The sequence below is a fragment of the Lactuca sativa genome, chromosome 3 (genome assembly GCF_002870075.4).
Source record: "Lactuca sativa cultivar Salinas chromosome 3, Lsat_Salinas_v11, whole genome shotgun sequence".
Taxonomy (NCBI): Eukaryota; Viridiplantae; Streptophyta; class Magnoliopsida; order Asterales; family Asteraceae; genus Lactuca; species Lactuca sativa.
Window position 1 is genome coordinate 303,592,443 of NC_056625.2, and position 72,089 is coordinate 303,664,531.

The following is a 72,089-nucleotide window of genomic DNA, read 5'->3' on the forward strand; positions in this document are numbered from 1 at the left end:
ATTAAGATAGAGGATGAGTACTTACGTTTGGAGGTCGGAAATTAGCGGAATCGGGGCCGATTTCGAGTCTAGAGAGAGAAAGTAGAGAGAGAGAGTGGGTGTGTAGTGAATGAGTGTTCAAATGATGTGCACACCCATTGCATATGTCTTGGGAATCGCATCCGATACACGGCTACCCGATGTTTAAAGTTATCTGGGTTAAAACTTTTTACCCGGGTGAAATGGTTGAAAAGGTAAAACAACTCTATTAGGTTAAACGGGGTTAACACATACGAGTTACCTTTCTTATAATAATATCAAACCATGCTTAAATTTAGATATTCGGATATTGACGATTTCAAATGTTACGTAAAATAATGTATAGTGACGCTTTCCGTTAGTGAAAATGGAATTTTTTAACGGAATTAGATTTGGGGTTGTCACATCATCCCCCCGTTAGGGGAATTTCGTCCCGAAATTTAGAATACAAACAGATACGATATTACAACACTACTAAGCGAAGAGATGAGGGTATTTGAGTTTCATTTGATTCTCGCGCTCCCAAGTGAATTCCGGTCCTCGTTGGCGTTCCACCGAACCTTCACAATTGGAATGCGGCTTTGTTTCGTCCGTTTTACTTCACGATCCAAAACCTCCGCAGGCTCTTCCACGAAGTTGAGGCTCTCGTTGAGCTCGATCTCGTCGAGGGGAATCACGAGAGTCTCGTCAGACAGACATTTCTTCAAGTTTGAGACGTGGAAGGTCGGATGTATGTTACTTAGCTCGCGGGGTAAGTTTAGTTTGTAAGCTACAGGGCCGATTCTGGCAAGAATCTCAAAAGGCCCTATGTACCTTGGGTTTAACTTTCCACGCTTCCCGAAGCGTATCGTGCCTTTCTAGGGCGAGACCTTCAGGAGGACCCGGTCTCCGACCTGGAATTCCAAGGGTTTCCTTCGTTTGTCGGCGTAGCTCTTTTGTCGATCCCTAGCGGCTTTTAGTCGTTCACGTATCTGTACAATCTTCTCGGTCGTCTCTCGGATGATCTCTGGACCAGTGAGGGCGCTATCAGGAACTCGTCCTTTAGCTAACTGGGTGTCTCCCACCTCGGCCCAGCACAACGGGGATCTGCACTTTCGGCCGTAGAGGGCTTCGAATGGAGCTGCGTTGATGCTCGTGTGATAACTATTGTTGTAGGAAAACTCCACCTGAGGTAAGTGTGTATCCCACGATTTCCCGAAATCGATCACACAAGCTCGCAGCATGTCTTCTAATGTTTGGATCGTCCTCTCACTTTGTCCGCCAGTCTGCGGATGGTAGGCTGTACTCATATCCAGCCTCGTCCCTAGTGCCTCTTGTAATGACTGCCAAAATCTAGAGGTGAATCTACTATCTCGGTCTGATATAATAGATATAGGGACGCCATGCAATCGCACTATTTCTTTTATATAAGTCCTAGTGAGCTTTTCCATCTTATCCGTCTCTTTGATGGGTAGGAAGTGGGCGGACTTGGTCAACCTGTCAACGATGACCCATATGGTATCTAATCCACCTGTTGTCTTGGGCAGCTTGGTGATAAAGTCCATTGTGATTCGCTCCCACTTCCATTCTGGTATTTCTGGTTGTTGGAGAAGTCCTGATGGCTTTTGACATTCTACTTTGACCTTCGCGCAAGTAAGGCGCTTACTTACAAAGGTAGCGATCTCTGCCTTCATGTTCGGCCACCAGTACAGCTTTTTGAGATACAGATACATCTTATCTGAACCCGGGTGGACGGAGTAACGAGTGTTGTGTGCTTCTCTCATAACCAAATCTCTGAAACCTCCATGGCGTGGAGTCCAGATCCGGTCCATGAAGTAATAGGCTTCGTCACCCTTAACCTCCAGATTTTTATCCATTCCACGCAGGAATTCTCCCGTCACGTTTCCAGGCTTTAGAGCTTCCAGCTGAGCCTCTTTGATCTGCGTGGATAGATGTGAGTGTATAGTTATTGACAACGACTTAGTTCTTCGTCCGGAATATTCTTTTCTGCTCAAGGCGTCTGCTACTACGTTGGCTTTCCCGGGATGATATCTAATTTCACAGTCGTAATCGTTAAGTAATTCGACCCATCGACGCTGTCTCATGTTGAGTTCTTTCTGGTTCAGTATATGTTGGAGGCTTTTATGATCAGTGTACACCACACTCTTCGTCCCATACAAGTAGTGTCTCCAGATTTTTAATGCGAAGACGACCGCTCCTAACTCGAGGTCGTGAGTGGTGTAGTTCACTTCGTGGTTCTTTAGCTGTCTCGAGGCATAGGCGATAACCTTGCCTCGTTGCATCAAGACACAACCGAGCCCCTGATTGGATGCATCACAGTATACGACGATATCCTCTGTCCCTTCGGGAAGGGATAATACTGGTGCGGTGCATAGGGCTCGCTTCAAGGTCTGAAATGCCTTCTCCTGTTTCTCCTCCCAGTCGAATGATACACCCTTCTGTGTTAGCGTGGTGAGAGTCTTCGCAATCCGAGAGAAGTTTTGGATGAACCGTCGGTAGTAGCCAGCGAGGCCTAGAAATTGACGAATTTCCGTAGGCGTCTTTGGTGCTGACCAGTTCTCAATAGCCTTAATTTTGGAGGGGTCCACGTGGATTCCTTCCTCACCGACCACGTGTCCTAAGAATTCAACTCTCCGGATCCAAAACTCGCACTTAGAGAACTTTGCATACAACTTCTCGGATCGCAGGGTTTCCAGGACTAATCGTAAATGGCTTCTGTGCTCTTCCTTGCTCCGAGAGTAGACAAGAATGTCATCAATAAAGACGATGACGAACTGATCTAGATATGGACGACATACCCTATTCATCAAGTCCATGAATACTGCGGGGGCGTTAGTCAGTCCAAAGGGCATCACTACGAACTCGAAATGCCCGTAGCGGGTTCGGAAAGCTGTCTTTGGAACATCTTCCTCAAGCACCCGTAATTGGTGATACCCCGATCTAAGATCAATCTTGGAGAAGTAACTGGCTCCTTGGAGCTGGTCGAATAGGTCGTCGATACGAGGGAGGGGATAGCGATTTTTTATTGTGAGTTTATTGAGCTCCCTATAATCGATGCACATCCGAAACGACCCATCCTTTTTCTTCACGAACAAGACCGGAGCTCCCCAAGGTGAGAAGCTCGGTCTTATAAAACCCTTGCTAAGCAGTTCGTTGAGTTGACCGGATAGTTCTTGCATTTCGGCGGGCGCTAGTCGGTAGGGCGACATAGCTACAGGGGTAGCTCCTGGGATTAGGTCGATTCTGAATTCAACCTGTCGTTTAGGAGGTAGGCCTGGGAGATCCTCCGGAAAGACATCAGGAAAATCGCATACTACAGGAATGTCTTTTGGATCCTTCGATTTCTGGTCAGTGTCGACGACGTGAGCAAGAAAGGTGTGATATTCCTTGCGCAAGTATTTCTGAGCCTGAATACTAGAGATGATACGAAGGTTTGTACTTGGCTTATCTCCGTATATCAATAAGGCCTCTCGATTTGGAAAGTTCAGGCGAATGGCTTTCTCGGAGCATAGAATGTCGGCGTAGTGAAGACTTAGCCAATCCATACCAACAATGGCATCGAAATTTTTGATTGAGACTGGTATAAGATCGATTAGAAAGGGGTGATCATCTAACGTGAGAGTACAACCTATATAGATTTCATTAGAGCTTTCTGTCTTCCCATTAGCCATTTCTACAACGAATGTCTCTTTTAGTGGTTGAGGGGTTTGTTTGAGTAAGTGCTTAAAGTTTTGATTTATGAAGCTCCTTTCTGCACCACTATCGAATAAGACACAGGCATAAGAGTTGTTGAGAAGAAACGTACCCGTGACCACTGTGGGATCGGCTACCGCTTCATTGTGACCGATCGCAAGTAACCTTCCAGCTCCCCCAGCATTTGCAGTCTTCGGACAGTTCTTCTTAAAATAGCCCGCTTCACCGCAGCCATAACACGTCGGGGTCACTCCCGTACCAGGAACCTGTGTGATAGGTTTGGGAGGGGCCTTGCAAAATCGGACAGTATGGCCCTTCCGACCGCAGTTGGAACACTGCAATTCACGGCATGGACCGTTGTGGTGAAAAGGGCACTTGGGACATTTAGGCAAGTTCCCACTATAAGCTTTCGGTGGGGCTGGAGCAGCTGGTACGGCCGGGGTGGTGGCAGCATGAACCGCCACAATTTGCTGATCCCTGTAGGCAGTTTGAGTTTTCTTCTTATCCCACCGTTTCCTTTTTCTGTCAGAGGATCCGGATGGTGCAGTGGTTGTTATGGTTGTTGTTGCTGGAGTGGAGGAGATTTCGTGATTGATCAGACTCTGGGCCAATTCCTTGGCGCTGTCGAAAGTGGTAGGGCGTGAAGCCAGAACATTTCCTCGATACGGGGGCACTAAACCCCAGATGTAACGTTCAATCTTCTTGCTTTCAGAGGGGATCATGTTGGGACACATAGCCGCCAAGTCGCAAAACCTGGCCCTATAAGCTGTTATGTCGGTCCCCTTCATCTTGAGGTTCCAGAGTTCTTCCTCAAGCTTCTGAACTTCGCCCCTAGGGCAATACTCTCCTCTCATAAGATCTTTTAGAGTGTCCCAGCCCATGGCATTGGCTGTGACCAAGGAGAGTGCGTTGACATGGCCGTTCCACCATGACAAAGCCCTGTTAGTGAGGGTAGCGGTAGCGAACTTGATTTTGCTCTCTTCGGGACAAGAGCACATTTCGAATACAGCTTCGGTTCTTTCGAACCATTGGGACAATGCCAGAATTCCTCCGGTCCCATCAAAGAAAGTAGGTTTACAATTCATGAAGTCTTTATAAGTGCATCCCTGCACTCGTTGGTGGACTTCACCAAATCTAGAATTTCCACCGCTCGCATCACCCGAGTTCATCTGGGCCATGGCTGCTGTTACAGCCGCAGTCACAGCCGCTTGAAACAACACCGGATCGAACTGCGAAGGAGGAGGTGGTGGAGGAGGGGTTTGAGTTTCAGGTCTTCCTCTGCTGGGACGCTTTCGTGGAGGCATCCTTCACTGGAAGATCATAGAAATGATAGCAATAGTAAGAGTCTATTGCGAATATGAATAGTGTGTCTCATGGATTAAATCAGCATAATCCAAGATCAGGGTAAGAGCTATAGCAATAGAGGAATCATCTGCCAATATACTGGTATTAATGATGCAACAATAGTTCATGAAAATTGACCTAGCAGTAGGTCTTACATCATACCATAGAGAAATGTTGGCAGTTTAGAGGTTCAGCTAGAGTACTTTTAAACTAGGAACGTTTACAGATAAGAGACCTACGGAACATAGAGATAAAGGCTAGTCCTTTAAACAAAAGAGTGAGGTAACTAGATGTCTTCTACTGGCGACGGCTGCTTGACGGGCGAATCCTCAGATCCTCTAGTTGACGCATGACTTCTTGAAGGTGTCGATCCTGAGCCCTTTGGTGTGCTCGGAGTTCCCTAACTTCAGCTCGGGATGCAGCCAGTTGATGCTGCAAAGCCTCGTTGGTCCTCCTTGTCCTGTCCATGGCTTCTTCGAGTTGGCGGATGCGAACAGTGTTGAGGTTTGAGTTGGCATCCATTTCTACAACTCGGCCAATAGCTGCTTGACCTTGTTCCACATTCCTGGCAATCCTTCGGATCATGATGGGCAGAACCCGATCTGCTGATCCTCCTTCGCTTATGTTGTAGAAACTTCGGTCTCCATTGTAGGGCAAGGGCTGACCCTGCTCCTCGCTCCATCGACGCAAGGATATTGCCCACATAGGAGTGGGGCCCTGAAATGCCGGTCGGGGGTTAGGGTTCGGGGCTTCGGGAGGTTGGTTGTTGACTTCTGGCTCGGAGCTCGAGCTATCCGAGAAACCTTCGGCATGATGATCATCCAAAGGAATAGGGTGATCGTCGTCTGACTCCTCTTCGAGCCATCCTCCGTTGCCCTGGTTCGGAAAGTACGGATCACCGGGTAGGTGGAAGCCAGCCATGCTATCTACACGAGAAGGGGGAAAGAAGATTAATAGACGCACTATTCTAAGATACTTATAGGAGGAATCATTACCAATTGACCCAATACTTGCATAGTGCATACCGATTACATGTAACTGAAGCAAGATAGTCCTTCGAATAAACCACCCTAACTACAGACCCCCAATCAAACAAGAACAGGGAATGAAGCAAAGGCTGCAGATTCTGAGTCTATAGCGCCCCAATCACATGTAATCGTGGTGTATCCACTTAGCAACTATTGTCCCACTAGTAACGACCCTTGCTGTTAACACATACGTATAATCTAGAGATACAGAATACTCCTATAGTATTCTTATGTTAACGTTATTGTGGTATTGTTGGTAAGTTTTAGACTTGTTGCAACATCACAACCGAACTTAGGCACATGCTAGTCACCCTCAGGAAAACGTAGTTGATCAGGCTACATCATCCTGAATGTGACTATCTGTCTCTAAACCCAATTGTGCTGCCCAACAATCTTAATACTTTTGTTTTGTTCTAGGATGATACTGATTCCTGTGTTTCATAGTGATGTGTGTATATATATACTTAGTTAGATCTTTTAGATACTTAACAGTATATATTTTGGTCAGAGTGTTTTAGTCCCGAAGTGTTTATAGTTCGTATATCTTTTATAGGTTGATATACTTGATTCACTATAAACAATGCTCTGATACCAATCTGTCACACCCCAAAACCGAAAACGGCGGAATACGTTTCGGGGTGGATGACGTAGTGAACAGTATCATCACAATTGCATAATAGTAGAAACAAGAATCATACAACCATAGTATTACATAGTGAATTTAATTACAAGCGTGTGTAGTAATGTTTAACAATCACCCAAAAGTAATTCAAAAATAAGAGATGGGTCTTGTGTGCTCCACCTTCTCCAAAAATGCTGCGTCTGTACCTGTCTATCTTTGACCTGAAGATACAAGTTATTTTGAAAACAATTATCAGCATAAAGCTGGTGAGTTCATAAGAGTTTAGTGTGAGTTTTTGTATACAAAGCATTAGTGTTAAAAAAATGTATCCTTTATGTTCATAAGTAGTAGAAACTTAGAAAACCCCATATTTTCCAGGAAATACATTGTAAGTGACAATCTGTGAAAAGTATGCATTCTTTATCTCTTTGAAAACAGTATATTGTAAAAATACATAGGCAAATCTCCAAATGACAATTGTGATAGGATAAGTTAAGCCCATTATTCATGATAGAGGTGCGAGTTTCCTTTAGTGATAGATACTTACTTACTTCGGGATGCGGTTTAGCATTTAATGTACTATTTTAGTGTAGTTGTAGGGTATTCCTTGTGTATTACCAATAGTGTGGATAATAGAGGATCCCATGATCTTCCCGATCATGCATAGTGTAGTGAAGTAGTGGCATCCCTGGGCCTGTACGGCACGGACTGAGTTAACAGTCGGGATGTAATAGCGTCTGCCCCGTATAGATCTATACATGTAGAGTCGTCTCCTGCTGGAACACTCCGGGCGTAGTGAATAGCGAATAGAGTATCTCGTAGCGGGTTAGTGTATTATTGTTTGTTTAGTGTTTTCCTTATTGTTATAGTGTAGTAATCTTCTAGTATTGATCATAGTGTATTCTCTTACTAGTGTATCGTCTAGTAATAGTGAGTATTATAGTGTAGATAGTAATAACTTAGCGAGTAGTAGCGGTAGCGACCCTAACCATACCTATTATGGTTATCTTAGTGGGAATGTTTCTTAGCACATTAGTGACTTTAGCATTAAGTGAAAGCAGAAGTATTCGCATCCCATACTGATATACAGACTATATAAGTAAGAAATCAACGACAGTCGGATGAATAACTACTACCCTAAGGCCACAATCAAACAAGAACAGGAAATAAGGCGAGATATCGGTCCTAAGTCCTTCAAGTCTTATTTATATAGATATATCAGAGTGGTCACATTTTATAAGCAAATTGATTTAATAAAAGTATTTTTCCGAAAGATCACTTAGATTCCGATTCACTGTTTGAAAATAGTTTGAAAAGGGTAAAATCCGTTTTTAAGGCATAGGGACAAATCACATGTGATTTGAACTAAGAGTAGTGAATCACATGTGATTAATCCTTGAAACTCGGAAATCGTTCTGTAAAACTTTGTATAAACATTTATAAGCAACTTGTATCTCCCCCCTAAAACATGTAAAACGCTTGAAAGGTTCATTAAAGGGGTATGAACTCACCTGAATTCGCGGAGATCGGGTGAATCGGGTAAATCGGGTAATAGTGTCGATTGAGCGTTTGGTACCAAATAACCACTTGTGCACCCTTTAGGACCCTAATGTCATATGAAATATGTATTTTACAAGAAGTTAATCATCTTATGCTTTTCATTATAGAATTTGGACATTCTAGTGTCGTTTTCGGGGTTTTAAGGCCTAGAAAGGGTTCCCGGGAGTGGTACAAGGCCATGGACGATTTACGGGAGGGTCCTAGAGTTTATTCTCTTAGAGTTTATGGCCTAAAAGCCATTCATTGGGAGTTTATGGCTGTAAGCCCCTAGGCTTGGCCGTAAGCTCTTGTGACACCCCAAAATGTGTGTTTATGGCCTTATCTCACTTCCTTGATTTAGTGGTGTGTGCTTTGGACCAAGAGGGAAGGATTAAACATCTAAATTTGTGATATTTTAGGGGAGTTTACGGCCAAGGCTTGTTCTTGGGCCGTAAACTCCTATAAGTCCCTCTAGATGATGGTTTTACTTGTACAACATGGTCCCAAATGGCTTAGAAAAATCCTAGAAGGCCCTATAGTGAGTTTGGAACAATTTGGCTTCAATTTTTGGGGAGTTTACGGCCCAAGAACTTCCTAGGCCGTAAACTCTTCATTTGGTGTCAAGATGGAGTGCTTAATGGTACAACACTCTTCCAAAGGCCTTAGATTAATCCCTTACATGCATTAGAGTAGTCTAAGGGCTTGTTTAACACAATTTCTTGGGTGTTTACGGCCCAAGCTTAAGCTAGGCCGTAAACTCCTCTTTTTGGCCTCAAATGATAATGTTTAATGCATTCAATCCTTCCTTGGAGTCAAGTCTAATTTACCAAACATCCTAGAAGTGTTGTTGGGGCTTAAAACATGGATTTGTGGGGTGTTTGAGGTGTTTACGGCCTAAGCACATGCTTGGGCCGTAAACTCCTTTTTAAACATCAATTTCTAGTGTTTTAATGTCCAAACTCTTCTAGTCATAAGCCTTAATTAGTATACTAACTCACAAGAAGGAAAAACATGGCCTTGGGCATGAATTTGGGGGTTTACGGCCTAAGGAGCTTCTTAGGCCGTAAACTCCTTTATGTTCCTTGATTTCTATGGTTTTTGGCCCCTAAATTCAATGAAGCATGAATAGATTAAGATAGAGGATGAGTACTTACGTTTGGAGGTCGGAAATTAGCGGAATCGGGGCCGATTTCGAGTCTAGAGAGAGAAAGTAGAGAGAGAGAGTGGGTGTGTAGTGAATGAGTGTTCAAATGATGTGCACACCCATTGCATATGTCTTGGGAATCGCATCCGATACACGGCTACCCGATGTTTAAAGTTAACTGGGTTAAAACTTTTTACCCGGGTGAAATGGTTGAAAAGGTAAAACAACTCTATTAGGTTAAACGGGGTTAACACATACGAGTTACCTTTCTTATAATAATATCAAACCATGCTTAAATTTAGATATTCGGATATTGACGATTTCAAATGTTACGTAAAATAATGTATAGTGACGCTTTCCGTTAGTGAAAATGGAATTTATTAACGGAATTAGATTTGGGGTTGTCACAACTACCCTAAGTACTTGCAGGATCTAAAGGATGAGAAAGTGAAACCCACCTATGCAGGTATTTACACTATATTGTCTAATTACTCAACATATTCTAACTCTTGGGTGCTTGATACAGGATGTGGTATTCACATACGTTCTGATTTGCAGGGCCTAAGAAGAAGTGAGGATGTGGAGCACGGGAAGATAAACTTGATCATGGGAAATAGGAAGGCTTCACCTGTTTCCAAGATTGGAGTTTATACTTTGTTGCTTACTAATGGGCTAAAATTAGATTTGAATAAGTGTGTGTACTCGTCTGAAATGGCGAGGAATATTATTTCTTTTCATGCTTTGTACAAACAAGGTTTTACCTTTTCGTTTGATAATGAATGTGGTGGTATTAATGCTTTCTTTAAAAATGTGTTTTATTTTAAAGCGTTACCTTGTGATGGTGTGTATGAAACTGTGTCGATTGTAGACAACTTAGGAAATAATGTGTTGTATATTGATTCTTCTACTAGCCTAGATAAAGCATCATTGTGGCATTGTCGTCTTGGACATGTAAACAAGAAACGCATAGGCCAACTCCAAAAGAGTGGAGTCTTGGAGTCATTCGACCTTAAATCGGATGATAGTTGTGAATCTTGTCAACTTGGAAAGATGACAAAATCACCCTTTACTGGAACTTGTGAAAAGGGTGAGGGTTTGTTGGACCTAATACATACTGATGTATGTGGGCCATTCAAAACCGCCACAAGGGATGCTAATCGGTATTATGTGACTTTTATTGATGATTTTAGTAGATATTGGTATGTCTACTTAATCAAACATAAGTCAGAAACCTTTGAAAGGTTTAAGGAATTCAAACAGGAAGTAGAAAATCAATTGGGCAGGAACATTAAGATGCTTCGATCCGATCGAGGTGGTGAGTATCTTAGTACCGAGTTCCTTGACTATCTTAAGGAGTGTGAGATTGTCTCACAATTGACTCCTCCCAGGACACCACAGCTAAATGGTGTAGCTGAGAGGCGTAATCGAACCTTGTTAGACATGGTTCGCTCTATGATGAGTCGAGCTTCGCTACCAATCTCTTTTTGGGGGTATGCCTTAGAGACTGCCGCCCATATCCTTAATCTAGTCCCTACAAAGGAGGTTACCAAAACACCTCATGAGATGTGGACTAGGAAGGTTCCCAATTTAGAACACATCAAGATTTGGGGTTGCGAGGCTTTCATGAGGCGTGACACTCATGATAAGCTCGAACCCCAAAGTGAAAGGTGTATTTTCATTGGCTACCCATAAAAATCTTTTGGTTACCTCTTCTACAGACCCAGTGAGAATGTGGTCTTTGTGGCAAGAAGAGGGGTCTTCCGTGAGAGGGAGTTTATAAGCCAAGGAGACAGTGGGAGGCAAATTGATCTTGAAGAAATTCAAGAAGCAATTGGTGAAGGAACCTCAGACACTAGCAATCAACCTGAGGAGGAAACTCCTGTTGAGCAAGCTGACATGTCTGTACCTCCAAGGCGTTCTACACGGGTTAGGAACACACCTTCGTTTTATTATGGCTTTCATATTACTACGGAAGGTGATACGTTTATCAGTGATAGTACACTGGTAAATTTGGATGAACCTAGCAATGTTAAGGAAGCCATGGCAGGCCCGGAATCTGCTAAATGGAAGGAGGCTATGGACATCGAGATACAGTTCATGTATGACAATCAAGTTTGGAACTTGGATGACAATGTACCAGGCCGTAAAACAGTCGGGTGCAAATGGATCTTCAAGAAGAAGACCGACATGGAAGGAAAAGTGCATACTTATAAGGCTCGACTGGTTGCGAAGGGTTTTACTCACACTCAAGGTATTGATTATGATGAAACTTTCTCGCCAGTAGCAAAGATTAAGTCTATTAGAGTTATGCTAGCCATTGCAGCATTTCATGATTATGAAATGTAGAAAATGGATGTCAAAACCACATTCCTTAATGGAAAGTTGGCTGAGGATGTGTACATGAATCAGCCAGAGGGTTTTGTCAGTGCAGAATACCTTAATAGAGTATGCAAGCTTGAGAAATCCGTTTATAGATTAAAACAAGCATCTCGTAACTGGAATCTTTGTTTTGATGAGAAGGTCAAAGAGTTTGGCTTCTCGAGAAGTGAAGATGAGTCTTGCGTGTATGTCAGAGCTAGTGGGAGTATAGTTAGTTTCTTGGTACTGTATGTGGATGACATACTACTTATAGGAAATGACATCCCAACCTTGCAGGAGGTTAAGTCCTGGCTTGGGAAGTTCTTTGCTATGAAGGACCTAGGGGAGGCTGCCTATATCCTAGGGATAAGGATATTAAGAGAAAGGAGTAAAAGACTAATTGGACTTAGTTAGAGTACCTACTTGGATAAGGTGTTGAAAAGGTTCAACATGCAGAATTCCAAGAAAGGAGATTTACCGATCCAAAGCAATGCCAAACTGAGTAAGACCTAGAGTCCGAGTACAGAGGCAGAGATAGCTGAGATGAGCCAATTACTGTATGCTTCTGTTGTTGGCTCGATCATGTATGCTATGACTTGTACCCGCCCTGATGTGGCTTTTGCTTTGAGCATGGTCAGCAGGTATCAAGGGAACCCTGGCAAGGCTCATTGGACCGCAGTAAAGAACATTCTCAAGTACCTGCGGAGGACTAAGGATTGGATCCTTACCCATGGTGGGAGTGATGACTTGAAAGTATTAGGGTATAGTGATGCTAGTTTTCAGACTGATAGGGATAACTTCCGCTCTTAGTCGGGCTGGGTCTTTACCTTAAATGGAGGGGCAATTTCTTGGAAGAGTTCCAAGCAGGAGACCGTGGCTGATTCGACTTGTGAATCAGAGTATATAGCAGTGAGTGAAGCAGCGAACGAGGTGATATGGCTGAAGAACTTCATCGGAGACCTTGGAGTTGTACCAGCTATTAAAGAACCTATGGAGATTTTTTGTGACAGCAATAGTGCGGTTGCCTTAGCCAAGGAACCAAGAGATCATGGCAGATCCCGACACATTGACAGAAAATATCACTTCATAAGACACAAGATTGAAGAAGGAATCCTCGTGGCAAAGAGGGTATCGTCAGATGAGAATCCTACAGATCCCCTTACGAAGGGACTGACGAGGGTTAAGCATTTTCAGCATGCGAGGCGCATCGGGCTGAGGGACGATATTAGTTTTACAGATTAGATAGTTTTCCTGAAACTTGTAAAATGTAATCGACATTTGATGATGAATAAAATTTGTGATTTATTTATGAGTAAAGTGTTACTGTCATTGTCAATTATTTACTATTGTTTCAGTTTTGCATGTTTTGACTTCCAGAATAATTAATTTATTCAAACCTCCACGATCGGTCATACGTCAGAAGTAGGTATGAATCAAGATTGTCATGAATTGGGTTTGTAGATGGCTAAAGGTGTTTAGACATGGCAATGGTTGCTGCAACGCTCATGAGTACTCATAAGTTATGAGTATTGGTATAAACCCACGCTCACTTGTATCACTTCATGGAATTTATCTCGAGTGATTGTGAGACGATAATATCATATAAGTATTCAAACCTAGAGATATGAGTTGTTACCTATGAGTTGGTTGTGCATTGATTGCATGTAAACGCATCAGTAACTTGATGTTATAAAATGTGCCTTTGTGTACAAATCAACAAGTAGTAGAACAAGCATATGAGTCGAAGTTTATCTGTTCCTTCTAGAAATAGAAGCGATATCTGGGCCCCTCGATGATTTTGTGTTGACCCATGTACCGGGCCCGGTCAGAACTAAACTGATGTGTTTGGTAAGGTTCTTTTTCAAAAAAATCGGAAATCGAGAAACAACTGCCAGACAATAAGCAAGACATAGTTCCATGTGTTTGTCCGGCTGATATCATGAGAACAGAGGATTATATGATCACTTGTCTTAAAATGGCGCTTCATAGTTCAACAGAGTTTTCGAGAGCTACGATTGCTGGTTGGTTCCTGAAGTTATATAGGCAAATATAGTTATTAGACTTATCCAAGTGGGAGTCTGTTGGATAAGGTGTCTAAGTCCATAACTTATTTGGCATATACTTGACCAGACCCGGCATGGTCCATTTGGGTTGCACTTCACCCGAACAATTTATGGATAATTTCATGAGAGTTATACACGTATGTTTATTAATATATTATAAGTTATAATATATTAATATGAAGTTATGTTATTTAATTAGTCTTAGTCTTAACTTAATTATGAATTAATTTAGAGATTAAAAGGAAGACTAATTAGATTATGGGCTATTGGTTTTATATGGTGTGGGCTAGGCTTGGATGGAAGTCCATGGATGATCCATGGAGCTTTTAACCCATGGTTCCTTGGAAAAGGAAAGGTCATGGGTTATTAGTGTTTCACCCTAACCATGTACACTATATAAGCACGCTTATGTTGCATGAAATAGCCACTAGTGGGTGTGCTTTTGTGTGGCCGAAAATATAAGTGTGTGTACACTCTCTTAAAGTTTTCCAAGTGTTTGTGGTGATTTGTGATTCCATTTGAGGCATTCACATTATTGGTGCTTGGCTCTCAAACTCCAAAGAATCAATCTCATCAAAAAGGTATGCAATCTTATCTAACTCTTTTATGTTTAAATGTTCCCCATGCCATGTTAGATAGGTTATGAACCTTGGAAAATTATTATTTTGCATGTATTTAGACAAACATAGATCCAAGGTTTATTAGGGTTGCATGCACACTTAGGAAGTGTTAGATTGCTAAAAACCCTACAAAATTGGCATCAAGTCATTGTTAATTATTGTTCAAAATCCATAAGATGTCTTACAAAACCATTTTACACTCTTAAACTAATGCATGTACACTTATATTCTTATATATGTATTGATGTTATAGTTTACAACTTTCATTTAGTTTTTCACACTTTTGAGTTGTAAGAGTGTATAAACATACTTGAACAACCAATTATCTCCCAGTAAATTATCACAGGGATAATTTGGAGATTTCAAACATAATTCCTATTACAAGGAATCACACAAGAGTCAGTTCATTCATGAGTCTATACCCATACATTACTTGATACATGAGTACCTTTAAAATTGATTACATGATACATGAGTATGTTTACATATACTTACATGATACATGAACACGCTTACATAAACGCATTACATGAGTGCCTTTACGTAGATACACTTAACTATGTACATTAACATGAATACTTGTATCTTGAATTGCGAGGATGATTTATTAGTACCTTCTGTGTAAATCTTCCTGCATACCCCTAGTACCTCGGGATATCTAGACAGGACCCTTTCCCTAGTACCTCGGTATACCTAGATGGGCCTCTATCCCTAGTACCTCGGGATATACGTACGGGACTAACCATTCTGGAACTCATCTGTTAGCAACAGTGGGTGATGAACATCTACGGATGCCTACGGTTAATATTTATACTAGGAGTACCTTTACAGGGACTAACCATTCCTCCGCCCTGCTGCTGCTACAGAGGACAAGTGGACAATCTTCGTATGTTCATTAGGTTATATGTATTATGTTAGCCCTAGTATCTCGGGATAACATTTACATTCGTCGTGTTAACCTCAGTACCTCGGGATAACACATTCGGGTCTTGGTAGAAGACTACATTGTCATAACAAAACATTCGGGTCTTGGTAGAGGACTACATTTCATACTTATAGAAAATAAGGGTTTTTCTAGGGATTTCATACTTACCTCAACATTTTCATTTAAGGGTTTACATGGCCATCGTAGCAGATTTTCATAAGCAAGACAACGACACTTAATTTCTTATGAATTGACCAGCTTTAAAGTTGATACTCGCTTTCAAAATAACTTGTATTCTCAGGTCAACATTAGACAGGTACAATGGCCAGGTTTTGAGAAGACGGAGCAGACAAGACTTGTCTTCTATTTTGATTGTATATTTTTGGTGTCTTACTACAATGAAAGAACACACATGTATTAAAATTCTACTTGTAATGCAATGAATGATGTTGTTGCTTGTTTATTATATTACACTGTTGTGATACTGTACATGACGTCCTCCACCCCTGAACGTTTCCGTCGTTCGTGGTTTTGGGGTGTGACAGATTGGTAGCAGAGCATTGTTTATAGTGAATATAGTATATCAACCCATAAAAGATATACTAACTATAAATACATCGGGATTAAAACACACTGTCTCAGAGTTATACTTTTAAATAATAAAATATATAAGTAAGTATACGTGCCTGCATTCATACTAAAATCATTGTCACAATGACAAGAACAAAAGTATTACGATTGTTGAATATCACAAGTAAGCCTGGGGATACATGGTCAGTCTTGGGAATGGCATAGCCTGATCAACTATGCTGGTCCGAGGAGTGATTAGAATATGCCCAAGAATGGTTGTGGTATGGCAACAAGTCTAAAAACTTACCGACACAACCATAAAGAAATACCATAGGGGTATTTGGTCTTACTGTAATTATTTTAGTCAGTTCGTCTATTTAGCTATTTCTTATAATCCCTTTTCTCGCATAGATTAAAATGGCTGGATTTCACCATGATGATCCGTACTTCCCAAACCAAGGCAATGCTGGTTGGCTAGAGGTTGAACCAGAAGATGATCACCCAATTCCTTTGGATGATCACCATGCTGAGGGTTTTTCTGATAGTTCTGACTCGGAGCCAGAAGTCAACAACCTACCCCCAAATGCTCAAAACCCAAACCTGAACCCCCGCCTTGTGTTTCAAGGACCCACACCTCTATGGGCCACTAACTTGATTACATGGAGTCATGAACAGGGTTAGCCCATTCCTTACAATGGAGACCGAAGTTTCTATAACCTCACTGAAGGAGGTTCTGCTGATAGAGTCCTACCAATCATGGTGCGTAGGATTTCTCGGAACTCGATAATAGCTCAGGCGACTATCAATCAAGTCTTGCAAGTTGACGCCAACTCTGGTGTTAACACTGTCTACATTCGCCAACTAGAGTCTGCTCATGAAAGGACTCTGGTCCGCAATGCAAATCTACAGAGGGAACTTGCTGAAACCGAAGCTGAAGTTAGAGAACATCGAGCTCAGCAAGCAAGGTCGGACAGGCGTAAAAGGGACATTGAGTTTCTATTGTCGGGATCGAGGACTTATGCTAGCAGTTCTCGTCGCCGATAGAATCTCATCGACTCATCTTTTGGATATAACCTAGTTTATGTAAAACTTGTTGGGTTTTGAGCATTCTAACACTCCTAAGTGTACATGCAACCCTAAATACCTTGGATCTATGTTTTCTCTATTATACATGCAAATAAGAATATCCAAGGTATTATCCTAATCTAGCATACAAACACAATGACTATAGCAAGATAGAATACATACCTCTTTGGAGAAGAAAGTCTTCATGAAGCTTGTGTGTCTAGTGCCCCAAGTGTGACACCTCAAATGGAATCACAATCATCAAAACACTTGGAATGACTTGAGATAATTCTACACTCATCAAAATCGGCTAGCCCTCTCTAGAATAATACTAGTGCCAATTTTGCCAAGAATAATATCTTTATATAGTGTTACAATTAGGGCAAACCCTAATTGTCATGACTTTCCATTTCCTTGGATCCATGGGTTCAAATACACCATGGAGCATCCATGGACCATCCTATGGGTTTTAGCCCAACTTGATTATCCATGGAGCATTAGCCCACTATACAAGTATGGATGATTTACACAATCAACCCATATATTTAATTAGTCTTCTTTTGATCACTTAATTAATCCTAGATTAATTCTTGATCAATACTAATTAAATAATCTCATTATTCTTATTATTAATATACTAGAACTTATAATATATTAATAACCATAAGTGTCTTATTTCTCTTATCCAAGTGCATGATGGTATGCAACCCAAATGGACCATGCCGGGTCGGGTCAAGTCTTACCAAATATAGTTATGGACTTAGACATTAATCCAACAGTCTCCCACTTGGATAAGTGTAAAACTATTATTGCGTATGACTTCAGGAACCAACTGGCAATCGTAGCTCTCAAAAGCTTCTGTCGAACTCTGACCTTGTAGATGAACTCTGACCTTTGTCAGTGACTTGTCCATTAGATAAGGGATCATATATTCCTCCATTCTAAATATCATATGGACTGAGACATGGATTATAATCATTCTCTCTGTCTATTTGTTGTTTCCCGATTTCCGATTTATGACGACTGACTAATTGAACAAATCAAATCAGTCCTAGCCTGGCCGAGCACTTCCATTTGTCATCATCAAATCATCGAGGGGCCCACAGATATCACTTTTATCCCGAAGGTAAAAGGAATGGATAAACTTCGACTCATATGGCTTGTTCTACTACTTGTTGAATCATACACAAAGGCACGTTTTATAGCACCGAGTTACCAAATGCGGTTTCGTGCAATCAATCTACTATCAACTCATAGTAACAACTCATATCTCTAGGTTTGAAGAATATAAGATATTATCGTCTCATGATCACTCGTGATAAAATCCATGAAGTGATTCCAATGAGCGAGGGTTGAATCCAATACTCATAACTTATGAGCACTCATGAGTGTTGTAGCCTTGTCCAACACCTTAGACCTCTACAAGCCAACCCATGACAGTCTTAATTCATATCTACTTCCAACATATGACCGACTGTGGATGGTTTGAATAACTTAGTCATTCCGAAAGAATAACCTAGTTTATTCGGGAAGTCAAAACATGCAAAATGAAACACAATAATAATTGAATCCAATATGGTCTTAGAACTTATGAATATAAATAAAACACCTTTTATTTATCACCATATGATTACACATTATTCAGTTTCAGCTATCAACTTTATTCTTGAATTTAAAACAACAGTTGTCCCATGCTCCAAGCATGTACACTATGTTTTCTTAAGCACTAGTCATGCCATATACCAAGTATGCATACTATGTTTGCCTATGATCTTTACTTTGTGAACTAGATCAATTGAACATAACTTCAATGATTCTCTTTTCACACTCCCAAATCCTTACTGCAAATGCAAGAATTCCAAATTCATGCCATTTACTGAAATCTGTTAGATTCTAAACTTATATGCATTGATACTCTTGTAACGATTATGCACAAACTCACAAATACTTGGCAACAATCATTACAGAGTATTCCAAAGGAGATCAGCACCTTGGAGATATCCTTCTTGCATTAAGTTTCCTTAATCTTACACAGATTGAAAATTCTAACTTTGAAACATTTCCAGATTCCATTTTGACTATCACTTCTGACCAAGAGTTGCCTCCTTACAGAATATGTCAATATGGTCCTTCCAGAATTATCACTATACTTCCAATTGTCCTTGAGTAACCAATCTTTGGTAAACCTTAGATTGTCCTCAACAATTGTTTAATCCTTTTAGTCATATCCAGTTCTAAACCTTTTCCCTTCTTAATGCCCCAGGCATTTGGAAAATTTTAAAACAGATGATTATAGCACATGTAATCGATCCTATATCCGAAGCATATGGGACACGATTCATGATGTCTCACATAAAGACTAAACCAGTCTTTTGCTATAATATGTCCATTTCAATTTGCCAAGTTCTCATAATTCAGATTATGAAAAGGGATGCCGTAATCATAATCGAATTTAAGAACGCAAATAATGGACCCATATACAGAATTTCCTTATGTTGAGCCATTCCAACATGAAATTCATATATATTTCCTTGACAAAATGATTAAAACCTCACGATCTAAGCTTATAGATTTGAGATGAAGCATAATTTCCTCTCCCTTAATTATAGCAAAACAACTTTTTCCCAATTGAAACTTTTGTTTTCTATAATTAACATTGCTAGCTTGCAATACTTAACATAATTATCATGCTCCCACTAACATGATGATTATTAGCATAACACTTATGCTCCCACTAGCTTTGACATGTACCCAGAAATCAGCTGGACTTCTAGAAATCAATACTTTATTGACTTTCTTACCAAAGTTCAGATTTCTGATACTAGATTGTTTTGATAGGACTTTATCAAAATCATACACCTTCCCTTAGATAGCACACTTGTGAGTCTAAACAATTATGAAGAGGTATGCCGTAATCATAATGGTCAGACCTTTTTGCCACTTCTCACAAGTCCATATTAGTGTGCCGGTTACCCACACGCGCTCCACTAACGACTTTGAGAATGCAAATATCACAATTGCTATCTAGCTAAAATCTACTTAGTGAAAGTGTTTCCTCACCATCATTTTCATGAATCGGAGAGAAACCTTATGACACTTAGATTTACTGGTGTATGAGTTCCTACTCATATGAATTTGTCAAAACCATAATCATAAGACAAAGATAATGACAACTCCAAAACCATATGGATTGAGCTCAATCTTAACTTCTTGCCACCTGGCAGCTCAAGGTCCGGCCATTGCTTCTAAGTTGTTGTGCAACAAATTGAGAACTCTAAGAACTCATGTGCAAAGCCAACTTTAACTGGAATGGGCACAGAATATGTCAACACAATAGGTTATAAACTTCAAGTCGTGTGCTAGTGAAGAACTTCAGGTTTTACTCTTGATTAGTTCTTGAGACTTTCAAGACCTTTAAGACTCCCACTGTCCTCTTGACATATAAGACTCCCTTGTCAAATATCCAAGAGATAGTGTGGATTCTAATCAAGACAAACACTTCACACAATTGGCCCAAGTTGGTCTTTGTTTTATCCAAAACATCACAACTTACCAATTTCAAATGTACAAGAGTAGAAAACTTTTACTCTTACATTTGACAAGTGTTTTAACCTTCTTTAAGACATGTCACTTAAGTTACAATCTTGGGGTATGACTCTAGGATTTGTATTGGAACGAAGTATGACTCATCTTCTTGATTTAACCATTTCAACAATTCAAGTTCCTCTTCTTAGTCATAAGAATGCACTAAGATTTTTTTAGAGAACTAAGTGTGCTATGGTTTCTTAATCATTAAGATGATCACAAAACTGATACTAAAGTACTCTCCCATCTTTTCAGATTTGAGAAACTTTTATCCTTCTGCCATATTTGATTCTTCTTATTCGCTCTGCCTTACATTGGGACCTTTTCCAATGTCTCAGAGTTACACTTAAGCTTGTAAGTATAATCATATTTACTGAGTTTTAGTAAACTATGACGAATAGTCTTATCAAACTTTTGTGGTGGACTAAATCAGTGCACAAGACTATGTACTCGATCCCTTAGTCCATTACTTGACTCACACATCCATGTGATCGAGTAATTAGTCTTAATTTTCCAATACTTGAAAGTTCTCATTCATCATGCTATACAACTTGCATGATTCCAAGTTCCGGTCCAAATGAAACTTGGGTGATGAGAATCTTTCCTTATTTGGTAAATTTAGACATTACCACAAATGAAAGAATCAATTTCATACTTCCACTCTTGCTATTAATGGAATCTTATAAGCAACAAAAATTTCCACAGATGCCATTGTAAGGATATTTTAAAATAAATAAAATCAAAAATTTTCTTTTATTTTAAAACTTTGCGGAAGAACTTATCCTTACAATCCATAAGCACATGAAAACTTGTTGTTATCTATTCCTAAGCAATATATCATAACTCCTAAGAAGTAGCTCAAGAATCCGATTTTTCAAACTATGCGATAGAAATCCATCTATGCGATCAGATTCAACATATTCTTTCTTTAAGTTTCTTCACTTTTCTTTGATTCTTAAAACATCACCATGTGACCCAGTCACATCATGTATCAAGAATCTCAGAATAGAAACTTAGCAGAGTTAGATAGTGGAATCTACCTGAAGTAGAGTCAAACTTATTGACTTTAACATCCTTAGGTAAATTTGGCAGCTTCGCAACCAATGCCCCTTTCTTTGGCAATATAAACATATGGACCCTTTGATAAAGACACACAGGACTATCACAGACTTAGCTTTTCTCTTTACCATTTGGTCAACCGAATTGACTATGGCCGATCCCTTTCCATTGGGAAGAGAGAGCTTTACTGGATATCCAATGTCATTATTGTCAATGTCCATTAAGTTTTAGGAAGTTGATCTTAGCAAACAGATAAGATCATTAAGGGTCTTGTCATAGTCTGTTACATAGGTGTCCCAAAGGAACTCACTATGTGACTTAGAAAGTGATTGAACCACCAACTTTCTCAAGACTTTGACACCCAACTCTCCCGGCTTGTCAATATGTGACTACATCTCCAAGATGTGCTCACACCTAGACCTTGCCTTGCCAATAGGGCTTGAGTGACCTTAAACTTTTCAAGAACTTGTGGGTTGGGGAGACTAATTCGAGGAGGAGAAAGAAGTATGATATCCATGGGACATCATCTTCATTAGGAAAGCTTGTTTCAAGAGATTTGGGAAGATCATAAATGTCTAAACCAGACATGTTTTGGGAGATATTCAAGATAGTTGATCTTAAGTCCTTAATATGACACCCAATATGAAATATTAAGGCTAGGACCCAACAAACTATTTTACAACTTAGAAGAGGTATGCCGTAATCCAAGCTATAAAATATTTGAAGGTAGGTGAATGACGATTCACCAATTTCCACCAAGAAAAACGAAATGTATAATTAGATTTTAATTGGTTTTGAAACTCCTAGATCGTTGAGATTCATTGAACTTTTCAAAGGCATGTTTCAATCTCGAGTGTGCCCTTCAGGTTTTGTGACTGGGATGCCGAGGATCACAAAACAAGGTGTGAAGTAACCATGCAAACCACTTGGTACCCTTAATAAATTACCCCTCAATCGATGTGCCGGTTAACCACACACGCTCCATCGATACTATGATAAATATTAAGTCACCCATTACCTACCTTGTTAAGTCCAAGTTAGTGTGCCGGTTAACCACACACGCTCCACTAACGTCTTAGACAAAGTGTAAAGTGTAATTTCATGGATTAGCACCTTATTCACATTTTTCCTAAGTAACTAAGATTGGGTATTATTAAGAGTTTAGTTACTTAGTATTATCATTAATACTTTTAATGAAGGGAGAATTCTAGTCCTGTCAAACCCGTTCGGCTAACGACCCTCCACCAGTCAAGCAAGCGGTGGGTGAGAGTGGACACCCATTAAGTTGCCATTTTATAGGCAACAACCTTATACCCACCTTATAGACCGGCTTCGTGAATGAGGCGTACTAGCGGTAAGACTGACTTTACTCTTATACATATATATATATTATTAACTTATAATATTATAAAGTATAAGGGTTGAATTTTAACTTTTATAATTCTAAGGGCTAACTTGGAATTAAAGTATTCATACTTGAAAACTTTTCAAATTCCAAAACTTGAGGGCAAGTTTTGAAACTATTCAAAACTAATTAATTCCATAACTTATGTGTTTAAAGTAGTTTTAATCCAAAAACTCTTCAAGTTCCATAACTTGAGGACAAGTTATGGAAGACTTTAAACTAATAAAAGAACTAACTTTTTCTTTATTTTATAACTTATGGATTTAATTATGGTTACATATTTTTCGTTAATGAAGTGACTCTTGAACTTTCATAACTTGAGGACAAGTTATGGAGTCATAAAAAGTTATTCAATGACACAAGACTCTTCATTTTGTAACCATTGCCAACTATTATGAGTTTTATGAGTCTTTAATGTGACTCTTCATGTAACTTGAGGACAAGTTACACAAACACATTTTATACTCAACTCTTAGATTAAAATTGATTGAAAACAACTATTTCACTCAACATTTCTATTAATCTAAGCAACTCATAAGAACAAGATAATTCGAATCCAACTTTTTCATGTAATTAGTCTAAACCTTAAACTAATACAAAACATGAATCTATTGACAATTATCTTTGAAAATGGATTAGCATGAACATTACCACATCAAAAACAAGTTTATAAGTTCAAAAACAACTTAGGGTAATGTTCCTAGTCCATTTCTAGCCAAAAAACTCGAAAATATGTTGTCTGGGGGTCCAACTCGTCGAGTGCATGAACCAACTCGGCGAGTTGGATCGAATTCATCACTTTTTAGTCATGGACTCGCCGAGTCTCCTGATGCACTCGCCGAGTCTGATGGCCAGACAGCACCAAATTCGTTTTTTCAGCTTCTATTGCAAGTATAACAAGAAAACAAGCCTAGGCTCTGATACCACTGTTGGGTTTTGAGCATTCTAACACTCCTAAGTGTACATGCAACCCTAAATACCTTGGATCTATGTTTTCTCTATTATACATGCAAATAAGAACTTCCAAGGTATTATCCTAATCTAGCATACAAAACAATAACTATAGCAAGATAGAATACATACCTCTTTGATGTAGAAAGTCTTCATGAAGCTTGAGTGCCTAGTGCCCCAAGTGTGACACCTCAAATGGAATCACAATCATGAAAACACTTAGAATAGCTTGAGAGGATTCTACACTTCATGAAATCGGCTAGCCCTCTCTAGAATAATACTAGTGTCGATTTTGCCAAGAATAATATCTTTATATAGTCTTACAATTAGGGCAAACCCTAATTGTCATGACTTTCCATTTCCTTGGATCCATGGGTTCAAATACACCATGGAGCATCCATGGATCATCCTATGGGTTTTAGCCCAACTTGATTATCCATGGAGCATTAGCCCACTATACAAGTATGGATGATTTACACAATCAACCCATATATTTAATTAGTCTTCTTTTGATCACTTAATTAATACTAGATTAATTATTGATCAATACTAATTAAATAATCCTATTATTCTTATTATTAATATACTAGAACTTATAATATATTAATAACCATAAGTGTCTTATTTCTCTCATTTAGTCTATCCAAGTGCATGATGGTATGCAACCCAAATGGACCATGCCGGGTCGGGTCAAATCTTACCAATTATAGTTATGGACTTAGACATTAATCCAACAGTTAGCCCCCAGATGAATCGCTCAATCTTCTTTCCTTCCAAGGTGATCATACCCGGGCACAACATAGATAGTTCACTAAATCTCGATATGTAGGCATCGATATTCACATTCTGCATAGTGAGGTTCCACAGCTCCTGCTCCATTTTCTGAATCTCACCTCGTGGGCACTATTCAGCCATCAACATTTTTTTCATCTCCGCCCACGGCATGGACTTGGCTACAGGGAGTGTCATGGCTTCCACATGTCCGTTCCACCAGGTGAGCGCTTGATCGACAAAAGTGCAGGCTGCGAACTTCACTTTCATCTGCTTAGGACAATCGCATATCTCGAATACCGATTCCACCTTCTCGATCCATTGCTTCAGAGTGATCACTCCTCCAGTGCCGTTAAAAGTTCGTGGTTTGGCATTTGTAAAGTCCTTGTAGGTACATCTCGTTGCCTCCTCCGTTGTTCCCTTGTAGGTCCTTGATTCATCTCGTTGTTCGAACTGTCGGCCCCTTGCCCGTTGCCTCCTCCGTTGTTCCCTTGGTGAATTTGTGCCATAACTGCGGTGACCGCAGCAGACACGGCCGCCTGGAATGCAGTGGAGTCAACTTCGGGTGGGGTTGGTCCAGGGTTTCCGCGAGTAGGTCGGTGAGGCATCTTCTTGTCGCTAAACAGAAAGCTGTTGAGTGTACGTGGTTTCCATGAGGTTGTGATCCTACTGACTAGGTGTATGGAACGAACTTAAGTACTTCTATCATTTAGCATGCAATCATAGATTTGCAACACATAGCGATTTGTAATATCATAACAAAACACGTAAAAGTTCACTAATATTATCCTATGCCTTTTCCACTATTTCAGACTAAACAGACGTTTTCTTATTGGTGATAAAGGGGTATAGTTTTAGGTTCCCTCGCTATCCCGATCTCATCAGAACGTGTGTTAGTTATACTTTGGAGAGAATGTAGTTGATCAGGCTACATCCACTCCTTGGTACCACTAAGAACAGTCCTGAATTAACCGAGATACTAGCATTATTTTGTTTGGTTCGACGTTATGTTCCTTGTTCCTAATGCAAGCAAAGGTGTTTTATTGTTGTATTTTACTTGTTTTGTTCAGAGTTATGTTAGTCCCTCTTTAGGTTTATAGTTGCATATCAATGTATAGTTCGATATGCTAGTTCACTATAAACAGAGCTCTGATACCAACCTGATACCAACCGGTCACTATATACATGAAACATAACATCATACAATACCAAGCATTGGAATATTACAACTGGTAGCGTTTACATTCAGTACATTGATCCATAATATTACATGCTCAAAAGTAAATTGTTCGGTACTAATTAAAACGACAGCAAGACATTACTGAGTACATTTTTCCTTTTCGGTTTACCTGTTGCCTGAGAATACAAGTATTTTGAAAAACGTCAACATATGAAATGTTGGTGAGTTCATAAGTAATGTTTGAAATATAGTGGTTTGTATTGTTTTAAAAATCACCAGAAAATCCGATATTTTCTGAAAAGAACTTAGTATAAAAAATGTGAAGATCCGTAAGTATGCTTGTTTGTTTCTATAAATGTAGAAGTACGATTTGTAAAACTCGGTATGTAACTCGTAGGTGTATTAATTGAAAACCCTAGGAAAACCCGATGTTTTCCTAATACTTTGCATCAAATGATTTATGTCTTGTTATCTCGTTACGATAGGTGTATTCGTTGAGTCCCGGTGACGTTGGATTAATTATGGATTGTGAATTGTTATAAACACACATTAATGAAAATGACTAGTTTACAACCATACACACGATTCCCTTAGGCGTCGCTCGCACTATTCAATTAACCCAAACACCCGGACTTCATGTAGCCCCACAACCGAGGAGGAAAAGAAGGTGCGCAGCCCCGATATTTTCCGTAAGTCGTTCAAGGCTATCGTGAATGCGAAGGGCCCTTAGCCCGACTTGTGACAACCCGATATTTCAACTCTTTGTAACGACCAAAATGGGTCAAGTATTGTAACCACTTCTGAATAATAAAAAGTTACTTTCATAATAACATGTATAAATAAGTTCTACTTAATTTCCTTCTATGATTAAATGTCTTTGAAACATGATCGTACGTGAAAAGAACGCCCAAATCCGACTTCATATAGAGAAGTTATGATTTTCCAAGTCGGCTTACCAACAGACAGCTAAAAACTCGAATCGGAAATTGAGCGACTTTTGGGCGGAATGACCTAAACGAGAATCGAAGGTCTCGACAATGGTATTCCAGCGGTAAAAAGTCTGGCAAAAACCGACATCAGATAAAGAAGTTATGAATTGTCTAAGAAATTCCTTAAACACGATGGATTTTTAATAAATAATAAAAAAATAATTTTGGAATTTGCCGACGGAGTCTAAACGAAAGTTGTAGAGCGTAGTCTCACCTACGCGAGGATATAAAGACCATCGAAAACGGAGTTCGTATGAAGAAGATATGGATTTTTGAAGTTTATTGAATAAATAAATTATTTATTGAATTCAAAATTCGGATATTATCCGAAGGGGAGTCAGCATCCTCCTCCGAAGTACGCGCTGCGTACTCCTGTACGCCCCGCGTAACCGAGAGGATTGGCCTCTGATCGTCCACGTCGCGCTATCCGAAGGAAACCGACCCATCCGATCCGTCCGAAGCCCCGACCCGTCCGACCCGACGTCCCATCCGACCCGGCGTCCCATCCGACCCGCGTACCCAGCAACCCGTCCCATCCGAACCGAGGCAGTCGAGGCTTCGATCATGCATGACGTACGCGTACGCGCTGCGTACGAGCGTACGCCCCGCGTACCGAGGCAGACCAGCCTTACTATAAATAGGATGCGAGGGTTTCTAAAGAAAGGGTTCATTTCTCTTCTCTCTCTCTCAACTTTGCCTCGTTTTCCGTGTCCGTTCAAACCCGAAGCTCTGGTCTTTTTGGCTCAAGTCCCGAAGGTCGATTTTACTCCCGAGATTCCCGAGAATCCTGAGGAAAATCCGTTTCCCGAGACGAAACTCTGCCCGGTTTTCCATCTCGCTATCTTCAAACTTTCAAGTGAGTTTCATACCCCTTAATCAACCTTTTTAATTATTCTAAATACTTTTATATGCTTTCAAGGGGGGGATTACAAGTAAAACACACGAGTATTATCGTGTGTTACATAAAGAAATTCTTTTATATACTGTTATATATTCAAATCACATGCGATTTATAAACATTTAAAGAAACTTATATATATATGTATATATGTATATATATAACATATGTCACAATAGCATTTTACCTTTTAAAATATAATGTTGTTGTAATGCATGTATAAACTAAACTGTTCTTAGATTTTCTTGTCTATCCTAGACTCTACACCCAAAAATCTATGTTTTCATGAACAAGTGATTCTTTTCCTAAGTACTTCTAAACAAACAAGGCATACTTTATGAAAACTATAATAGGTATAGTTTTACGAACAGATTTCTAACTCTTATGTACTAGAAACATATATTTCAAGAAGTTTACTTTCGTATACAAGAACAAACGTAACATTTTAACAAGTAGATCTGTTTTTATACCACGGATTTGTGAGACACTAACTTCATGTACGTTCGAGTACACATTTCAAGTCATGTATTATATACCAGAATCCCTTGGAGGGGGAGCATGGTGTTTGTGTATAGATCTGTACGGGCTTGACAACCCGCGCCCTGACTGTTAGCTGCAGTCCACCGTTTGGGGTGACAAACGTCATAACATTCCAACGCCTGAAGAACGTTGTGTATAGGCATTCAGAGTCAATAGTATGGTTATAAAACTCACAAGGGGTATTAAAAATGCATTGATTTACAAGGTTTTCAAACTCATTGGTTATTTTACATATACATACATTTTGGAAACAAACATTGGTCTTGAGTGAAGACTACTTTTATACTAGTAGAAAATATAGGATTTTCTAAACACAAATAAACAAAGATAAAACATTTCATCTCATTCAAACATTGTCACTTAAATACTTATGAAATTCACCAGCTTAAATGCTGATCTACTCTTTCAAAATTTCTTGTATGTCCCAGGGATTCAGTAATTTCAGGTACTAATATGCTTTTGAAGAAGAGATGCTGCGGCGCCAGTTTAATCTCATATTTTGACGTCATATTGTAATTGGTTTTGAACATGTAACTTTTGACAAATGTAAACTTTCAATTATATATATGATGGTTGTATTGCTTTCTTTACTATGTATTCATTTGTTACGTTACCACATGAAGTCATCCGCCCCCGAACGTTTCCGCCGTTCAGGTTTGGGGGTGTGACAGATTGGTATCAGAGCAATGTTTATAGTGAACTAAGTATATCGAACCACATAAGATATACAAACTATAAATGCTTAAGGGACTAATACTCTCTGACAAAACAAATTTTCTTTTTACACTTAAGCAGCATTTCGTTCAACTTAAATTGGTAGTTCATTTAAGTACAAATACATGCATATCACGAACTATTTTCATGTTATACAACTATACAAGTATTTAGACAAGTTGACACTACGATTGGGACTCGATATATGTAATCAGATTTTGGACAAATATAGCGTGATCAACTATATTTGCCCAAGATTGGACCAACGTATATCGAGGAATGATCGTAGTAAGCAACAAGTCAAAACTTACCAAACCATTACAAGAATCAAACACAAGCACTTAAATACTATAGGAGTATTTTCTATCTAAACTAGTTTAACTTACATGTTTTACATGTTCCGGCTTTACTCAATTCTTATAACCCTATTTCTCGTACAGTCAAATGGCTGGATTTCACCACCCTGGCGACCCCTACTTTCCCAACCAAGGCAACGGAGGATGGATCGAAGATGATCCCGAAGAGGACGAGGAACCCATAGAAGTGGGTGATGACTCCGGTACCGACTCAGAGCCGGAAGTTATCGATCCACCACCCATTCAACCTCCCGTCTTCGTAAGGAACTTTCAAGGACCGACTCCCGTCTGGGGAAGTCACCTCCACCATTGGAGCCAACAGCAAAACCTACGCCCTCCCTACGGCATGTGCCGGGACTTCTATGATATCCGTGGCGGAGGTTCGGCTGATCGAGCTCTCCCGGTAATGGTGGGTAAGTTAGCCAATCAGTCCTATCAGTCTGGAGTACAAGCTAGCCGACTCCGGGATATCAACGTGGAAGTGCAGGTTCACACTTCTGACATCCGTAGGCTGGACAAGATGCAAGACAACGCTCAATTCCAAACCGAAGCGTTTCAAGCGCAAATGATTGCAGCCCTCGCCGAACTAAGGGAACAACAAGCCGCTTTCGATAGGCGTCTAATGGTGTCAAAGCAATCAGATGCGGAGTCAAGCTCCAAGCGCAACCTTCGACGCAAGTAGTGCTTGTCAAGGACTCAAATTTTGTTATAGCTTAGGACCTCGGCTAAAAGTCTTTAAATTTCTCGAACTTTGTAATCGGAGACCCTTATAGGGGTCAAATTTTCATGATCGTTGTAACAACTTTTATATTAATATAAGTGGCACTATTACTACTATGTTGAGTATTTCGTTCGAACCTTGAATGGTCTTTGTGAACCCAAATACTTGTTTCATACCTTCAGTCTTACAAATAACCTTCATTCTTCTATTTGAAGACTCATACTATCATCTATTGTTGATCTATAGCGATTTAGTTCATGAGACACATACATTTTTCCATTCTATGAAATTCTTATCCTTGTCTTTTCAATCTATAGTTGAAGGATGCCTCCGCGTAGGAATCCAAGGCGAAACAACGGTGAGGAAGCACCTATACCACCACCACCTCCACCACCCCAATTTGATGCTGTAATGTTTCAAGCAGCAGTTACCGCAGCGGTGGCAGCTGCCATGTCACAGATCAATAAATCGAGTACTACTGGCTCGGGATCTGGCACACACCTATCCAACCATGGCGAGAGTCATGGACCACCTCGAGAATGCACTTATAAGGACTTCACTAATGCCAAGCCCCGAATGTTTTATGGTACTGGTGGTGTGATGGCCCTGAGGCAGTGGATTGAAAGGACAGAGGCAGTCTTTGAAATCTGCTCCTGCCCCGAGCACAGCAAGGTCAAATTTGCAACTTTCACCCTTCTCGATAAAGCGTTAACTTGGTGGAATGGCCACGTTAAAGTACTCACCCTAATCGTGGCAAACTCCATAAGCTGGGAGAACTTGAAGGCCATGATGATGAGAGAATACTGCCCACGGGGAGAAATTCAAAAGCTTGAACACGAGCTATGGACTCTCGGAATGGTGGGTACCGACATCGCTACTTATACCAACAGGTTCTGTGAACTGGCAATCCTTTGTCCAGATATGATTGCTCCCGAGAACAAGAAGATAGAAAGGTACATCTGGGGACTGACGCCCCAAATGCGATCAAGCGTGTTAGCTTCTAAACCTGACACCTTTGAAAGTGCTAAGGAACTGGCACAATCTCTGATCGACTACGGAGGTCATCAGAACTCAACCACTTCTGCACCAGCACCACAGAAAGGAAACAACAACAACTACAACAACAACAACAATAGCAACAACAACAACAATGGCAGGAAGAGAGCATGGATTAAAGGGAAGGGTGGGTCTTCCCAAGAATCCGCAAAGAAACAGCTGGTGTTAGTAAATGCTGCCACTGTACCTGCTACAGCCCCTACAAATACCTATCCAACAAAGCCCTATATAGGCAACCTCCCAAAATGCACCAAATGCAATTACCACCACCATGGACATTGTCGAGATATGCAGTGCGCCAACTGCAGCAGGAAAGGACACACAGCCCGTTTCTGCAAGGAACCCGCGAAGCCGATCACTCAAGTTCCCGGTGCGGGTGTAGGGCAGGCTTGCTACGGTTGTGGCGAGGTGGGCCACTACAAGAGAAACTGTCCTAAGGCAGCAGGCACCGGAGGTGTGGGACGAGTTTTGGCAATAGGCCACGACGAAGCTGTAGCTGACCCAACTATAGTTGCTGGTACGTTGCTTCTCGATAATTCATACGCATGCATATTATTCGATAGTGGAGCGGAGAGAAGCTTCGTGAGTCAAAACTTTATTCATTTACTTAAACCTAAACCTAGCAAGTTAGAAAAATCATTCACTGTAGAGATGGCCAATGGAAAAACCGAAAACACAAATTGCATATACATGGGCTGTACGTTAACATTAGACGGCCATTCTTTCCCAATCAATCTCATGCCGGTTCAAATTAAAAGTTTCGACGTCATCATCGGCATGGATTGGTTGAGTCTTCTTCGCGCCGACATCATGTGCTTTGAGAAAGCAGTCCGTCTTAACCTCCCTAACAACGAAACATTAGTTGTCTACGGCGACAAATCTAGTACAAACCTTCGCATCATTTCGTGCATCCAAGCTCGAAAGTGCTTGCGGAAGGATTGTCGAGCATTCCTAGCGCACATCGTCGATACAAGTCAAGAACTGAAGGACATCAAGAGCATCTCGGTAGTACGCGACTTTCCCGATATCTTTCCAGAAGAACTACCAGGATTACCACCGCAACGCCAAGTCGAGTTTAGAATCGACTTAATTCCAGGAGCTACCCCAGTAGCGAAGTCGCCTTATCGTCTTGCACCAGCAGAGATGCAGGAACTTTCCAGTCAACTTAATGAACTCCTTCACAAAGGATTCATAAGACCAAGTTTCTCACCTTGGGGAGCACCGGTCTTGTTTGTAAAGAAGAAAGACGGACCGTTCCGTATGTGCATCGACTACAGAGAGCTGAACAAACTTACTGTCAAGAACCGCTATCCTCTACCCCGTATCGACGACCTATTCGATCAACTTCAAGGGGCGAACTACTTCTCCAAAATAGACCTGCGATCCGGATATCACCAATTACGAGTTCTAGTGGGGGACATTCCAAAGACAGCCTTCCGAACTCGTTATGGACACTACGAATTCGTGGTGATGCCGTTCGGATTAACCAATGCACCAGCAGTATTTATGGACCTAATGAATAGGGTATGCCGCCCTTACTTGGATCAGTTCGTCATCGTCTTTATCGATGATATACTTATCTACTCTCGAAGTGAGGAAGAGCATAGTCAACACCTACGAAAAGTCCTAGAAACACTGCGAACGGAGAAACTCTATGCGAAGTTCTCTAAATGCGAATTTTAGATTCGAAGAGTCAAATTTTTAGGTCACGTTGTTAGCGAGAAAGGTATACACGTGGACCCCTCCAAAATTAAGGCTATTGAGAACTGGTCGGCACCAAAGACACCTACAGAAATTCGTCAATTTCTAGGTCTAGCTCGCTACTATCGCAGATTCATAAAGAACTTTTCGAGCATTGCGAAACCTCTTACTTCATTAACCCAGAAAGGAGTGGCCTTTGACTGGGAAGTGAAACAAGAGAAGGCATTCCAGACACTAAAACAGGCCTTGTGCACCGCACCGATACTATCCCTCCCCGAAGGGATAGAAGACTTCGTAGTGTATTGCGATGCTTCAAATCAAGGACTTGGTTGTGTTCTTATGCAGAGAGGGAAGGTTATCGCTTATGCCTCCCGACAGCTTAAGACACACGAAGTGAACTATACGACACATGACCTCGAGTTAGGAGCAGTGGTATTTGCTCTGAAGATCTGGAGGCACTACTTATACGGAACAAAGAGTACTATATTCACCGATCACAAGAGCCTTCAACACATTTTCGATCAGAAGGAACTCAACATGCGACAATGACGATGGGTTGAGTTACTGAATGACTACGAATGCGAAATTCGTTATCATCCTGGCAAGGCCAACGTAGTAGCCGATGCCCTCAGTCGAAAGGAATACACTGGTCGGAGGGTCAAATCTCTGACCATGACTATCCATTCCCACCTATCCACACAAATTAAGGAAGCACAAATGGAAGCTTTGCAACCTGAAAATGTGGCGGGTGAATCCCTGCGAGGAATGGAGAAGAATTTAGAAGTCAAGGGTGGCGGAGCCTACTATCTCATGGACCGAATCTGGACCCCAAATCATGGTGGTTTCAGAAACGTAGTCATGACCGAGGCTCACAATTCAAGATATTCCGTTCACCCGGGTTCAGATAAAATGTATCTGGATCTTAAGAAACTATACTGGTGGCCTAACATGAAAGCAGAAATTGCTACCTTCGTGAGTAAATGTCTTACTTGCGCTAAGGTTAAGGTCGAGTATCAGAAACCGTCAGGACTACTACAACAACCAGAAATACCGGAATGGAAATGGGAGCGGATTACTATGGACTTCATAACCAAGTTACCCAAGACGACAGGTGGACTCGATACCATATGGGTCATTGTCGACAGATTGACCAAATCCGCACATTTCCTACCCATCAAAGAGACTGACAAAATGGAGAAGCTTACAAGAACTTACTTAAGGGAAGTAGTGCGACTGCATGGTGTTCCAATATCCATTATCTCCGATCGAGATAGTAGATTCACTTCAAGATTTTGGCAGTCACTACAAAGTTCCCTAGGAACTAGGCTAGACATGAGTACAGCCTACCACCCACAGACAGACGGACAAAGTGAGAGAACAATACAAACTTTAGAAGACATGCTGAGAGCCTGCGTGATTGACTTTGGTAAGGCATGGGATATTCATTTACCCCTTGTCGAATTTTCATACAACAATAGTTATCATACAAGCATAAAGGCTGCTCCGTTTGAAGCCCTCTATGGTCGAAAGTGCAGATCCCCTCTGTGCTGGACTGAAGTTGGCGATACCCAGTTAGCTAGAGGAAGAGTTCCGGAAAGCACTCTCACAGGTCCGGAGATCATACGTGAAACAACAGAGAAGATCGTTCAAATTCGTGAACGATTGAAAGCCTCAAGAGACCGACAGAAAAGCTACGCTGACCAAAGGAGAAAACCTTTGGAATTCCAGGTAGGAGACAACGTCTTGTTAAAGGTCTCACCATGGAAGGATTTAATACGATTTGGAAAGCGGGGGAAACTAAATCCAAGATACATAGGGCCTTTCGAGATTCTTGCCAGAATCAGCCCTGTGGCTTACAAGCTTAACCTACCTCGCGAACTTAGTAACATCCATCCAACCTTCCACGTCTCAAACTTGAAAAAGTGTCTGCCCGACGAGACTCTTGTTATTCCACTCGACGAGATCGCGATCAACGAGAGCCTCAACTTTGTGGAAGAACCAGTAGAAATCATGGACCGAGAGGTCAAACAAACAAAACAAAGTCACATACCCATCGTGAAGGTTCGCTGGAACGCCAAGCGGGGACCCGAATTCACATGGGAACGCGAAGATCAGATGAAACAAAAGTACCCTCATCTCTTTCATGTTCACTAGTATCTTTACTACTTTAAATTTCGGGACGCAATTCTCTCTAACGGGGGGATGATGTGACAACCCGATATTTCAACTCTTTGTAACGACCAAAATGGGTCAAGTATTGTAACCACTTCTGAATAATAAAAAGTTACTTTCATAATAACATGTATAAATAAGTTCTACTTAATTTCCTTCTATGATTAAATGTCTTTGAAACATGATCGTACGTGAAAAGAACGCCCAAATCCGACTTCATATAGAGAAGTTAAGATTTTCCAAGTCGGCTTAGCAACAGACAGCTAAAAACTCGAATCGGAAATCGAGCGACTTTTGGCCGGAATGACCTAAACGAGAATCGAAGGTCTCGACAATGGTATTCCAGCGGTAAAAAGTCTGGCAAAAACCGACATCAGATAAAGAAGGTATGAATTTTCTAAGAAATTCCTTAAACACGATGGATTTTTAATAAATAATAAAAAAATAATTTTGGAATTTGCCGACGGAGTCTAAACAAAAGTTGTAGAGCGTAGTCTCACCTACGCGAGGATATAAAGACCATCGAAAACGGAGTTCGTATGAAAAAGATATGGATTTTTCAAGTTTATTAAATAAATTAATTATTTATTTAATTCAAAATTCGGATATTATCCGAACGGGAGTCAGCATCCTCCTCCGAAGTACGCGCTGCGTACTCCTGTACGCCCCGCGTAACCGAGAGGATTGGCCTCTGATCGTCCACGTCGCGCTATCCGAAGCAAACCGACCCATCCGACCCGTCCGAAGCCCCGACCCGTCCGACCCGACGTCCCATCCGACCCGGCGTCCCATCTGACCCGCGTACCCAGCAACCCGTCCCATCCGAACCGAGGCAGTCGAGGCTTCGGTCATGCATGACGTACGCGTACGCGCTGCGTACGAGCGTACGCCCCGCGTATCGAGGCAGACCAGCCTTACTATAAATAGGATGCGAGGGTTTCCAAAGAAAGGGTTCATTTCTCTTCTCTCTCTCTCAACTTTGCCTCGTTTTCCGTGTCCGTTCAAACCCGAAGCTCTGGTCTTTTTGGCTCAAGTCCCGAAGGTCGATTTTACTCCCGAGATTCCCGAGAATCCCGAGGAAAATCCGTTTCCCGAGACGAAACTCTGCCCGGTTTTCCATCTCGCTATCTTCAAACTTTCAAGTGAGTTTCATACCCCTTAATCAACCTTTTTAATTATTCTAAATACTTTTATATGCTTTCAAGGGGGGGATTACAAGTAAAACACACGAGTATTATCGTGTGTTACATAAAGAAATTCTTTTATATACTGTTATATATTCAAATCACATGCGATTTATAAACATTTAAAGAAACTTATATATATATGTATATATGTATATATATATAACATATGCCACAATAGCATTTTACCTTTTAAAATATAATGTTTTTGTAATGCATGTATAAACTAAACTGTTCTTAGATTTTCTTGTCTATCCTAGACTCTACACCCAAAAATCTATGTTTTCATGAACAAGTGATTCTTTTCCTAAGTACTTCTAAACAAACAAGGCATACTTTATGAAAACTATAATAGGTATAGTTTTACGAACAGATTTCTAACTCTTATGTACTAGAAACATATATTTCAAGAAGTTTACTTTCGTATACAAGAACAAACGTAACATTTTAACAAGTAGATCTGTTTTTATACCACGGATTTGTGAGACACTAACTTCATGTACGTTTGAGTACACATTTCAAGTCCTGTATTATATACCAGAATCCCTTGGAGGGGGAGCATGGTGTTTGTGTATAGATTTGTACGGGCTTGACAACCCGCGCCCTGACTGTTAGCTGCAGTCCACCGTTTGGGGTGACAAACGTCATAACATTCCAACGCCTGAAGAACGTTGTGTATAGGCATTCAGAGTCAATAGTATGGTTATAAAACTCACAAGGGGTATTAAAAATGCATTGATTTACAAGGTTTTCAAACTCATTGGTTATTTTACATATACATACATTTTGGAAACAAACATTGGTCTTGAGTGAAGACTACTTTTATACTAGTAGAAAATATAGGATTTTCTAAACACAAATAAACAAAGATAAAACATTTCATCTCATTCAAACATTGTCACTTAAATACTTATGAAATTCACCAGCTTAAATGCTGATCTACTCTTTCAAAATTTCTTGTATGTCCCAGGGATTCAGTAATTTCAGGTACTAATATGCTTTTGAAGAAGAGATGCTGCGGCGCCAGTTTAATCTCATATTTTGACGTCATATTGTAATTGGTTTTGAACATGTAACTTTTGACAAATGTAAACTTTCATTTATATATATGATGGTTGTATTGCTTTCTTTACTATGTATTCATTTGTTACGTTACCACATGAAGTCATCCGCCCCCGAACGTTTCCGCCGTTCAGGTTTGGGGGTGTGACACGACTCGCATTTGGTGAATTCTCGACTTTACTAGCAGCACCAGAGGGCCCTTGGGGTCCAACAGCATAAAGCCTGTAAAAGTCCTTTTATACGAAATTAGGTCGTATAAGACCCAACTACATGTAAGCGAGTTTCCTTCGGACCTAAAGATCATGCCATTGGGCTAGCTAGGCCCAACAAACACGTTTTGAAACTTTTGGGCCCAAAGACGGTGTATCGACGACTGGTGTATTCTCACGTGTGCATTGACTTCCCCAAATTTCCACGTGTGTATTGAAGTTTCGTCGTGTTAGTAATTTCGGATTCACTATTGATTCGAGACCGAATCCATTCGTTTGATAACGATTTTGGTGTTGAAGGTGTATTATAATTTGCCGATAGTCGAGGTGCTAGTATTTCATCATGATGGATTTATTATTTAAAACATTAGGATGTTTCATTATTGCAGCCCCTTTCTTTTGGATAATTTACACATTTAACCCTTTGTATAAAATAAATTTCTATTTTACTCCTCAAACCATTTTTCTTGACACTTTAGTATCAAAACTTGTCGAAAAGTTATTTTTCAACCCAAAGTTATTTGAAAAACTATTTTAGTCCACCAAATGAAATATTTCTCGGCTGAAACCCTTATGTTCGCAGTTTTTACACTTTTGGCCCAAAATAGGAAATTTTTGCATTTTTGGTCCCTTTTAAATATGAAAAGCATTTGTAACCCTTGAAATGGACTTGGCACACTAATAGTCCCCTGTTTTATAGAAAATCACAATTTCAGCCCCTCTAATTTGAAAATCTCGCATATTGGGCTTTATTGGGCCGAAAAATTCATTTTTGGCCCATTATGCTTAAAAATTTCACATTTAATCCTTCAAAGAGAATATTTCCAGAAAAATACCTTATTGAAACTGTTTTGACTCATTTTATCCATCAGAATTTGTATTTTGTCATTTTGGGCCCTTTAACTTTATATTTTCAACATTTTGAGTCCAAAAATGGGATTTTTAGCCCAATGAGTTCATATTAACCAACTTGGTTATTTTTCTAGAATTGATTTGTGTGTAATAATATGTATAACACTTGTTTCATACATCCTAAAGCAAATCTCGATTTTAAGGACTTTTTGACTAGTTTCAACACCATAATCACATAAGAACATGTAAACAAACATAGAAATCATAGAAAGCATACATATACTCATAGATCTACACATTTGCTTGTATTCCCCCCCCCCACAAAACTTATAAAAACCGAAAAATAGGGGGTATGAATCTCACCTTTGGGTGTGGTTTTGGTTTTGGAGAAAAGATGGAAGAAAATGAGGTGATTTTCGGCCCTAGCACACTTTGATGAAGATCTCGACTTTGAGGTGATTCTAGGATGCAAGATCATGATTTCCTATGAGTTAAGAAGATATGTTTGATAAATCAAGGAACCTAGATCATAGATTTAAGTATAAACTTACCTTGGATGGTGATTCTTGTGAAAAATCTCATTGAAATGCCCTTAAATCTCGAAAATTTTGTGAAGAGTGGCGAGGGTGTTCTTGAGAGTGTTTGATAAGTAAAAAAAAGTGATGGAAGTGTGTGTGTGTGGGTGCTTTCGGCCGAGATCAAGAAGAAGAGAAGAGAGAGAGAGTTGAGTTGACAATCCTAGATGCATGTTTGTCCATGCATGGAGGTGTGTGAGGTATAAGTGAGGTGGCAAGGCTTAAGTCAACTCTTCACTTCTTGGATTTGGGATTTGGGCCAAGATTTTGGAAAGAAAAAGGAGATTATTGGGCTTTAATGCCCCTAAGCCCATATTATAGTTAGGTTGGATGAGTTTTGGCCTAAAAAATGTATAAATATGATTGGTATACTTTGTTGGGCTAGTTTAGGTTAATTATGGTTCATAATATTTAATTTATTTCATTCTAGGCCCAATATGGCCCAAAGTGTTGAAATAAATTAATGTGGGTCCAATTAGAGCCCATTTAAAGGTTCTAATCCCATGATAGTCAAATTGGAAGCTTATTGGTCCAATGAGTCCAATAAGGATGTCCTAGCCCCAAATGGACCTAACAAGAACTTCTAGCGTTTCCAATTGGTTGTTGACTATTTGTAGTACTTGTATGGTGTATTGGATTGAAGTTTTGTTGTCATAGAGTAAGCATCATACATGCTCTTAAGTTTTTGATTCTACATTTTACTTCAGTGTAGTGATTACAAGACACAAAATTTCTATTTGTGACACGAAGCACATAATGTCGGCACGAAGAAGACTCAACCAATCCATACCGATGATAACGTCGAAACATTTAAATGGGACTGGCATGAGATCTATCTTGAAAGTATGGCCATCTAAAGTTAAAGTACAACCTACGTATATGCAGTTTGTACTCTCTGTTTTCCCATTAGCCATTTCTACTGTGAATGAATTATCTAATGCACATGGTTTTTGTTTAAGCAGGTGTGCAAATTTGTGACATAAAAAACTTTTCTCGGCCCCACTATCGAAAAGTATGCAAGCATATGAGTTATCGAGGAGGAACGTACCAGTGACTATCGTAGGATCAACTACTGCTTCCTCATGGCCTAGGGCCATAACTCTTCCTACCCCTCCAGCCATTCCTGCTTTAGGGTAGTTCCTCTTGTAGTGGCCCACTTCGCCACAACCGTAGCAAGCTTGGCCCATACCGGCATTAGGGACCTGGGCGGCTTGAGTTGTTGGAGCCTTGCAGAAACGGGTTGTATGCCCCTTCCTGTTGCAGTTAGTGCACTGCATCTCCTTGCAAGGTCTGTTGTGGTGGTAGTTGCACTTGGTGCATTTCGGGAGGGTTCCAGCATATGTTCTTGTTGGTAAGAGGTTCGCAGGGGCAACAGGAGTCATTGTGGCAGCATTGATCGCCACAAGTTGTTGCTTATTGGAGGATCCTTGCGGAGCCCCTCTTTTCCTCTTATTCCACCCCTTCTTATTGTAGTCGGGGTTGGACTTTTGTGGTACCGGTGTAGGGATTGTTGTGTTCTGAGGTTTCCTGTGATCGATGAGAGATTGTGCTAGTTCCTTGGCGCTATCAAAGGTAATAGGCCTGGAAGCGATCACACTTGACTGGATCTGGGGCGACAGTCCCCAGATATATCTCTCGATCTTTTTGCTCTGGAGAGCAAACATATCAGGGCATAAGTTTGCCAAATCACAGAACCTATTTGTGTAGGTAGTGATGTCGGATCCAACCATTTGTAGACCCCAGAATTCTTGCGCGAGTTTTTGTATTTCACCTCGAGGACAGTATTCTTTCATCAGCATGTCTTTCAACTTTTCCCAGCCGATGGAAATACGCCACCACCAAAGTTAGATAGTTAACATGGATGTTCCACCATGTTAGTCCTCTGTCAGAGAAGGTACAAGCTGCAAAATTGACCTTGTTGCCCTCCTGGCAAGCACATATTTCAAAGACAGATTCCATCTTTTCAATCCATTGTCTCAACACCATTACACCCCCAGTTCCATTGAAGCTGCGGGGTTTGGCATTAGTGAAGTCCTTGTAGGTGCATTCCCGAGGGTGTCCATGGCTTTCGCCGTGGTTCGAGGGTGGTGCACCTGTTCCTGATCCACTAGGGGCAGGAGCGTTGATTGCTGACACAGCAGCTGCAACTGCTGCTGTGAAAGCTGCCTGGAACATGTTGGCATCAAAAGGATTTGGTGGTTGAAGAGGTACAGGTGGTGGTGGAGGTGGTGGTATTGGTTCTTCGTTGTTTGGTTTTCGCCTTGGATTCCTACGTGGCGGCATCTTTAACTGTACGTTTAAAAGATGACGAAATGGATAAGAATAAATGTTTAATGAATGTGTCTCATGGGCTAAATCCCCATAGCCCAACAACAGAAAGAATAGTATCACTAAATGAAGAAGATAGCATTTGGATAATAATTTCCATAAGATTAGATATCCGTCAATAATACTGGAATTACAGATGTAACAAGTTCGGGAAAAATGGCCTAGAAGTAGGCCTTACATCAACCAAGATGGAAAATTTTGACAGAATTAAGACTAGATCAAGACCTAACAGGTCTAAGATTTATACAGATAGGAAATTAGACCAAAGTTTTGTTGGATTAATGTCTAAGTCCATAACTATATTTGGTAAGACTTGACCCGACCCGGCATGGTCCATTTGGGTTGCATACCATCATGCACTTGGATGAGAGAAATAAGACACTTATGGTTATTAATATATTATAAGTTCTAGTATATTAATAATAAGAATAATGAGATTATTTAATTAGTATTGATCAAGAATTAATCTAGGATTAATTAAGTGATCAAAAGTAGACTAATTAAATATATGGGTTGATTGTGTAAATCATCCATACTTGTATAGTGGGCTAATGCTCCATGGATAATCAAGTTGGGCTAAAACCCATAGGATGATCCATGGATGCTCCATGGTGTATTTGAACCCATGGATCCAAGGAAATGGAAAGTCATGACAATTAGGGTTTGCCCTAATTGTAAGACTATATAAAGATATTATTCTTGGCAAAATCGACACTAGTATTATTCTAGAGAGGGCTAGCCGATTTCATGAAGTGTAGAATCCTCTCAAGCTATTCTAAGTGTTTTGATGATTGTGATTCCATTTGAGGTGTCACACTTGGGGCACTAGGCACTCAAGCTTCATGAAGACTTTCTACATCAAAGAGGTATGTATTCTATCTTGCTATAGTTATTGTTTTGTATGCTAGATTAGGATAATACCTTGGAAGTTCTTATTTGCATGTATAATAGAGAAAACATAGATCCAAGGTATTTAGGGTTGCATGTACACTTAGGAGTGTTAGAATGCTCAAAACCCAACAGTGGTATCAGAGCCTAGGCTTGTTTTCTTGTTATACTTGCAATAGAAGTTGAAAAAACGAATTTGGTGCTGTCTGGCCATCAGACTCGGCGAGTCCATCAGGAGACTCGGCGAGTCCATGACTAAAAAGTGATGAATTCGATCCAACTCGCCGAGTTGGTTCATGCACTCGACGAGTTGGACCCCCAGACAACATATTTTCGAGTTTTTTGGCTAGAAATGGACTAGGAACATTACCCTAAGTTGTTTTTGAACTTATAAACTTGTTTTTGATGTGGTAATATTCATGGTAATCCATTTTCAAAGATAATTGTCAATAGATTCATGTTTTGTATTAGTTTAAGGTTTAGACTAATTACATGAAAAAGTTGGATTTGAATTATCTTGTTCTTATGAGTTGCTTAGATTAATAGAAATGTTGAGTGAAATAGTTGTTTTCAATCCATTTTAATCTAAGAGTTGAGTATAAAATGTGTTTGTGTAACTTGTCCTCAAGTTACATGAAGAGTCACATTAAAGACTGATAAAACTCATAATAGTTGGCAATGGTTACAAAATGAAGAGTCTTGTGTCATTGAATAACTTTTTATGACTCCATAACTTGTCCTCAAGTTATGGAAGTTCAAGAGTCACTTCATTAAAGAAAAATATGTAACCATAATTAAATCCATAAGTTATAAAATAAAGAAAAAGTTAGTTCTTTTATTAGTTTAAAGTCTTCCATAACTTGTACTCAAGTTATGGAACTTTAAGAGTTTTTGGATTAAAAGTACTTTAAACACATAAGTTATGGAATTAATTAGTTTTGAATAGTTTCAAAAATTGCCCTCAAGTTTTGGAATTTTTAAAGTTTTCACTTATGAATACTTTAATTCCAAGTTAGCCCTTAGAATTATAAAAGTTAAAATTCAACCCTTATACTTTATAATATTATAAGTTAATAATATATATATGTATAAGAGTAAAGTCAGTCTTACCGCTAGTACGCCTCATTCACGAAGCCGGTCTATAAGGTGGGTATAAGGTTGTTGCCTATAAAATGGCAACTTAATGGGTGTCCACTCTCACCCACCGCTTGCTTGACTGGTGGAGGGTCGTTAGACGAACGGGTTTGACAGGACTAGAATTCTCCCTTCATTAAAAGTATTAATGATAATACTAAGTAACTAAACTCTTAATAATACCCAATCTTAGTTACTTAGGAAAAATGTGAATAAGGTGCTAACCCATGAAATTACACTTTACACTTTGTCTAAGTCGTTAGTGGAGCGTGTGTGGTTAACCGGCACACTAACTTGGACTTAACAAGGTAGGTAAAGGGTGACTTAATATTTATCATAGTATCGATGGAGCGTGTGTGGTTAACTGGCACATCGATTGAGGGGTAATTTATTAAGGGTACCAAGTGATTTGCATGGTTACTTCACACCTTGTTTTGTGATCCTCGGCATCCCAGTCACAAAACCTGAAGGGCACACTCGAGATTGAAACATGCCTTTGAACAGGTCAATGAATCTCAAAGATCTAGGAGTTTCAAAACCAATTAAAACCTAATAATACATTTCGTTTATCTTGGTGGAAATTGGTGAATCGTCATTCACCTACCTTCAAATATTTTATAGCTTGGATTACGGCATACCTCTTCTAAGTTATAAAATAGTTTGTTGGGTCCTAGCCTTAATATTTCATATTGGGTGTCATATTAAGGACTTTAAACAACTATCTTGAATATCTCCCAAAAGATGTCTGTAATAGACACCTATGATCTTCCCAAATCTCTTGAAACAAGGTTTCCTAATGAAGATGATGCCCCATGGATATCATACTTCTTTCTCCTCCTCCAATTATTCTCCCTAACCCACAAGTTCTTGAAAAGTTTAAGGTTACTCAAGCCCTATTGGCAAGGCAAGGTCTAGGTGTGATCACATCTTGGAGATGTAGTCACATATTGACAAGCCGGGAGAGTTGGGTGTCAAAGTCTTGAGAAAGTTGGTGGTTCAATCACTTTCTAAGTCACATAGTGAGTTCTTTTGGGACACCTATGAAACAGACTATGACAAGACCCTTAATGATCTTATCTATTTGTTAAGATCAACTTCCTTAAAACTTGATGGACATAGACAATAGTGACACAGGAAATCCCGGAAAACATTCTCTTCCCAATGGAAAGGGATCGGCCATAGTCAACTCGGTTGACCAAATGCTAAAGAGAAAGCTAAGTCTGTGATAGTCCCGTGTACCATTATCAAAGGGTCCATATGTTTATATTGCCAAAGGAAGGGGCATTGGTTGCGAAGCTGCCAGATTCACCTAAGGATGTTAAAGTCAATAAGTTTGACTCTACTTCAGGTAAAGTCCACTATCTAAGTCTGTTAAGTTTCTATTCTGAGATTCTTGATACATGATGTGACTGGGTCACATGGTGATGTTTTAAGAATCAAAGAAAGGTGAAGAAACTTAAGAAAGAATATGCTGAATCTGATCGCATAGATGGATTTCTATCGCGTAGTTTGAAGATCGGATTCTTGAGCTACTTCTTAGGAGTTATGAGATATTGCTTAGGAATAGATAACAACAAGTTTTCATTTGGATTGTAAGGATAAGTTTTTCCGCAAAGTTTTAAAATAAAAGAAAATTTTTGATTTTATTTATTTTAAAATATCCTTACAATGGCATTTGAGGAAAATTGTTGCTTATATGATTCCATTAATAGCAAGAGTGGAAATATGAAATTGATTCTTTCATTTGTGGTAATGTCTAAATTTACCAAATAAGGAAAGATTCTCATCACCCAAGTTTCAATTGGACCGGAACTTGGAATCATGCAAGTTGTATAGCATGATGAATGAGAACTTTCAAGTTTTGGAAAAATTAAGACTAATTACTTGTTCACATGGATGTGTGAGTCAAGTAATGGACTAAGGGATCGAGTACATAGTCTTGTGCACTGATTAAGTCCACCACAAAAGATTGATAAGACTATTCGTCATAGTTTGCTAAAGCACAGTAAATATGATTATACTTACAAGCTTAAGTGTAATTCTGAGACATTGGAAAAAGGTTCCAATGTATGGCAGAGCGAATAAGAAGAATCAAAATGGCAGAAGGATAAAAGTTTCTCAAATCTGAAAAGATGGGAGAGTACTTTAGTATCAGTTTTGTGATCATCTTAATGATTAAGAAACCATAGCACAATTAGTTCTCTAAGGAAATCTTAGTGCATTCTTATGACTAAGAAGAGGAACTTGAATTGTTGAAGTGGTTAAATCAAGAAGATGAGTCATACTTCGTTCCAATACAAGTCTTAGAGTCATACTCCAAAATTGTAACTTGAGTGACATGTCTCAAAAGAAGGTTAAAACACTTGTCAAATGTAAGAGTAAAAGTTTTCTACTCTTGTACATTTGAAATTGGTAAGTTGTGATGTTTTGGATAAAACAAAGACCAACTTAGGCCAATTGTGTGAAGTGTTTGTCTTGATTAGAATCCACACTATCTCTTGGATATTTGACAAGGGAGTCTTATATGTCAAGAGGACAGTGGGAGTCTTAAAGGTCTTGAAAGTCTCAAGAACTAATCAAGAATAAAACCTAAAGTTCCTCACTAGCACACAATTTGAGGTTTATAATCTATTGTGTTGACATATATTGTGCCCATTTCAGTTGAAGTTGTCTTTGCATATGAGTTCTTAGAGTTCTCAATGTGTTGCATAACAACTTGGAAGCAATGGCAGGCCCTTGAGCTGCCAAGTGGCAAGAAGTTAAGATTGAGTTCAATCCATATGGTTTTGGAGTTGTCATTATCTTTGTCTTATGATTATGGTTTTGACAAATTCATATGGGTAGGAACTCATACACCATTAAATCTAAGTGTCATAAGGTTTCTCTCCGATTCATGAAAAATGATGGTGAGGAAACACTTTCACTATGTAGATTTTATCTAGATAGCAATTGTGATATTTGCATTCTCAAAGTCGTTAGTGGAGCGCGTGTGGTTAACCGGCACACTAATATGGACTTGTGAGAAGTGGAAAAAAGGTCTAACCATTATGATTACGGCATACCTCTTCATAATTGTTTAGACACACAAGTGTGCTATCTAAAGGAAGGTGTATGATTTTTGATAAAGTCTAATTAAAACAATTTAGTATCAGAAATCTGAACTTTGGTAAGAAAGTTAGCTGATTTTTGAGTACATGTCAAAGCTAGTGGGAGCATAAATGTTATGCTAATAATCATCATGTTAGTGGGAGCATGATAATTATGATAAGTATTGCAAGTTAGCAATGTTAATTATAGAAAACAAAAGTTTCAATTGGGAAAGAGTTGTTTTGCTATAATTAAGGGAGAGGAAATTATACTTCATCTCAAATCTATAAGCTTAGATCGTGAGGTTTTAATCATCTAGTCAAGGATATATATGAATTTCATGTTGGAATGGCTCAACATAAGGAAATTTTGTATATGAGTCCATTATTTGCGTTCTTAAATTCGATTATGATTACGGCATCCCTTTTCATAATCTGAATTATGAGAACTTGGCAAATTGAAATGGAAATATTATAGCAAAAGACTGGTTTAGTCTTTATGTAAAACATCATGAATCGTGTCCCATATGCTTCGGATATAGGATCGATTACATGTGCTATATTCATCCTTTCTAAAATTTTCCAAATGCCTAGGGCATTAAGAAGGGAAAAAGGTTTAGAACTGGATATGACTAAAACGATTAAACAATTGTCAAGGACAATCTAAGGTTTACCAAAGATTGGTTACTCAAGGACAATTGGAAGTATAGTGATAATTCTGGAAGGACCATATTGACATAATCTGGAAGGAGGCAACTCTTGTTCAGAAGTGATAGTCAAAATGGATTCTGGAAATGTTTCAAAGATAGAATTTTCAATCTGTGTAAGATTAAGGAAACTTAATGCAAGAAGGATGTTTCCAAAGGAGTTGATCTCCTTTTGAATGCTCTGTAATGTTTGTTGTCAAGTCTTTCTGACTTTGTGCATAATCATTACAAGAGGATCAATGCATATAAGTTTAGAATCTAACAGATTTCAGTAAATGGCATGAATTTGGAATTCTTGTATTTGCGGTAAGGATTTGGGAGTGTGAAAAGAGAATCATTGAAGTAATGTTCGATTGATCTAGTTCACAAAGTAAAGATCATAGACAAACATAGTATACATACTTGGTGTGTGGCATGACAAGTGTTTAAGAAAAACATAAGTGTACATGCTTGAAGCATGGGACAACTATTGTTTTAAATTCAAGAATAAAGTTGATAGCTGAAACAGTATACAATGAATAATGTGTAATCATATGGTGATAGGTTTTGATACCATATTGGATTCTATTATTATTGTGTTTCACTTTGCATGTTTTGATTTCCCGAATAACCTAGGTTATTCTTCTGGAATGACTAAGTTATTCAAACCATCCACAGTCGGTCATATGTTGGAAGTAGATATGAATTAAGACTGTCATGGGTTGGCTTGTAGAGGTCTAAGGTGTTGGACAAAGGGCTACAACACTCATGAGTGCTCATAAGTTCTGAGTATTGGATTCAACCCGCACTCATTGGAATCACTTCATGGATTTTATCACGAGTGATCATGAGACGATAATATCTTATATTCTTCAAACCTAGAGATATGAGTTGTTACTATGAGTTGATAGTACATTGATTGCACGAAAAGCATTTGGTAACTCGGTGCTATAAAACGTGTCGTTGTGTATGATTTAACAAGTAGTAGAACAAGCCATATGAGTCGAAGTTTATCCGTTCCTTTTACCTTCGGGATAAAAGCGATATCTGTGGGCCCCTCGATGATTTGATGATGACAAATGGAAGTGCTCGGCCGGGCCAGGACTGATTTGATTTGTTCAATTAGTCAGGCGTCATAAATCGGAAATCGGGAAACAACAAATGGACAGAGAGAATGATTATAATCCATGTATCAGTCCATATGATATCTAGAATGGAGGAATATATGATCCCTTATCTAATGGACAAGTCACTGACAAAGGTCAGAGTTCATCTACAAGGTCAGAGTTCGACAGAAGCTTTTGAGAGCTACGATTGCCAGTTGGTTCCTGAAGTCATACGCAATAATAGTTTTAGACTTATCCAAGTGGGAGACTGTTGGATTAATGTCTAAGTCCATAACTATAATTGGTAAGATTTGACCCGACCCGACATGGTCGATTTGGGTTGCATACCATCATGCACTTGGATAGACTAAATGAGAGAAATAAGACACTTATGGTTATTAATATATTATAAGTTCTAGTACATTAATAATAAGAATAATAGGATTATTTAATTAGTATTGATCAACAATTAATCTAGGATTAATTAAGTGATCAAAAGAAGACTAATTAAATATATGGGTTGATTGTGTAAATCATCCATACTTGTATAGTGGGCTAATGCTCCATGGATAATCAAGTTGGGCTAAAACCCATAGGATGATCCATGGATGCTCCATGGTGTATTTGAACCCATGGATCCAAGGAAATGGAAAGTCATGACAATTAGGGTTTGCCCTAATTGTAACACTATATAAAGATATTATTCTTGGCAAAATCGACACTAGTATTATTCTAGAGAGGGCTAGCCGATTTCATGAAGTGTAGAATCCTCTCAAGCTATTGTAAGTGTTTTGATGATTGTGATTCCATTTGAGGTGTCACATTTGGGGCACTAGGCACTCAAGCTTCATGAAGACTTTCTACATCAAAGAGGTATGTATTCTATCTTTCTATAGTTATTGTTTTGTATGCTAGATTAGGATAATACCTTGGAAGTTCTTATTTGCATGTATAATAGAGAAAACATAGATCCAAGGTATTTAGGGTTGCATGTACACTTAGGAGTGTTAGAATGCTCAAAACCCAACACTAACATCACCAATCTAAGGAAATGTGATAGCTGCAAACCCCGAAACATTTGACAGTGAAAAAAGATTGGTTAAGAAGCTGTATGACCATAACAACAAGAAGGGTGAGAAGCCAGCGGAGCTGAAGGAAAGAAGGAAGGTGATGGAAAGAAAGGGAAGAACAACAAGAGGAAGGGGCGTCAGGGCCCCGAGACCTCTAAAAAGCAGCATACAGTGGCAGTTAATGTTGTCACCGCACCGGTTCCAGCCACACCACATGCTCCAGCCTCAGCTGCTTCAAATGCTCCCATACCTTATTCCGGTAACCTTCCCAAGTGCAACAAGTGCGGTTTTCATCACAATGGAGAATGCAAGGAGTTGCAGTGCACCAGTTGTAACCGAAGGGGACACACGGCGAAGTACCGCAGGACCTACCCTCCCCAGAACCCACAACAGGGACACATCAACAAGAACAACAATCGCAACAACAACAACATCACTACTGGCGGCCACAATGCAGGGCCTAGCCACACCTGTTATGGGTGTGGGAGGACCGGGCATTTCCGCCATGACTGCCCTAACAACAACAATCCAGGAAACGGAGGAACAGGAAGGATGCTGACCATGGGTCAGGGAGAGGCGATTCAGGACCCCGCTGTTGTTACCGGTACGTTTCCCCTAAACCACACTTATGCATGCATCCTATTTGACATCGGAGCGGAGTGAAGTTTCGTAAGCAATAAGTTTAAACATTTATTAAAACAACAGCCCCAGAAGCTAAATGAAACCTTTACGGTGGAAATGGCCAATGGGAAAACCGAATCCACCAGGGAAATCTACATCGGATGTACCCTAACCCTCAATCAACACGTCTTTCGAATAGACTTAATGCATGTATCAATTAGGAGTTTCGATGTGATTATTGGCATGGACTGGTTAAGCCCCCACCATGCTGACATTATGTGTCACGAGAAGGCCGTTCGCCTTTGCCTTCCTAATCACGAAACCCTAGTAATTTACGGAGACAAACCTAGCATGAACCTTCGCCTCGTCTCGTGCATCAAGGCACAAAAACATCTACAAAAGAACAATTTGGCGTTCCTAACTCACATAGTGGATAAAATCAAGGAAGAGGTTAATGTTCAAGACATTCCCATAGCATGTGAGTTCCCAGACGTGTTTCCTGAAGATCTTCCAGGAGTACCCCCATAGAGACAAGTGGAGTTCCGAATTGACCTTGTTCCAGGAGCAAATCCTCTCGCTAAATCACCCTATTGGCTAGCTCCTGCTGAAATGCAGGAATTGTCCAGCCAACTCAGTGAACTCTTGGACAAGGGATTCATCCGCCCTAGTTACTCGCCATGGGGAGCTCCAGTCCTCTTTGTCAAAAAGAAGGACGAATCTTTTAGAATGTGCATCGATTATAGAGAGTTAAATAAACTCACTGTTAAAAATCGCTACCCACTCCCACGAATCGATGATCTATTTGACCAGCTCCAAGGAGCTAGTTATTTTTCTAAGATAGATCTACGGTCCGGATACCACCAACTCAAAGTCCGGGAAGAGGATATTCCAAAAACCGCTTTCCGAACTCGCTACGGACATTATGAATTTGTCGTAATGCCCTTCGGCCTAACAAATGCCCCTGCTGCATTTATGGACCTGATGAACCGGATCTGTCGACCATTCCTTGACAAATTTGTCATCGTCTTCATTGATGACATTCTCGTCTATTCCCGAAGCGAAGAAGAGCATGGCCAACATCTCCGACAAATCCTAGAAACTCTGCGATCGGAAAAGCTATATGCAAAACTCTCCAAGTGTGAGTTCTGGCTCCGGAGTGTAAACTTCCTAGGTCATGTAGTTAGCCAAGATGGAATTCATGTGGATCCCTTTAAGGTCAAAGCTGTTGAAGGATGGGCAATCCCGACAACACCCACGGAAATCCGGTCTAGCAGGCTATTATAGGAGATTCATTCAAAACTTCTCTAAGATCGCCAAACCACTTACCTCACTTACACAAAAGGGCGTACCATTCAAATGGACGGACAAACAAGAAGTCGCATTCTGAACCCTGAAACAAGCTCTCTGTAGTGCCCCGGTACTATCACTACCGGAGGGAACGGAAGTTTTCGTGGTCTACTGTGACGCGTCAAATCAGGGCTTAGGTTGCGTTCTCATGCAGCGTGGAAGGGTGATGGCTTATGCATCCCGCCAACTAAAGACGCACGAAGTGAACTATACAACACATGACCTAGAATTCGGACCCGTAGTCTTTGCCCTAAAAATTTGTAGGCATTACCTTTACGGTACGAAGTGCACCATCTTCACGGACCACAAGAGTCTCCAGCACATCTTGAACCAGAAGGAGTTGAACATGAGGCAACGAAGATGGGTTGAATTACTAAACGATTATGATTGTGAGATCAAGTACCACCCAGGCAAGGCCAACGTGGTAGCTTACGCACTAAGTCGGAAAGAGTACTCTAATCGTCGTATGAAAGCTCTCTCAATAACCATCCAATCTCACCTAGCCACTCAAATTGCAGTAACCCAGTCAGAGGCCATGAAGACGGAAAATAGAGCAAGCGAAGCATTGCGCGGAATGGAGAAGAACCTAGAGGCAAACGAGAATGGAGTATACTATTTCATGAACCATGTTTGGGTGCCTAAGCTTGGTGGATTTAGGGAGGTAGTTGTGAAGGAAGCCCATAAGACGCGATACTCCGTTCATCCCGGCTCAAACAAGATGTATTTGGATATTAAACAACACTATTGGTGGCCCAACATGAAGGCGGAAATTGCCACCTATGTTAGTAAGTGCCTTACGTGTGCCAAGGTAAAGGTGGAGTACCAGAAGCCCTCGGGGTTATTACAGCAACCGGTAATCCCTGAGTGGAAATGGGAGGGGATTTCTATGGATTTCATGACCAAGCTACCCAAGACGTCGGATGGACTGGACACCATATGGGTAATAGTCGACCGACTGACGAAATCTGCCCATTTCCTGCCCATAAAGGAATCCTACAAGATGGAAAGATTGACACGTTTATACATTCGAGAAATCGTGAGACTCCACGGAGTACCAGTGTCTATTATCTCAGATAGGGACAATAGGTTCACTTCACGTTTTTGGCAATCTCTCCAGAAGGCACTGGGAACTCATCTCGACATGAGCACCGCTTATCATCCACAAACGGATGGTCAAAGTGAACGAACCATTCAAACGATCGAAGACATGCTTCGCGCATGTGTGATAGACTTTGGGAAGTCTTGGGATACCCACTTACCCTTAGTCGAATTCTCATATAACAACAGTTACCATTCGAGCATCAAGGTCGCTCCTTTCGAAGCACTATACGGGCGTAAGTGTAGATCACCGTTATGTTGGGCTGAGGTGGGTGATACCCAACTAGCAAAAACACATACATCGGACAAGGCACTAACGGGACCGGAGATCATTCGTGAAACCACGGAAAAGATTGTTCAAATCCGATCTCGATTACAAGCATCGCGCGACCGACAAAAGAGCTACGCCGATAAACGGCAAAAGCCCTTAGAATTTCAGGTCGGGGATCGAGTACTGTTGAAAGTCTCACCCTGGAAAGGAGTTATTCGTTTCGGAAAACGGGGAAAACTAAACCCACGATACATTGGACCTTTCGAGATTGTTGCCTGAATAGGTCCCGTGGCGTATAAACTGCAACTACCCGTAGAGCTAAACAGTGTACACCATGTGTTCCATGCCTCTAATCTAAAGAAGTGTCTATTGGATGAAACACTCGTCATTCCCCTTGACGAGATCGAAATCAACGAGAATCTCCTGTTAATTGAAGAACCGGTTGAAATCATGGACAGAGAGGTGAAGCATACTAAGCAAAGTCGCATCCCGATCGTGAAAGTACGGTGGAACGCGAAGCGTGGGCCAGAATTCACGTGGGAACGTGAAGATCAAATGAAGCAAAATTACCCACACCTATTTTAGCATTCTCAAATCTAGCTTTCAAACAGAATTTCGGGACGAAATTCCCTCTAACGGGGGGATGATGTCACAACTAGAAATTTTGTGTCTTGTAATCACTACACTCAAGTAAAATGTAGAATCAAAAACAAAATAGCATGTATGATGCTTACTCTATGACAACAAAACTTCAATCCAATACACCATACAAGTACTACAAATAGTCAACAAGCAATTGGAAACCCTAGAAGTTCTTCTTAGGTCCATTTGGGGCTAGGACTTCCTTATTGGACTCATTGGACCAATAAGCTTTCAATTTGACTATCATGGGATTAGAACCTTTAAATGGGCTCTAATTGGACCCACATTCATTTATATCAACATTTTGGGCCATATTGGGCCTAGACTGAAATAAATTAAATATTATGAACCATAATTAACCTAAACTAGCCCAACAAAGTATAAAAATCATATTTATATTTTTTAAGGCCAAAAATCATCCAACCTAACTATAATATGGGCTTATGGGCATTAAAGCCCAATAATCTCCTTTTTCTTTCCAAAATCTCGGCCCAAAGCCGAAATCCAAGAAGTGAAGAGTTGACTTAAGCCTTGCCACCTCACTTATACCACACATACCTCCATGCATGGACCAACATGCATCTAGGATTGTCAACTCAACTCTCTCTCTCTCTCTCTTCTCTTCTTCTTGATCTCGGCCGAAAGCACCCACACACACACACTTCCATCACTTTTTTTTTACTTATCAAACACTCTCAAGAACACCCTCACCTCTCTTCACTAAATTTTCGAGATTTAAGGGCATTTCAATGAGATTTTTCACAAGAATCACCATCCAAGGTAAGTTTATACTTAAATCTATGATCTATGTTCCTTGATTTATCAAACATCTCTTCTTAACTCATAATAAATCATGATCTTGCATCCTAGAATCACCTCAAACTCGAGATCTTCATCAAAGTGTGCTAGGGCCGAAAATCACCTCATTTTCTTCCATCTTTTCTCCAAAACCGAAACCACACCCAAAGGTGAGCTTCACACCCCCTATTTTTCGGTTTTTATAAGTTTTGTGGGGTGGGGAATACAAGAAAATGTGTAGATCTATGAGTATATGTATGCTTTGTATGATTTCTATGTTTGTTTACATGTTCTTATGTGATTATGGTGTTGAAACTAGTCAAAAAGTCCTTAAAATCGAGATTTGCTTTAGGATGTATGAAACAAGTGTTATACATATTATTACACACAGATCAATTCTAGAAAAATAACCAAGTTGGTTAATATGAACTCATTGGGCTAAAAATCCCATTTTTGGACTCAAAATGTTGAAAATATAAAGTTAAAGGGCCTAAAATGACAAAATACAAATTCTGATGGATGAAATGAGTCAAAACAGTTTCAATAAGGTATTTTTCTGGAAATATTCCCTTTGAAGGATTAAATGTGAAATTTTTAAGCATAATGGGCCAAAAATGATTTTTTCGGCCCAATAAAGCCCAATATGCGAGATTTTCAAATTAGAGGGGCTGAAACTGAGATTTTTTGTAAAACAGGGGACTACTAGTGCTCCAAGTCCATTTCAAGGGTTAAAAATGCTTTTCATATTTAAAAGGGACCAAAAACGCAAAAATTTTCTATTTTGGGCCAAAAGTGTTAAAACTGCGAACATAAGGGTTTCAGCCGAGAAAAATTTCATTTGGTGGACTAAAACTGATTTTCAAATAACTTTGGGCAGAAAAATAACTTTTCTACAAGTTTTGATACTAAAGTGTCAAGAAAAATGGTTTGAGGACTAAAATAGAAATTTATTTTATACAAAGGGTTAAATGTGTAAATTATCCAAAAGAAAGGGGCTGCAATAATGAAACATCCTAATGTTTTAAATAATAAATTTGTCATGATGAAATACTAGCACCTCGACTATCGGCAAATTATAATACACCTTCAACACCAAAATCGTTATCAAACAAATTGATTCGGTCTCGAATCAATAGTGAATCCGAAATTACTAACACGACGAAACTTCAATACACACGCGGAAATTTCGGGAAGTCAATACACACGTGAGAATACACCAAATGTCGATACACCGTCTTTGGGCCCAAAAGTTTCAAATTGTGTTTGTTGGGCCTAGCTAGCCCAATGACATGATCTTTAGGCCCGAAGGAAACTCGCTTACATGTAGTTGGGTCTTATACGACCTAATTTCGTGTAAAAGGACTTTGACAGGCTTTGTGCTGTTAGACCCCAAGGGCCCTCTGGTGCTGCTAGTAAAGTCGAGAATTCACCAAATGCGAGTCGAGCTAAGGGCCCTTCGCATTCACGATAGCGTTGAGCGACTTACGGAAAATATCGGGGCTTCGCACCCTCTTTTCCTCCTCGGTTGTAGGGCTATATGAAGTCCGGGTGTTCGGGTTAAGTGAATAGTGCGAGCGACGCCTAAGGGAATCGTTTGTATGGTTGTAAACTAGTCATTTTCATTAATGTGTGTTTATAACAATTCACAATCCATAATTAATCCAACGTCACCGGGACTCAACGAATACACCTGTCGTAATGAAATAACAAGACATAAATCATTTGATGCAAAGTATTAGGAAAACATCGGGTTTTCCTAGGGTTTTCAATTAATACACCTACGAGTTACATACCGAGTTTTACAAATCGTACTTTTACATTTATAGAAACAAACAAGCATACTTACGGATCTTCACACTTTTTATACTAAGTTCTTTTCAAAAAATATCGGATTTTCTGGTGATTTTCAAAACAATACAAACCACTATATTTCAAACATTACTTATGAACTCACCAACATTTCATATGTTGACGTTTTTCAAAATACTTGTATTCTCATGTAACAGGTAAACCGAAAAGGAAAAATGTACTCAGTAATGTCTTGCTATCGTTTTAATTAGTACCGAACAATTTACTTTTGAGCATGTAATATTATGGATCAATGTACTGAATGTAAACGCTACCAATTGTAATATTCCAATGCTCGGTATTGTATGATGTTATGTTTCATGTATATTCATTGTGATGGTATTCAATTGAGTCACATAGCCCTCGGACGTTTCCGCCGTCTGGTTCGGGGGCGTGACACTTCAAAAAAGCAGTTCGTCTTAACCTTCCTAACAACGAAACTTTAGTTATCTACGGCGACAAACCTAGTACGAGCTTTCGCATCATTTCGTGCATTCAAGCTCAGAAGTGCTTGCGAAAGGAGTACCATGCATTTCTCGCACACGTCGTCGATACCAGTCAAGAACTGAAAGACATCCAAAAAATCCCAGAAGTACGCGACTTTCCCGACATATTCCCAGAAGAACTTCCCGGTTTACCACCACAACGCCAAGTCGAGTTCAGAATCGACTTAGTGCCAGGGGCTACCCCCGTAGCCAAATCTTCGTATCTTCTGGCACCGGCCGAAATGCAGGAACTTTCCAGTCAACTTAACGAACTCCTCAAGAAGGGATTCATTTGACCAAGCTTCTCACCATGGGGAGCACCGGTCTTGTTCGTCAAGAAGAAAGATGGATCGTTTTGCATGTGCATCGACTATAAAGAAATCAACAAACTTACCATTAAAAGTCGTTATCCCTTGCCCCGCATTGACGATTTGTTTTATCAACTTCAAGGAGCCAACTACTTCTCGAAGATAGATCTGTGATCCGGATATCACCAACTATGAGTATTAGAGGAGGATGTTCCCATGACATCCTTCCGAACTCGTTATGGGCACTACAAGTTTGTAGTGATGCCATTCGGATTAACTAATGCGCCCGCAGTATTCATGGATCTGATGAATAGGGTTTGTCGTCCTTACTTGGATCAGTTCGTCATCGTCTTCATTGATGACATACTCATCTACTCTCGAAGTAAGGAGGAGCATACTCAACATCTCCATAAAATCTTAGAAACATTGCGATCGGAGAAGCTCTACGCGAAGTTCTCAAAGTGCGAATTTTGGATTTAGCGAGTCGAATTCTTGGGCCATGTAGTTAGCGAAGAAGGTATACACGTGGATCCTTCCAAAATTAAAGCCATTGAGAATTGGTCAGCACCAAAGACACCTACTGAAATTCGTCAATTTCTAGGTCTAGCTGGTTACTATCACAGGTGCATTCAGAACTTCTCCAGCATAGTGAAACCTCTTACAACCCTGAACCAAAAAGGCGTGGCCTTCGACTGGGAAGAGAAACAGGAAAGAGCGTTCCAAACACTCAAACGAGCCTTGTGCACCGCCCCGATACTATCCCTTCCCGAAGGGATAGAAGACTTCATCGTCTATTGCGATGCATCCAATCAAGGACTCGGATGTGTTCTGATGCAGCGAGGTAAATCATCGCCTATGCCTCGAGACAGCTGAAGACACATGAGGTTAACTACACAACCCATGATCTCGAACTAGGAGCAGTTGTGTTTGGTCTGAAGATCTGGCGACATTACCTGTACGGTACAAAAAGCACAATCTTTACAGACCATAAGATTCTACAACACATTTTCGACCAAAAAGAGCTCATCATGAGACAACGACGGTGGGTCGAGCTACTAAGTGATTACGAATGCGAAATTCGTTATCATCCGGGTAAAGCCAATGTAGTTGCCGACGCCCTAAGTCGGAAAGAATATACTGGTCGTAGAGTCAAATCTTTGACTCTAACTATCCATTCACACTTGTCTACGCAAATAAAGGAGGCTCAGCTCGACGCTTTGAAACCTTAAAACGTGGCGGGTGAATCCCTTAGAGGGATGGATAAGAACTTGGAAGTCAAGGGCGGCGGAGCCTTATACCTCATGGATCGGATCTGGACACCGAAACACGGTGGCTTGAGAGACTTGGTCATGACCGAAGCTCACAACACTCGTTATTCCGTCCACCCAGGTTCAGATAAGATGTATCGGGATCTTAGAAAGTTATACTGGTGGCCTAACATGAAAGCAGATATTGCTACCTTCGTGAGTAAATGCCTTACTTGTGGAAAGGTCAAGCTTGAATACCAGAAACCCTACGGTCTTCTACAACAACCGGAGATACCAGAATGGAAGTGGGAGCGGATCACTCTGGACTTCATAACCAAGTTGCCCAAGACGACGGGTGGACTTGATTCCATATGGGTCATCTTTGATAGACTGACCAAGTCTGCACACTTCCTACCGATCAAAGAAACAGACAAGATGGAGAAACTTACCAGAACTTAAATTAGGGAGATTGTAAGGCTGCACAGTGTTCCTTTATCTATCATCTCGGACCAAGATAGTAGATTCACTTCGAGGTTCTGGCAGTCATTACAATGTTCCCTAGGAACTAGGCTGGATATGAGTACAACCTACCATCCACAGACCGACTGGCAAAGTGAGAGAACTACCCAAACCTTAGAAGATATGTTGCATGCCTGTGTGATCGACTTTGGAAATGCTTGGGATATCCATTTACCCCTTGTGGATTTTTCCTACAACAACAATTATCATACGAGCACAAAGGTAGCTCCATTCGAGGCCCTCTATGGCCGAAAGTGCAGATCCCCTCTGTGCTAGGCTGAAGTGGGTGATACCCAGTTAGCTAAGGAACGAGTTCCCGAAAGCACTCTCACGGGTCCGGAGATCATTCGGGAAACGACAGAGAAGATCGTTCAAATTCGTGAACGATTAAAAGCCTCTAGAGACCGACAGAAAAGCTACACGGACAAGCGTAGGAAACCATTGGAGTTCCGGGTGGGCGACCGAGTCCTACTGAAGGGAACAACGCTTTGGAAAGCGTGGGAAGCTCAATCCAAGATACATAGGGCCTTTCTAGATTCTCGCAAGAATCGGCCCTGTGGCTTACAAGCTCAATCTACCGCAAGAACTCAGTAACATACATCCTACCTTCCACGTGTCAAACTTGAAAAGGTGTCTATCCGACGAGACTCTTTGTATTCCACTCGACGAGATCGAGATCAACGAGAGCCTCAACTTCGTGGAGGAACCAGTAGAGATCATGGACCGAGAGGTCAAGCAAACAAAGCAGAGCCATATCCCGATAGTGAAGGTGCGCTGGAACGCAAAGCGTGGACCGGAATTCACTTGGGAACATGAGGATCAGATGAAACTGAAATACCCTCACCCTTTTGTTTAGTTATTTAAAATTTCTTACTTGCTTAAATTCTAATTTCGGGACGAAATTCCTTCTAACGGGGGGATGATGTGACAACCTGAAATTTCCATTCTGTACAACCTATATCACTTCAATAGAAGTTACAGTAGTCACTGTTAATTTTCAGACTTTTTCACATAAGTTTGAGTAATTCAGGGTTTACACTTCAGGAAATATCAGGAGAGTGGGTGCACTAGGGTTGTGTGCAACACTATTATTCCAACACTCTATTATATTAAAGATCATTTCAGGAATAAAAGTATTTTCTGCCAAAAATATTTCAGGACTATAAATAGATTTTATGAACCAAATTTATTCATTATTCACATTTCCATCTATAGAAAAGCCATTTTCTCTCTCACGGATCTTCGGTTTTTTATACCAAAACATGAGTAACTCTTTCTAGTAGTGTTAGAATGCTTGATATGTGTTTATAACATGATTTAGAAGGCTAAATCACTAGATCTAGGAGTTTACTCCCCAAGGTGTTCTTGGGCGGTAAACTCCCGAAACAAAGCCAAAACCGACCCTTGTGTTATACAACTGCCTTAGACTCAATTGTGGGTGTATTAACGACAAGAAAACAACCAAAATCCACCCAAGTTTGGGAGTTTACGGCCCAAGAATATCATAGGCCGTAAACTCCAAATTCCAACTCAAAATGGTACTTTTAAGGCTCCTAAGGCCTTAGAAAATTACCTAGACTTGTTCCCATTTAATCAAGGGCTTGAACCACATCAAAATCACCTACCAAAGTGAGTTTACGGCAAAGACATGGTTCTTGGGCCACAAACTCCTTAAAGGGGCACCAAAGTGTGCCTAATGCTTCATATGCTTGGAATAAAAGTCTAGAACCTATACCACAAGTGCAAGAGATTTGAAAGCATCAAAAACACACCATACTTAGAGTTTACGGCTGTAAACTCTAAGGGGAATGGCCTTAGGGCCGTAAACTCCTAATTGGAGTATTTCTAGACCTTAAACCCTTCCAAGAATTTAACCACCAAGTTAGAATAATTCTAGGAATCATTTGGAACTTCAAAACACACAAAACACCCATGGTTGGGAGTTTACGGCCGTAAACTCAAGAGTTTACAACCGTAAACTCCATGTGTGATGGTATATGGGGAGTAAACTCACATATAGGGTCCTTTGGAACCCTAAACACAAGTACCTTGTCCCACAATAGCTTAGATGCAATCCTTAGGGCTTAAAAATACTTATATAAGGTGTTTATTATGTCTAGGATGTCTTAAGTTTATCAATTAGTAATTTAAGACTAATTGAATGCATATATGTGTGATTATATGTTCATTAGGATCGTAGTGTGTGTACAAGTCCTCGCTTGACACCTAGCCATCCTATAACGTTCAGTTCATCCCAATCACCAACTACAGATGAGTTCATACCCCTAATCAATGTTTTAAATGATTTTAAATGATTTAAAGGGGGGGAATACAAGTAGAAACAAACATGGTATTAAATCATTGAGATGTATTTTATAACCGTGGTTGTCATTTAACAGATTTCACATACCACAAAATGTGACTCAAGAAATGGTTTTAAATATTAAAAACACATTGTTATCAAATGTTTTACCTTTGAAATGTATATTAAATTGACATCAAGTCGTTGTTAATTATTGTTCAAAATCCATAAGATGTCTTAGAAAACCATTTTACACTCTTGAACTAATGCATGTACACTTATATTCTTATATATGTATTGATGTTATAGTTTACAACTTTCATTTAGTTTTTCACACTTTTGAGTAGTAAGATTGTATAAACATACTTGAACAGCCAATTACCTCCCAGTAAATTATCATAGGGATAATTTGGAGATTTCAAACATAATTCCTATTACAAGGAATCACACAAGAGTCAGTTCATTCATGAGTCTATACCAGTACATTACTTGATACATGAGTACCTTTACAATTGATTACATGATACATGAGTATGTTTACATATACTTATATGATACATGAACACACTTACATAAACGCATTACATGAGTGCCTTTACGTAGATACACTTAACTGTGTACATTAACATGAATACTTGTATCTCAAATTGCGAGGATGATTTATTAGTACCTTCTGTGTAAATCTTCCTGCATATCCCTAGTACCTCGGGATATATAGACAGGACCCTATCCCTAGTGCCTCGGGATACCTAAATGGGCCTCTATCCCTAGTACCTTGGGATATACGTACGGGACTAACCATTCTGAAACACATCTATTAGCAACAGTGGGTGATGAACATCTACGGATGCCTACGGTTAATACTTATACTAGGAGTACCTTTACAAGGACTAACCATTCCTCCGCCCTGCTCCTGCTATAGAGGACAAGTGGACAATCTTCGGATGTTCATTAGGTTATATGTATTATGTTAGCCCTAGTACCTCGGGATAACATTTACATTCGTCGTGTTAACGTCAGTACCTCGGGATAACACGCACATAAGTGATTTTTCCTGTTTACTTTATTTTGTGATACCTTCACATAAACGATGAGTTAGACTAAGTACTTTAGTACTAAACAACCAAAGGAAAACTATCATTTTACTTACAAAACATTCGGGTCTTGGTAGAAGACTACATTGTCATAACAAAACATTCGGGTCTTGGTAGAAGACTATATTTCATACTTATAGAAAATAAGGGTTTTTCTAGGGATTTCATACTTACCTCAACATTTTCATTTACGGGTTTACATGGCCTTCATAGCAGATTTTCATAAGCAAGAAACAACACTTAATTTCTTATGAATTGACCAGCTTTAAAGCTGATACTCGCTTTCAAAATAACTTGTATTCTTAGGTCAGCAGTAGACAGGTACAATGGCCAGGTTTTGAGAAGACGGAGCAGACAAGACTTGTCTTCTATTTTGATTGTATATTTTTGGTGTCTTACTACAATGAAAGAAAACACATGTATTAAAATTCTACTTCTAATGTAACAGATGATGTTGTTGCTTGTTTATTATATTACACTGTTGTGATACTGTACATGACGTCCTCCACCCCTGAACGTTTTCGCCGTTCGTGGTTTTGGGGTGTGACAGGTCCTCCACTTTATATAGGGTTGAGTGTGAGGCTGGAGGGGTTTGATGTTGGGTGTGTGGCCGCACACACCTCTCTTGGTGTGTTTGGTTGGATTTTATGATGCAACACCATTCCTAACCCTTCCTAAGGTTCATATCTATGATATATTAGGCCTAAAGCAGTCGTGCGGACTCTGCTAAAGGACACTAAATTCAGGTGAATTATAGATACATGGATCGATTGCACAGTGCAAAAGTGCCGGGTTGTCACACAGTCAGTTCATTACCCTTGGGTAGCAAGGGTGTACGTCCATGCTCATACGTACCAGTTACATTACTAGTAAGCTACCATAAAGGTAGTTCAGGAAGATACTAGAACTATTACTAGAACGCGAAATCATACCACGAGTCAGTTCATTCATGAGTCTATACATGCTAGATAGAGAGAGAACACATCTTATAGCTAGTACACACAGAACATTACAGTATATTTACATGAGTACATTTACATGAGTATATTTACATGAGTACATTTACATGAGTATATTTACATGAGTACATTTACATGAGTACATTTACATGAGCACGTTTACATGAGTACATTTACATGAGTACATTTACATGAGTGCATTTACATAGATACGTTTACATAGAGAACCTGTTATAAGCATGCATATATATATGTATAGTTATATAAGTAATGTTTAAAGGACTTAGGAAGGCTAACCCGATCTATTTGCGTTTCCCCGTTGTGATGTGGTCTGGTGGGTGTTGGGTATCCGTCCGAAGGTCGTTTAGATACTTAGTTATATATCATGTGTACATATATGGACATAATAGTTCCTTTCAGTCAGTTCATTACCTTTGGGTAGCAAAGGTGTACATTCATATACTTTTACATAGATCATATACATACACCACTAGGCGCTATAGCATTGAAGAAGTTCAGGATCTAACTATACCAATGAATCACAACACATGGTCATAGTTATATTGGGTATACATGATCATAGTAATGTGGATGTTCATGGATTGCAAACATGCAGGGGTCGTGTATATGTCCCAAAATCTCTTTGACAGGGGAGCGTTTAGCCTGGGATCTAGCCATCACTTTATTCCTTATCCCTCAAATAAGGCTAAATTAGTACATAAGTAGTCACTTATTACATATACTACAGTACTTACTAGATTCAATAGATTTAAGGTAGTTAGTACGGTTGTAGTTTTGATACTACACCGTAGTACTATTTCCTTTTCCCATTACATTCACTTCGTGAACATTCACACGATGCACGATTATGTAGAAGCTATATTTTGGATACTGATAGTCGGATTTAGGAAAATACACACTCTGACAAGAGACACACACACGGATACTAGATGCCTTGGTAGAAGGATACTTTTAGTAGGAAACATATGGTTTTCTAGGATGTTCAAAACGTTTTCATACTTACAGTTCATATACATACAAATACTTACAGTTCATATACATACAAATACTTACATACAAATTAAGACACTAAAATACTTATGATCTCACCAGCTTTAAAGCTGATACTCTCTTTCAGAATAACTTGTATCCTCAGGTCAACAGTAGATTGGTACCGATGCAAGGTTTAGAGAAGATGGTGCTTATTAAAGACTCATCTTTCATTTTGATTTATACTTTAGTGTTTATCATAATTTGACAGAACACAGTTGCATTAACATTATATTATTAATGCAATGGATGATGTTGCTTGTTTACTACTTTTCGTTGTTGTGATACTGTCCATGACGTCCTCCGCCCCAGAACGTATCCGCCGTTCATGGTTTTGGGGTGTGACAACTTTAATTTTGTCAAATGCGTGCCTATATATGTATAGTTATATAAGAAATGTTTAAAGCACTTAGGATTGCTAGCTTGCTTTAATTCCTTTTCCTTGTTTCGATGTGGCCTTAGGGTATCGGTTATTTGTTCGAATGTCGTCTAAATATTAGTTATATATTATATATACTTATAAAGACATAAAAGTTCTACCAGTGAATTCAGTACCTTTGAGTAGCGAAGGCATACTTTTAGTTGTATACCTACATTACTAGTAACTATATAGGTATAGTTAGGAGATACTATTTACTTTTCCTAGTACAAGAAATCACACAAGAGTCAGTACAAATATACTACATGCTATATGAAGAGATAGTACTACATACTATATGAATAGATACTATTACATACTATATGAATAGATACTAATACATACTATATGAAGAGATACTATTACATACTATATGAAGAGATAATATTACATACTATATGAATAGATACTAATAAATACTATACGGGACTGACCATTCTACACCCGGTTGTTAGCTACAATGGGAAACTACACATCGACGAATCTCCTCAGTTGTACTGTTCGGCGACTTACCATGCCGTGTTTATCCTAAGACAAAAGGATACGATTTAAATGATTATATAATTTTCCTATTACTTTTTGCTTGTGACACATTCACATAAACGATGAGGTAGACTATATTTTAATAATAATAGTTGTACATTGGAGAAACATTCATTCATACAGAGAAGCAAACCTTCAAAAGAGTCGGGTCTTGGTAGAAGACTATATTTTATACTAGTAGGAAATATAGGATTTTCTAGGAAATATAGGATTTTCTAGGGTTTTCATACTTATACAAAATTGTTCATCAACCATTTACAAGTCTTTTATTTACAGTTTTACAAATCAATGAAACTAAAATACTTATGAATTCACCAGCTGAAATGCTGATCTACACTTTTAAAATAACTTGTATTCTTAGGTCACAAGTAGACAGGTACGATGACCAAGTTTTAAGAAGACGGAGCAGTCAAGACTCGTCTTTTATTTTGATTACTTATTTTCATGTATTATTTTATGAAAGAACACACATGTATTAAAACCTTACTATTAATGCAATGGATGATGTTGTTGCTAGTTTACTACTTTACATGGTTGTGATACTTTACATGACGTCCTCCGCCCAACAACATTTCTGCCGTTCTAGGTTTTGGTTTGGTGTGACACAAAATAATTATGTTATGGTATATATCATATTATTGAAACTCTCCACAGTCGGCCATATGTTGGAAGTTGTCACACCCCAAAACCAAGAACGGCGGAAACGTTCTGGGGCGGAGGACGTCATGTATAGTATCACAACACAGTAAATGTAAATAAGCAAACAACATCATCCGTTGCATTAAATATATAATTTTAACACAAGTGTGTTCTGTACAGTTATAGACACCAAAAATAATGTAACACAAAATAATATGAGATGAGTCTTCAATACGCTCCATCTTCTCCAAAGTTGGCCTCGGTACCTGTCTACTGATGACCTGAGAATACAAGTTGTTTTGAAAGAGTTTATCAGCATTAAGCTGGTGAGTTCATAAGTATTTTAGTGTCAATGTTTGTTGTCAAAAACGTTTAAACCTGTCTCAATGTATAAGTTTGTAAAAATGTAAGTAAGTGTTTGAAAGTGTTTGTAAAAGTTTGAATCCCTCAGAAAATCCTATATTTTCTATTAAAGTAACCTTCTACCAAGGCTTAACTGTTTTGTAAACTTGTCTGTTGTAAAAGTGTGTAATTTCCCAAGTGTAACTATCATTTAATAAAATCTAGTATGTACATTAATGCTTAAGTGAGGTTATCACTAAAATATGTAATGGGTAAATCATTGTTGTACTGTAGTTTTGTATAATAAGAACTACTATTATACTAACTACCTTAAACCGGATTTATATTAAGGTATAATGTGATAAATTGCACCATGCTATCGACTAGTAACAACGACATAATGAATGGTCGTAATAAAGAAATGACGTTTGGCAGCCGCAGACCTGCAAGTCCGGCTGTAGCTAGCAGCAAGGTGTAGGATAGTCAATCCAGTATAGATCTATACGCAAACTCATGCTCTCCCTCCAAGAGAATTCTGGCCACAACTCAGGCCATGACATTTAAGGCATGCTCTGACACAGTGGATCACAATTGTTAACGTATTCATGTATATGTAATGTTTCTTGTTCTAGTATAGATGTATATGTACATGTTTCTAGTATAGTTGTATATGTTCATGTTTCTAGTATAACTATATATGTACATGGTTCTGGTATAGCTGTATATGTACTTGTTTCTAGTATAGCTGTATATGTACTTGTTTCTAGTATAGCTGTATATGTACTTGTTTCTAGTATAGTTGTATATGTTCCTGTGTTACCCCGATGGTAACTAACTATTGATGTACTGATAAGTATGAATATGGAAGTACTTTTGTGTCTATATATGTATATATGATATATAAGTAATATTGAAACGACCTTCTGATGGTCACCCGAAATCCCAACAGACCACATCCAAATCGAGAAAAAGGAAATAGGGCGGATGGCCTTCCTAAGCCCTTTAAACATTATTTATACATCTATACATATATGGGCATGCAATTGAATATGTAAAAGCATAAAATAAGTTTTCATAAAACATTTGAAGCATAAATATTATTTCAAGAAAAGATCGACTTGATGTCAATCTTTAAAACAATTAGAAGGCATAAGTTAATAAAACAGTTTAAGTATAAGAAGCATTTGTTTGAATCACAGTCTGTAAATAAGTTTGGATAGTAAAAGAGTTTGGAAAACATTTCAAAGTAAAGTAGTTTGATAAACAGTTTGAACAGTGGTAAAAATCGTTGTTTTCCTAGTTATTAATCACATGTGATTAAATGCAATCACATGTGATTGAAGCAATAACTATAAGTATTTGACATGTATTCCCCCCATAAAGTATTTAAAACATTTAAAATCATTTCAAAGGTTGATTCAAGGGGTATGAACTCACTTGTGGTGAGTTGTACGAATTGCAGTGTCGGATACCGTGCTAGGTGGCAAACGGAGACTTGTTTACACGCACGAGCCTAGTTATCATATAATCAGCATATATGTAACTAATTAGCGAAATAATAACTTAATAAATAAGTTAAAACACTTAGGAACATGTAAACACTTTTATAAGTGTTTAAGGTCCTAATGGTTGCATCTAAGTTGCTACGGGACAAGGAGAAAGGGTTTGAAACATCAAATGGCCTTGCATAAGAGTTCACCACCCAACAAACCCCACCCTTTGGAGTTTACGGCCGTAAACTCATGGGTTTATGGCCGTGAACTCCTCACTTGGTGGTTTTGGGTGTTTTAAGGTGTTATCATGATCCTAGAACACTCCTAGCTTTGTTGGAATAAGACATGAAGTAGTTTAAGGCCCTAGAATGTTCCATAGGGGAGTTTACGGCCTATAGTCCATATCCCCTAGAGTTTACGACCGTAAACTCCTATGGGCTCTTGGATTTTAATTGTTTTGAGGCACTTGCACATCTAGGATGGCTTCCATGATTTTATCTAAGGCTAAATGAGACAAGAGGCATACATTTATGCCTCCACTTGGAGTTTACGGCCCAAGAGGTGTTCCTTGGCCGTAAACTCCCTTTAAGGGATGCTCTTGATGTCTTTTACTCCCCATTCAAGTCCTAGGTGTTCAAGGGTAATTGTCTTAAAGATTTAGGGGTGTTTGTGGTGCATTTAACCCTTGGAAAACGGGTTTACGGCCCAAGAGAGGTTCTTGGCCGCAAACTCCTATAAACTTATGATTTTGAAGTGTTTTGATGTCTAAAATGGTTACAAGCATTTGAGGGTTAAAGTCCTTAAGCTTTAGGGGTAGTATAGGGCACATTTAGCCCTTGAAAAGGGGTTTACGGCCCAAGAAAAGTCCTTGGCCGTAAAATCCTATAACTTGTTGATTTTGGATGCTTTCTAGTCTCTTAAGATCATACAAAAGGTCCTTAATAAGTTTCTTAACACGAAAATGGGTCTAGGTAGCCTTAAAGCTCCATTTTGGAGTTTACTCCCCAAGAACGTTCTTGGGCGGTAAACTCCCGGATCTTGCAATCTAAACATGTAATTGATGTTATAAAGCATCTAACAAGTACTGAAACACATTTAGTAAAGTAGATTCCAAATCTGGGATGAAAACCCGAAGAGCCGTCAGAGAGAAAATGGCTTTTCTCTATTTGGAATTGTGAATAATGAATTAATTTAATTCAGAAAACTATTTATAGTCCTGGAATATTTTGGCAGAAAATATTTTTATTCCTAATATAGGACTGTAACATTATGAAACTTGGAATGCGCAAGTTTCACAAAACCAGGAGCCTCCACTCTCCTGATATCTCCTTAAACATAAACCCTAATGTACACAAATTTTGTTCGGAGAAGTATGAAAATCACTGAAATTGGACTAGCTTCTATTGAATAGATAATGTTCATACAAATGGAAATTTTGGGTTGTCACATCATCCCCCCGTTAGAAGGAATTTCGTCCCGAAATTAGAATTTAAGCAAATTTGAAGTTACAACAATTAAGCGAAAAGATGAGGATATTTCAACTTCATCTGATCCTCGCGTTCCCAAGTGAATTCCAGTCCTCGCTTGGCGTTCCAGCGAACCTTCACGATAGGGATACGACTTTGTTTCGTCTGCTTGACCTCACGGTCCATGATCTCTACAGGTTCTTCCATGAAGTTGAGGCTCTCGTTGATCTCGATCTCGTCGAGTGGGATTACAAGAGTCTTGTCGGACAGACACTTTTTCAAGTTAGAAACGTGGAATGTAGAATGTACGTTACGAAGTGTGTCGGGTAGGTCGAGTTTGTAAGCTATGGGGCCGACTCTTGCAAGAATCTCGAAAGGCCCTATGTACCTCGGATTAAGCTTCCCACGCTTGCCGAAGCATATCAAGCCCTTCCAGGGTGAGACTTTGAGAAGGACTCGGTCGCCCACCTGAAATTCCAAAGGTTTTCTTCGTTTATCGGCGTAGCTCTTCTGTCGGTCCCTAGAGGCTTTCAATCGTTCACGGATCTGAACGATTTTCTCTGTCGTTTCCCGAATGATTTCCAGACCGGTGAGAGTACTGTCGGAAGCTTGCCCCTTGCTAATTGGGTATCACCCACCTCAGCCCAGCATAGAGGGGATCTTCACTTTCGGCCGTAGAGAGCTTCGAATGGAGCAACCTTGATGCTCGTGTGATAACTGTTATTATAGGAAAATTCGACAAGGGGTAAATGAGTATCCCATGCTTTCCCAAAATCAATCACACAGGCTCGCAACATATCTTCCAGTGTTTGGATGGTCCTCTCACTCTGTCCGTCGGTCTGTGGATGGTAGGCTGTGCTCATGTCCAGCCTTGTTCCTAGGGAAAGTTGTAGTGATTGCCAAAATGTTGAGGTGAACCTACTATCTCTATCGGAGATAATGGAAATAGGTACATCGTGTAGCCGTACAATTTCCCTAATGTATGTTCTCGTAAGTTTCTCCATCTTGTCGGTTTCTTTGATAGGCAGGAAGTGTGCAGACTTGGTCAATCTATCAACGATGACCCATATGGTGTCAAGTCCACCCGTCGTCTTGGGCAACTTGGTTATGAAATCCATACTGATCCGCTCCCACTTCCACTCTGGAATCTCTGGTTGTTGCAATCACTACAAGAAAAAAGGCCTTTTACGACGCTCATTGCGCGTCGTAAATGGCTCAGACGACGCGCAAATGCGTGTCAAGGAAGGCCATGTCATAAAGATAGACGACGCGCATTTACGACGCGCATTTACGACACGCATTTACGACGTGCGGTTACGACACGCAATGCGTATCAAGGAAGGCCCTGTCATAAAGGAAGACGACACGCATTCGCGTGTCGTAACCTTACGACGCGCTTGTTGATGACACGCAATGCGTATCAAGAAAGCCCCTGTCAAGAAAGGCCATGTCATAAATGAAGATGACACACATTTTTGCGTATCGTAATTTTAAATTAAAAAAAAAATATTTATGGATTTACTTATTTTCATATTAAATTTGCATTTTATGGCACATAATGGAAAACAAAATACCATATACAAATAATACAATGCATTGCACAAAAGTTAATGTTATACAAATAATCATTCGAATAGTAGACAAATGTAATACTTAGCTTCTCTAAGGGGTCCAGCATCTGACAACATTCTTAATTCTTTCCTAAGTGACACCTTTTTCCTTTCTGCTTGTGTTGAGTAAAAAGTTCAAAAGATGTCCATCCCCAAGTGCACACAACAACTAAGGCATCTGCAATTAAACATTAAAAACTTTTTACAAATTTTCCCTCATAGATGAAGATAAAGATGAAGATGAGATGAGAATCATACACCTTCAAAGGCACAAAGAAGAACACAACATGGTATTATTTCGCCACCTAGAATGGGGGTAAAACAGTAAATAACAAATAATAACAAAGGAATAACAAACTATGGAAGCAAAGGAAGAACACTTACTGCTAAAGGAAGAAAAGGAATAACAAATTATTTCGCCACGTGGTATTACTACAAGATAATAATAATAATAATAATAATAATAATAATAATAATAATAATAATAATAATAAACTATGGAAGCAAAGGAAGAACACTTACTGCTAAAGATAAGGCTTCAGCAGCTTTATCAACCTCTTCATATGATTCTTTTAGATGGATCTTTTTAACACGGTTTTTCCATGAAGATTCCATCTCTTCAAAAAATCATTTGGTATGTTTGGATATGAACTTGTTTTCTGATCCTTTTCACCATCTAAAGAGATAAGTTCACAAATTCTATGGGAGATAGATTCACATTCATTCACCTGAAAATAACCAAACAAAGTATAGATAACAGATAAGTCTCATGGTATATAAAAGAATATATATATATATATATATATATATATATATATATATATATATATATATATATAGACACTATCAATTGCATCTCCAGAAAGAAGTAAAGAAGCCACACAAAAACTTACCAACAAAATATTGGCTTCATCCATGGACGGCAGATCAACACCTTTCTCAAAAATTGGCTCCACCTAACAAAAAGAGCACAGAGAATAAGGGGAGGAAATTTTCTTGACACTTTAAACAGAGATATCAAAGTCGTGCTATAATATTTATCACCTTTCTAATGGAAACAAAGTCTGAACAAGTAACAAGCAGGTTCACAATGCTTTTACAAATGCTTTCTTTGTTAATTAGGTCTGATATAATCAGCAAAGCTCTTCAAAAGATAAGTCAGGAAAGAGACAGTCTGCAAGAACAAGATAAGTTATAAATGTATAATCTTCAAATATGATTTAAAACTTAAAAGGATGATAAAAAAAATGATCTTGATAAAAATTACCTTAACTTGAGCCCCTTTTAGCTCAGTGAAGTGGGTCTTCAAATGAGGTGAAACCTTGTCAGGACCCAGGACTGAGATAGCAGCAACCATCAAAGGTAACATCTGAGCTATATTAGTTTGGACAAGGCGATTATATAGCTGAAACAGAAACATAACCACCAAAGGACCTCCCTTTACCTGCTTTAAATGAAGAGACAACATGCTTCTCAGTTTCTACCAATCATGATTGTAGTGTCACATCACATTTGTAAAACTAATAATACTAATCATAATTCATTAAGATACACTTTCCAGTCAAAGTAGGGTGCTAAGCTATAATAAACAAACGAATGGAAGTCCGTACATTTGTATTGTAAAAAATTAAAAATAAAAAGGTACCTGGATTCTTGGGGGACTTTTGACTTCAAGGTTTGCAGATGCAGTGGAGGTGAAAGTAGAAAAAGGGGTGGAGAATG